We start from the raw sequence: 69,846 nt of genomic DNA, 5'->3' as shown, positions 1-69,846 counted from the left end.
GTCTCCAATGCTGGCTGTAAAGCCTACGCTCCACACAGGAATGTGTTTTATATATCTATATATATGTGTGCACATGTATGTGTAGCTGTACACGCGCACAAAGCCCCAGTTGGTACAAGCCAGCATCACCCTAAGCCAAAGCTCTAGCGCAGCACAGCTTATTGATTTACCCGCCTCAGTTTTACAGCAATGCACGAGTGTATGGACTGGACTTGGATCCCTTTGGGTGTTCCAAAATATCTGCAGCATCCCCTGCCTCAAAACGGCCATCTCATCAGCAAGTTATGCCGCAGCCCTGCGAGTGCCTTTCTTCCAGCATCGCCCAGAGCCTCCATTGAGAATCACTGGGTTGGGCAAAATCCCGCATTCACCCTCCTTCCCCGCCCCCGGCTGCTCACCCAGACCTCACAAAAAAGGAAAAAAAAGAGAGAAAACAACCCTCCACACTGCCGACAACAGCAGCAACCAAGCCACAGGGCCTGTAATTGATGGCTGCAGCAGAGGGACCCCGCTTGTCTGGCTGACTCCCTCGCCCTCAGCTCCTCCATCCTCCTCCTCCCCACTCTTTTCTTCTGATAGTTGTGGCCTCATCCTCCATCACATTTATTCCCTTTCTTGTGAAATAAGGATCCTTAAAATATTGTTTTTGCTATATGCACGCAGTTTATCTTTGGGTGTGTCAGCATCTTTGCATGAGGGAACATGGACGGCTTGCTGCCCAGAACAATGTCAACGCAGTGGGGAGAGGGGGGCGAGTCACAGGGGGAATAATGTGAAAGCGAAACGCTGCCACGCACAGGGCAACACAGATGGACAAAGTGCAGTGAGGCAGCTTAGTTAAGGGGCTGCATTAAAATTAAACAGAGATGGTGCTCATTTTCCAAGGCGACAAGGCGGCTGCAGGAGGGCTTCCTGGCCTTCGCGTGCCTGATGAAACAAAATCCAAGCAAACCTTTTTCCCCACCTTGTGTCTCCAGCAAGCCTCAACTGGGCAGCTCCACTGTCTTCACTCCACCTGGGCCAATGGGATTTGCCCTCAGGGGATCCCAACCTCCCACCCCTGCCATCAGCTCACGTCTCTGTGAAATGGAGGCCCTGGCACAGCTGCCTAGAGAAGCTGTGGTGCCCCATCTGGATGGGGCCCTGGCAGCTTGAGCTGGTGGGTGGCAGCCCTCCCCACAGCACGGGGTTGGAATTGGCTGGGCTTAGAGGTCCCTTCCAATCCAAACTGTGCTATGCTTTGCTAAACAGAGGCCGTGCACCTGAGGAGGGCAAATGGAAGACATTACCAAAGTGGGACAGAAGAGAAGCTCATTGGCAATGAACCCTTTCAGGAAGCTGTTCGTGGTTCTGCCTCTAATGGAGATGAATGAAAATATGTATCTCTTGCTGCATGAAGATGGAGCCATCGACATGGTAGACTCTACATAGCTACCTGAGGAAGGACAAAGAGCTGTGTGGTCATATTTTATGTATCTTATTGTTGGAACTATATCCATTCTGCATACTCCTAAATCACTAATCAAAACATTTATACTGTTGTAAATACAACTTAACCAGGCTGGTTAATTTGTGGCAGGTGTTGGACTAGTAACTCTGAAACCCAATGTGATGTCCTGTGGGAAGTCTTCCAGAATAGCCAGGATGCCTTGTTAGGCACTCCAGGCTGTGGTGCTACAGCTAGGACATGGGTGCTCATTTCAAACAGAGGCTGAAGGTCAAAGATTTCACTTCTCTTAATTCCCTTTGAATTACCAAGGTCTGGACATGATTTAGGGTATGTGCTAAAAACTCATTACGAGACTTACGGATATTACCCACACAGGAAACATAAATTATTGCACATTTTCTACCTTCAGTATAAACAACTCTTTCTCTCAGCTCAACTTAACAGCTCTTCATTTCTGGAGCAAAGAATATTCAGAAATTAATGTAACTCTGGATGAAAACAGAAAAGACAGCAACCCAGCTCCAAGGGTTGTCCTCAGACACTCAAGCCCCCCAAGCGCCTGCCTGAGGTGATGGAGTGTTGCATGTACGTGGCAGGCTCGTGTGCTGGGAGGAGCTGCAGTCACACGGTGCATAGAGGGGAAGGTAGTGATGGATTACAAAACTATCCAAATAAATAGGAGAATTAGTCTGAATTTGATGAGATGGAAATCGTGGCAGAGCAAGCACAGAATGACACAGCAAGGTACTGGGATGCCAGTGCAAAGCAGGAACTAATTGGATAAAGAACATTGCTGAGGGACGTGCTCCCAGTACCACAGACAAAAACTTAGCCAGTGCTGTCGTACTGTTTCAAAACAGACACGTTTCTTGATGGGATTCATGAATATGAGACTCATAAGACAGGCATGGGAGAAAACAACCATGCTGTAATTGGCACTGGAAGACGCTTCAGCTGGATGCTGGGCACAGCACTCTCCATGAGTAAACAAACTGGGGAGCACTCCGAAATGCAACAGCAAGCATGATAAAAGCTTTAGAAAACAGTCTTTCAGAGAAGATTGAAAGAATTGTTTAGTCTAGTGAAGAGACAACTAAGTGGGAACATAACAGTCTTTCAGTACATAAAGGCTTGTGCTAAGGACTATTGAGTCCAAGGGAGGAGCATGAGGAGGACTGGGTTTACAGCAATTATTTAGGCCAACTGAGCAGGAATAGTGAGTCTTTGGAACTATGGATACTGTAGGTTCTCCACATGCTTCAGGAGAGGACATCTATGGACCATTACCAAGCACTGAGTGGGACAAGAGGCAACAGGCACAGGTTGCAACAAGAGAAATGCTTCTAGAGTGAAGAAAAAAATTCCTGTCTGGTTCAGCAGTGGCGTAGATTTCACAGAAAGATTGTGAAATCCTCAGCCTTGGAGATTTTCAGAACTCATCTGAACAGAGTACTGGACACTATAGTCTATTTTTGAAGGTAGCCTTGTATTTAGCAGGGGCTCAAAGGTAGAGCCCTGCTGAGGTCCTGTCTCACATGAACAAGAACACTACGAGTATTCCAAATGGCACCTATGCTCTTGGCATCTCCAACTGCACCATGCCACTGATGCTTCATGCATTACTGTCTCCACCACGCCAGACTTTCTTCACGCAGACATCTGCCCCATGAGCCTTTCTTTGGTCTTCATGCTCTGCAAAGCTGGATTCCCCACTGCTTGCATCAGGCTCCAACCCATTGTAAAGCACTATGTAATAACAACATTTCGTGATCATGATTCCCAACAATAGCTACCACCCAAGTTCTTGGCTCAGGGCGCAGGCCAATATCTAACAGTATTCAGTTCAGCCCAATATCATCCGAATCCCCACCCCCTCTGACTCCAGCTCCAGAGCTTGGCCGGCTCTGAGCCCACGCTGCTCCTGCCTGCAAATCCCAGGCATTCTGAGTGCTGCTCAGAACAGAGGGGGAGCACTCAGAGATGAACTTTTCACAGTGCAAATTCGAGGAAAGGCTGAAGTCCTTGCTTGTCTGTCGCTGATTTATTGATATCTCCCTAATTGCAGAATGCCATCCATACATGGAGATCTGCAGAAGGAAAGGACTTGGCTTGATGGAAAGAGAGGTCATTGCAGGCAAATCAGACACAAGCACCAAGAAATGTTTTGTTGTTTTTTTTCTTTTGCTGCTGCATTGAATTTAATAAATGTGTATCTGCCGAGCTGTTTCTACACACAGAGCTCTCCCTTGCTCCAGATTCAGCCTTAACTCTTCTTGGTAACCTTGATCAGTGGAGATCTGCCCACTGAGGGTATTTGTGTGTGTGTGTGTGTGTGAATGAGAGGGAGAGACAGTGTTCATTTCCAAAGCAGACGTTTTTCATCCTCTGCCAGCCATTTTTTTGGGATGGAGATATTTTTTTCCTTCAGTGTTTTTGGTCATAATGTAAGCATATATTTGAAAATGATCTGCAGAAGAAAGATTTAATAAGCCCACTCATGTAGTAGTGTGCCAAGAAAACAAAAAAGACAGCAAAAATCACAGGCCTTTTCTCTAGACCTTATCTACAAATGTATGCGGGGGTTTCATTTGTAAGTTAATCTTCAGCAAACCCTGGAGAAGATTTGTTCATTTCTGAGACAAACATCTGCATTTGTTCCTCGCAGACCACTCTACCACACATCTCTGTGTACCCTCATCTCCAGTTCCCTCTGGTTCTATTCAGCAGCTGGCGTCTGTCACTGATTACAGCAGCATAAGATTTCACCTCTAAGGAGCAGAGTGGGAGCAGAGCTCCCTGCATCTAGCTGCACACATTTCCCTGAGGTAATTTCACTCTCATCATCACTCCTCCCTTCTAGATCTGCTCTTCCCTCACATCAGCCCCCTTCCCATTACCCCATGTACGGAGAGGTACACCATGCTTGTGAAATGGATCCCGTGTTCTCATCCCAGCACCAGAACTAACAAGCAATGATTGATGCCATACTGGAGAAAAAGTGCAGTCTTCTTTACGCTTTGGTTTAACCATGCTAACTGTGCACTCTGAATCTCCCTGCTGTGGCATGGCAGACAAGCTGTTTCTGGGCTGAGGCTTCCAAGTCAAGCTTGGGAAGCAACACTCTTGGTAAAGCACTTTATTAATAACTTTTGTTGGAGAAATTTAAGTCTAAAAATGGCACTGCTTATAATGGCGCTTACATCTTGCAGCATGGGGTTATTTTGTCATGCACATGCCAAGCTGCTTACTCCTGCCCTGCTTTGGTTACCACACTATAGCTTGGTTTACTGACATAGGTTTTCACCAGCTCAGACCCAAGGGTTCAAGCCCCAGCTGTAGTTCAGATACAGGCAATTGAGCTTACTGGAGTCAGATTAGGAGAGAGCAGGTCGCAGGCAGGCTGACCAAGGCAGAGAGCCGACACAGCTTTGGCTTGAGCACAGCCAGCTCTGAGGAGGGAAGATCTGCTCACAGGGCTGGAGCAAGGAGCTCCAGGCTGTGTGTGGCAAGGGCTGTGCTGCACAGCACCTTCCTGCGCCAAGCTTGGACCCCACGCCTGGAAACTTCATGCATTCCCCTGGCAACAGATTCACTTTCCAAAACAAAATGAACTAAAACAGAATCATTTCCTATGAACGAATTTGGGATGGAATATAAAGCACAGGCGGGGAAATATATATGTGACATATTTGAAACAGCAGAGAGTGATTTCATCTAGCATCCAGCTGACTGCTAAGGAGAGTCAGCAGCCCCCAAAAAGAAAGCCATTAACACACAAACATATTTTATGCTGGACAAGGTGAAAAAGGAAGAGCTGTAGGTACAGAGGTGACAGCTACTTTAGGATCAAAGGAGAAGGCTGAGAGGAAACTATAAAACTAACTTCAGATCTGGATGAGGGAGGCTGTGTGAACACAGGAAAACTTAATTAAATGTGGCAGACAATGACTATTTTTTCTGGGAAAGGAACAGTGGTGATTTTACTTCCAGTATAGCACACCTGAGCAAACATAATCCAAAGATGGCCCAAGTTAGGACTTCACCACCAGCATCATTAATATAACTCAGGGAGAAAACATGTCCATCAACAGTATAGGGTGGTCCATAGGTCACCAGATGTAGGTCGCCTCCCAGTGACAAGTCTCCTGCAAAACACCAAGCCAGGAAAGAACTACTGATTCCAACCACAGCCCAAGCTTTAATAGTAAGGGGAGATCTTTTGCAACCAGCTTGTTCCTGGGATGGGAAGGCAGCAAGCTCTGCACCAGTTCAGAGAAAGGAAAAGGAGTACAAAATAAGACCAGCCTGACTAGAATGCTGCTGTTGACCTCAAGAACAAGAAGGTTATGCATCGAGAGTGGAATCCAAGCTAGATTACTAAGAATTAGTATACAATTATAGCAAAAGCAAGGACAGCCAAAATCAGAAAGTCTTTGGAAAAGAGGAGCTGAGGAATTATAGACGAGTTAATTGAATTTCATTTACAGGAAATAATTCTGGAATGAATAATAAAAAAAATATAATTGTAAGGAACTGGAACATAAGTGGATGAGTAAAAACCAGTATTAGCTTCACAATCTTGATGGGTTAGTCTTGACAAACCCATCTGATTTCCTTTCAAAACAAGGAGACAGACCTCCTAGGCCAGTAAGAAGCAGCAGATGTCAGTGTCTTTACTTGTTAAGTCTTTTGACACTAGCTTGCCTGAAATTCTCATAAACCAGCAAGGAAGGTGTAGTCTATTGATGGTGGAGCAAACTCAGTATTGGTACCTAGAAGGCTGAGATCAGGACTTTGCTCTCCAATACAGGAACACATTGAATAGACATCCACAGGTTTCTCTCTGGGTCTGACTTCCATCAGTTAGAAATATCGACTCTGAATTAGAAGAAAGATGATTAAATTCACCCAAAGCCAAAAGTATCTGCAAGTACATTGAAGAAATGAACTTATTTGAACTTATTTGATGAATCAGAGAGTTGGAAAGAAAAAAGAAAGGACACAGTAGGAAGTCATGAAAGGCTCTACAGTAAGGAATAACTGACTACACAAATATGAATATGGGACTATTGGAGCTGGGGTTTAAAGCAGATTAAAAACTGAACTGTTTGTCATCATTGCTATACTCTTGAAAAAGACAAAAAAAAAAAAAAAAAAGTGGCCTAATCAGATACAGTCCTGAGGAAAACAAGAAGAAGAATCAGAGTTCTAGAGACAATAATCTGTGAGGAAAACCTGAAAGAATTGGAGAAGTTTACCCTAAAGAAAATAAGGCCAAGAAGAAGCACAAAATGTCTTAAGATTGATACAAAGGGAGAAAGGTGCTAGTTAGTTCAACTGGCCTGTAATGAAGATGTTAAGAAACAACAACAGGCTAAAACTGTAAGAAGGATTCAGGCTTGATGTTATGAAACCATTAGGGCAAATAGATGGAAGCAATGCATGAAGTATCCAGCTGTGAAGCCTCTGTGAGTGGAATGCTTGAAAAACAGGCTGGATGGCTGACAAGAATGACATAAGTGTCCTGCCCCGGGGATCTGGAGGTGGAACAGAGATTTGGTGGTAGTCTGTGCCACTTCTGGGGGAGGCTGAGGACAAGGGCTGGGAAGGGTCCATCCAAAACAGAGGACCTTGCTACAGGCATTCAGTGGGGCAGGTAGGGAAGTATGCCAAGAAGTTTCTTTTTTCCCTTCCTCAGCCTGCTCTCCAAAAACATCCTTCCCTCTCTGCAATTTCTCCCCGCATAGTTACATGACTGCAGTAGGTGCCTCAGACCTTTTTTGCGCATCTGAGGGGTGGGGAGAGCCAGCCTAGACTACAAGGAGGTGGAGGAGGCAAGGGCAGGCCTGAGGGCATTATGAAACCAGGAAAGTAAAGGCCTGTTGCTCCCAGTGCCATTGGGTGTGATAGGGTGGGGAAACAGCTCTTGCTGCTGCAAAAAGAAGCTCCCCACAGTCAGAACTGCAAGTGGTGACAGAAGCAGAGGTTTATGCCCACAGGAGGTGAGAAACCAGTGGTTTGCTTTCACATTTTCCCAGTAACCAGCACCCATCTCTGGATGAAGCAAGGGGAAAGGTGGCGAGTCTGGAACCCAAGGCAAGCATCTATGTTGCGAGTGCCTTACAGCACTGTGCAGACCCCAGTGTGAGGTGTTTGTTTTTATTTCTTTCTCACAACAGGCATTACAGTATATGTCAAAGACAATCTGCATCTCTAGTCTGATCTTAACAAGGTTCTTGCACTCATTTCAGGGCAGCAGTGTAAACAGAAGATTACTGGTGACCACAGGGAGACACAGGCAGAATAAACTGAGAGCCAGAGAACTAGAAGTTATCCTGGTCTGTATGCACTGCTATGTTAATTCTGTTCCATGAAATACCTCCACTTATAAGTTTAGAATTGCACTATGGGAACTGTGCTTTAAGGATTAAAATGTATTATAAACGTGCATAGCATCCTTGGATGGCAGAGTAGAGGTTACTACGTGTTCATATGCACAGGTAAGTTTCAGGCATATGAGTGGGATCAGATGACCACCACTTTTTTTCTGTATTTTCATTCCAAATTCAAACTGCAACCTATACTCTGTCCTGACAACCGAGCACTTCAGGACCTCTGAATTGTGCTTTCTGTTATTTGTGATCAGCAGGAAATTATGTGATGGTAGAGACTCAGCATTTCAGATGGTAAGTGGTAGTTGAATCACTCTGAACTAAGAGCTACAACACACTGTTAAAAGAAAACAACAAACCCAACCCCAACACTAAATGAGAAGCTAGCCCCTTCAACATTTAACATCAATAACGACCAACAGAAAATGTAGGGTAAGCTGTTCAGCTCACCTAAATTGTCTGCTTCAGATTTAATGGAAGGCAAAAGTAGAAGCACATCAACTGAGAATGTACGTCAGCTAAGCAACCTGGCCCTACAAGCACTTTGAGCTCAATCTGAACGACTTGACTTCAATGAAAGAAAGATTGGGTTTAAGTGTTTCCCTGGCTTTCTGAGTGCTAACAGATCATTTGTTGAATGTTAGTCTCACATTTGTTGCTAATTATTACTACTAATAATTTTGCCTTGCATTAGCAGCTCATCAGAAATGCGCATGAAAGCACAAGTTTTCACTTCCCTTTTATGTTTTCATCAGCAAAAAAAAAACATCTCTGAACATTTATTTTAATTCGACTCAACACTGGTGATGTGTACAGACCACGACGACAAAGAGACTTCACAATACAACGTGTGCAGCAGGTTATATTCCTATAGGTCAAACCCTCTTCCAGCATTAACCAGCACTCCAGTTCAGTAGAGGTACAGTGGTTTCACACATGAAGGAGCCATGTCAAATACCCTTTTTCTCCCACTTCTGCCTTACAGGCCACATCCAGAGCGTGTCACAGTGCTGTACCTCCCATTTCACCTTGGGCACGAGCACAGTATGCTGCAATACACAAGTTGTTGGCTCCTGTTGGGCCCCAGCTCGATGCTCTCTCCCTACGTACGAAGTGTTAGTGTAAACAAGCACATTCAGCCAAACTCCAGTGCATCCAGGGGGAAATGACAAACGCTCTCTTTGTGGCAGAAGTGGCCCCATTGTAAGAAATTAGAAGAATCATTTCCCGGTTACAGTAGCCTTCAGATACATTGTTGATCCAACTTCAGCTCCCAAATAAAGACACTGAGAGTGATATATTGGCTATTCTCTTTCAGTGACTGACCACTCGAGAGCAAGAATGCAGCTCCCGGAGGCTCAACACAAGGGCTTGAAGAGCTCGGCTGTATTTTCTTCCACTTAAAACTGGAAGAGGTGAATAGCTGGTGAAAGTGGGGAGGAGATTGATGGCTTTGGAAACTGCAAGGCCCTCTCCCTGCGTGGGACAGCTTTGGTACAGCCAGCCACCTTCAAGTTTGACCTTGCCCTCTCTGACCTGACAGCAACCTCAACCCTGACCTTGGAAAGACCACCCTTCTCCTGGCAGAAACACAGATTAGGGAATGAGGGAAAAAAATTGAGTAGGGATCAGGTCACGATAATTTTATTCTGCAGAAGAAGGCAGTCTGTGAGGCACGTAGAAGCTGGGAGTCCTTCTCATGCTTCAGCACTCACTCATTAGCTCCAGACATGGTCTGAGACTGACTGACTGACACATCACAGTTGTGCTCGAAGCACCTTCTCGCCTCCTCTGCTGGGAACCCCTCTTCTCTGCCCTGTGGATGTCGTGAGAGCAGTCAGACAACATTCCTGAAGGAATGTTGAGCCCCTAATTCTCCAAAAGTCATAAAAAAATCCCAAACAGGCTCTTTCCAGATTGAAACCTTTCAGGAGCATGAGCCCAAATCCATCTTGTAGCTCTCTGCTCCCCCCTGCAAGGAAACCAGCCCCCTCCCCAGGAGTCAACTCCCCTCTGCTTTCCCTTTCCCATAACCAGCCATCTTTCACCCTCCTGTTTCTGTAAAACACTCAGCACACACGGCAGCTGGGGGGGGAGGGACCGAGGGGCTGGTGGAAGCCACTCAGATTTCACATTTATTTAATAGCCGTGGCTGTGCTTGTTTGATTTATCTTCACACATACATTTGACAGATATGGTCTCATAAAAACTCCACAGAATAAAAACACCAAAAAGGCCTGCAGCCATACTGCGTTAGCATGCAGTCTGGCTCCAGCTCTGGAGCAAAGCAGAGCTCAAACTTGCTACAGCTGGCAACACTGCAGAAACAGAAAACTTTGGAGTCTGCAGCACCCAAAACGCAGCATGCTCAGCTGTAGCTGGACATAGGTTCCTCAGATGCTGGTAGTGTCTGCTCAGAAAACAGACAAGGATCCAAACTTCCTCTTACCTTGGAATAGCTCACTGCACTTTATGTAAATTGCTCCATTCAAATAAACTTGCATTTGGGGGGCTAATCTCATCCTGCTCACAAATCTTGTGGAATACTGCTGCGTTCAGAATATCTCACGAAAGTTAATCCTTCTAACTACACTTTTTGCAAGCTACAGCATGGAATAAGCTTGCTTTGCCCTTAACCTGCAAGGGATTGTATTTGTACTGCTCCAAAAATTCCCCTAAAAATCTAAGGTCTCATTTAGAAAGTTCCCTCCAGAGTGGCATGGTTCTGATAAATACATTTTCACCAGAGTGGAGCTGACTTTGTATGATCTGTGCACAGAGACTCTATTATATAGCACAGACTCTACAAAAGTACAACCTACTGTAAAATATGCATATTTCAGAGCATTTTTTGTTAAAGGGAAACACACCTGAAACTCTAATTCCAAGCATCAAGAGAAACAAAGTGAAATAACTGTAAATGAAGTCACTGGAGTGTTAATGTTGCTCAAAGGTAGGATTCCAGGTGCATTCAGGTGGTGTTTTATTATGCATATAAATAACAGGCCCTCCCCACCATGTCTCCAAGCTGGCAGCACCGTCTGGAAGAAGGGGCTCAGGGCTGAGTGAAAGACCCTGTGTTCCAACCTGTTACTGCAATGGCTGCTTTACTTCTTTGTACTCCACTCCCATGTATAAAATAACACTCTCGGCATAGCAGGGATATAGCACAACCTCTGGTCTGTTAACAAAAGCATATGTAGAGACCCGGGCATCAGCCCCATAATTATCTCAGCTGGTGAAAACCACTGAAGAAAATTAGTGGTAAAAGCTGTGACTGTTTCTCTGTGGGCAGATAAGATACCTGCGGTTCCCCCTCTCATTAGGGACAGTTTTTTCTTAGCTGTGGAAACATCATATTTTCTGTTTCAAGCAAATAACCAACAATCTCACAAGCATCCCTGCCTTCAGGACAGGTTCTTCTGACTTGCAAGGTCTGGGCTTACTAGACAGGGATTGCAAGGCTTTAGCTTTTTCTCCTCCTCTTGCTCCATTACTTAAGTTTTTCAACAGCCAGCAATGTTTATACGTCAGCTCTCAGACAGAAAGCCAGCTCCCCACCAGATACGTTCCTCCATTAGGGCAGAGATCTCCTGCAGAAAATTTATCAAATACACCAATTACAGCACATACTGTTGCACAAGTTGGCATTATTACACACAAGTGCCTACACTCGTACGGCAGCACCTGGGGTTGGATGCTCCAGGCTTCCTTTCGTGACAAACCAACAGCAAAGGTCGATAGTCAGAAACATTAAGGCTAGAAAAAATATCACTGAAATCATCTAGTCCAACCATCAACCCATCACCACCATGCCCACTAAACTACGTCCAACACAGCTCCTTTCAGGAAGAAGCCAGCCATTGCCAGAGGCAATTCCTTCCTCACCCAGTGCTAGAGCAAAGCATAAGAATCTCCCTCAGAAAGCTGTGAGTGACATGGAAGGGCACAGGACAGGCAGTGAAATGACCACACGAGTTCAGGTTGTCAAGAAGGGGGACCATATCTCACACATACAGAGACAGGAAGGGAGTCTGCTGTCCCACTGAAGGCACGGGTACCTACTGGGCATTTCTATTCCTTCCTTTTCTTTTTGGATACATATAGAGCCATAAGCAAAGCACTGACAAGCAGTCAATGGATCCAGCTGCCAATTGGCTGTGCAGGACTTGGGAGCTGCAGGGTGAAAGTGATGCATGGAAATTACACTAATTTTAAACTGCAGGCAAGAGAAGAGACTTGCGAGCAGTTACTTAAGAGAAGCTGCTGACTGTTTGAATACCATTAAGAAGATTAATGTCAGCCCGCAGAACCACTGAAAAATTAGGGCTGAAAGGGACCTTGAAAGGTCAGACCAGGCCATCCCTCTCACCCAAGGCAGGATCACCTAGGGCTTGGACATCTCTGACAGATGTTGCCGAACTTGATCTTAGAGCTCTCTGCTCCCCAGGCAGTCTATTCTTTATTACCCCTGTCATTAGAAAATTTTTCCTAACATCTAAATTGAGCCTTTCCTGCTGTGATTTAAGCCTTGTTTTTTTTTTTTTTTTTTTTCCCTCTGCCATAGAGAAGGAGTGAAGGTTGTGTGCTTTAATGGGCTTGTAGAGTTCAGTTTTCCTCTCCTTTGGGTTGGGGATTTTGGTGCTTTCAAGCACTCCCAACAGGTAACGGTTCCTCAGCTTCCAGCTGTTCTCCCTGCTCTCCTCTGGGGTGGATCCAATTTCACCACATCTCCTCTCATTTTCCATCACCTCAACACTGTGACATAGCCGACTTGTACTCTGCATTTGATCCCTTTCCTGAAGAACTCCTCGCTAACGCACTACTTGGTCCTTGAGAAGCCCCACTGCTGCTGCAGACTTTCCACTCAACTCAGCGAACGGCTATTTGCTCCTTCCAGACCATTTCCCCAGTTTGCCCAAATAATTTTTACTTCTAATCCAGCCCAGCGCCACATCCAGTTTTGCTTTAAAGAGATAACCCCCCCTTAACCCTTCCGACAGAATAAAACTTTAGCTGGAGCCAGCTGATCACGGCCCCGCAGCAGCCAGCCCAGCTCCGAGGCGGGCGGCACGGCCCGAGGCTGCCCCCTGGCGAGCCCGGCAGCTGCTGTACCGGAGGGTCCCCACGTCCAAAGGTACAAGTCACCAGTACACAACGCTAACAACTAATTAACTGTGAGCAGGGAAAGATCTAACCTGTACACTGAGAGGATCCGGTAAGAGACTAGAAAACAACAAGATAAAGCCCTACCTCGTTGTCACAGGGAAACCTTCCCTCCAAACCATCAGGTTTTGGGGCTCACAAAAAACAGCTTCTATGATGTCACCTCCATCTTCCCTAGCAGTGCTGCTCTCTCAGTGCCCTTAAGGTTTGATGCCAGACTTGTTCCACCTGAGTGTCTTCAACGCTGTGTGCTCTGTGCTGTAGTGCCCAATAAGGCTTGGTCAGTACTCCCTCCAAAAGGCTGCCTTGTTCAGGGAAAGGAGGAAGTCCAGAGGAGATGGACAGTTTCCTTTTGCTGTGTTTGAAAAAAATGGACATTTTACGTAAGCATGCTCCCACAAGATGCCAAGTTCCCTTACTGACAAGGACAATGGTTGAAAGCCAAAGTTCAAGGAAGGGTAGAGGTCACTCCCGTGCAGGGAAGAGGGGCTTTGCTAACCTTTCTGGAGGCAACACAACCATGAAAGTAGAGGAGTGATAGGAACTCAAGGCCTCTCTGACAGCAGTGAAGGTCAGCCTATCACTCAGCATCCACCTCCCTCCTCTTCTGCCCATTTGCTATGTCATGAGAGCATTTCACAACATTCACAGTCACAAATAAGTCAGTAAAAAAAGCACACATGGTACTGCAGCAGACATGCAAGAGATAGAACCTAGCACTGTCCTTGCTCTCCTGATAAATCATCTGCATCAATGCTATGGATGCTTTTTTCTCCTACGCTCAGGCTCTGAGAGATTCTTTGGGCTTGCAGATTCAGGCTGATTTCAGCTCATCTCTTTCTCTTGCACTGCCTTTACTACCTCACTCAGCTGGCATCCAAAAGTACTTCATGCCCCCAGCCCCACTCTGTGCCCATCCTGCCAGCAAGCACAGCTGTGGCTTGGCTACCATTCCCTGCAGCCCACAAGGAGCCCACCTGCCTGATAGGGATGTGCCTCCCAGCAGCAGCAATTAGCAGATGCAGTAGAGGACCCAGATAGGCAGACTGCACCCCTCCTAATTGACTGAAAGAAGAACACTTGAACTTGCTCCAAAAGGAAGCACAGGCTTCAGTCTCTCTTCATTCATTTACTTGAAAAGCTTGTCCTAACCCGCATGTAGGCAGCAGCTTGTAGACAAGCAATTTAGAGGAAGCAGATTCAGGCCAGCACAAGTCAGTTGGAGATATTGACCCTTCTGGCACTTTGGAGGCACACCTCGAGCTCAGCTTAAACATGTCTTTCTTCCCCACTCTAGGGGAACTGGCCCTTCTTTTCCCCTTCTCAGCCATTATTTTCTTTGGTATGACTCATTCCAGCTACAAGTCTGTTGCATCTCTTCAGCACTGTCTTTTCCAAGCTCTGCAAACCACACCAGATAGAATCCCATGTTAAACAAATCGGAACACCTACATCCCCTCTACAGTGGCATTTCTTGGGGAGAAACATTATCAAATATCTCATTTCTGGTTTTAACCACACAAAGATTTCACCAGAACTTTTCCACTGTTACACAGGTTGCAGTAACTCCATTTAGCTTAGGTCAATACAGAAAAAAAATAATCAAGATTCTGCACAAAACAGCTATCCTGCTGCAGGTGATGATAGCATCAAGATAGGCTAGGTACTTCAATGACATGGAAAACTTTGCTGGCAGGGTACTGCTAGCACAAAGAAAAATCAAATCAGGAGCAACACCTGAGCAAGCAGATTTGAGCAGGCTGCTTGACAGCCATCACTACAATGGTACACATCACAGGAATGAGTTCAGGTGCTTTGTAGTGAGTTATCAGGAAGGAAGAAGTATTTACAGTGTTGTGATCACATAGCTGGGAGTTCTGCTTCCAAGACTCTCATAAACAGGGGTTTTAGCTTAAAAGTTTCCCTATATCCGTGACATAAGACAAAGTCTGCTTAGCAATGAATGCAAACAGTGCCACAGAGCAAAGACAATTGCAGGTGCAAAGGAGGAATGCTAGAGGCACAATAGTGCTTCAATGTTTATTTTCCCCCAAAGACACATAAAAGGATTAAAACAGTTTTAAAAACCACAACGCTTTATAATGCTGTACAATACATAAATACTAACTGTACTTCCCGCTTACACTAAGCAGCAGGAAAGTCTTCCACTCAGGCCTTTATGTCAGTAGTGCATAAAGCTGTTTAATTTAATTCAGGTACAGAACAGGTGACAAGAAAAATATAAAGCAGAGTCACTCTAGTTTAGTCCAAGACTGGGAAATCCTCCTGAGTGGGATGTTCTGCTGCTGGTTAGAAGCCACATTCAACAGATAATGTTCGCAATGAGTACAGATGTCTGCAGTCAGCCAATTTGCCATGGTCTGTGTATGACAGCACAGAGGCTGTGCTAGGCTATGGGGCTCCAAAATAACGGGCACACTGGAGCAGGAAAGGAAAGGGAAAGAAAAAAAAAGGCAGGAAAGTAAGTCAACCTAGGTACCTGTTAGAGGGTACAGAACTTTTTCCACCCTTCCCTGAGACCTGATCCAACCTTGCTAAATGATTTAGCTAACTGGATGAGTTCAGTGAAGCAGTCAGCTCCACTTGGGAATGCTATTAGGCACCAGAACAACTTCCTTTAGTGACACCTTTCTATTGACTAATAGTATTTCAGCAGAAGGGCTAACATATGCTGTAAGTCATAACCTTGGATGAATCACAGATATGCTGTAGAATATTTTCTTTGACCTCTGGAACTATGGCAGTAACAGTTGCTCAGAATTCTTCTGCAGCATCTGCACTGTGAGCCAGACCAAGCCACCATCAGTGCTACATCAGTAGTGAACACCGGCCCAATTTTTGGATACTGAATTACAAGCATTTGAACCAGAAGCTGCTGTAACTGTTTTGGATATATTAGAGAACAGTTTCAGAGAAAATAGATTCCTGTTCACCCAGTACAACATACACAAGTATAGATTTGGAAAGAAGAGAACAGATATGCTTCCAGTTCTAGACATTTCACTTGTACTCAACAAGGCTTTTTCCACTCGGACCTGTCAAAAACTCACTTGGCAATAATTCTCCTTTCAGGGACAAATAAAAATAGAGGTACCAGCATGCTGGTAGGACTGAGAAAACCACCTGTTGCATTATCTTCAATTAGTTATACCTTAGACTATTTGCATATCTCAGTTCTAGGTACAGACTCTTGGATTGTATGAAAACACCCTGAGCTGTTTGTGGATATAGAACAGCATGAGTTTGGGAAATTCTCATACAAATGAGTCTTTCACTAAGAATGTTCTGCATCTGAGTGCAATACTTCCTAGAACTGCAGATGAGTTAGACCAGTCATTCAAGCATAACATTCAGTTGACCAGAACGAGACTGCCTACTGCAATTGTATGCACAGGTAAACAAACCTGCTGACAAGCATCTGGTAACAACTGTCAAAGTAAAAGCATAACAGCCATTCTAGCTTACCTACAACACTCCCATTGCTCTATTTCATGCAGCAACTTGGAGCTCCTCTGCTCTTGAGTAGCCAGGTCATCATCTCTGGAAAGCCTCAAAAGTTTTAAGAAGTGAAGTGGGAGATGTACACACATTCTGAAGGGCACGGACATCTAGAATCACAACATGAGTCACCTGAGTTCTCAGGGAAACCCTCCTTCCTAGCAGGAAAGTTTGCATGGCATCTAGTTGATTTATTAGTGCACTTAGAAGATAAGCATTAATGCAGTGAACTCCCTGACCCTTGCATAAATAGAGTACAGAGTAATCCCAGTGACTTTACACAGGATCAAAGAAAGAAGCCAGAGCTGTTTCAGCTGACATGCCTTTCTTTCCTGGTTGTTTTTGCATCTTCTATTATTGGCTCTTTACCTATCAACAAGCTAAAAGACAGATTTGAAGTACCAGTGGGATGAAGGAAAGCTTCCTATGACTAAGTGAAGTGCAGAGAAAACAAAAGCATTTGTTGTAAAGACTAGACTTGCCTTGATGCAGCAGTCACAGCAGACAACACTAAGAGAAAGAAATACCCAGCATTATATTGAGAGAAGTTCAGAAGATACAGGTGCTGTAGTTAAGGATGACTTACCCAGAGCCTTAGTATGCAATTCTAAGCAAAGTGACTTGAAAGCAAAGTGAACAAGTATAGAGTTTTCTGTTCAGTTTACCAGCCCTCCTATGGTATTTATAGTACTTTAGGTCATCTGAAGCACATCATCATTTGTAGCTTGAAGGCTTTAAATGCCAGTGCCCATTAATTTTCACTAACAGCAGTTACTAAACTACCTGCTGTTCAGCTGTTGCTCGTAACCAATACAGCACTCTGCTGCTGCTTCAGATAGACTTAAATGAGCCAGGATGAACCTGAAATTTCTCTTTCCCTTTTCTATGAAGAGAAAAAACTCTGACAAATCAGTGGAAAATACTTGGTCCAATTCCTTTCCCAGTCGCAAGGTCTGGAGCCCACTTCTCTAGTGAAAATAGAACCTTTTCTGCTGAAAGGGCTCTCCCAGAACCTGCAAGCCCTTGACTGAAGTAAAATCCAACAAGAGCAAAAAGAAAACAGTAGTGGCTGAAAAGAATTGAGTGCTATGCTTGCACAGTAAATTTGGACATCACTACCACACTACAAAGAGTCAATATTGAGATACCACTTCAGAGGTAAGTTTTCTCATGTTCTCTGCAGCTGTGGACACTTCAGCCTAGCTTTTATAGTAAGGCAGAGCTGAAAGGCTAAGGAACCCATTCCAATCCAAGGACTGCAACTCTCTGAATTCTGAGTATTTTCACTGCTATTCTGTTGCTCTTTTCTCCATCATTCAGTCCTTTTGTGCCCACTCACCTGCTGCAGAGGTAACAGCTGTAAGGCCACTTAAGAAACATCTGCTTATGGCAGCTGAAACAGATCTGTGGAATGGAAAGTTACTTGTGAATGCCAACAGGAAATATCTTTCTACCAACAGTATCCACTGCCTGCCAAAGAGCTAGCATATAAGCTAACCTTCTAAAGGCTTTAGATCCACATACAATAACAGATCCATTGAAGGATAGCAGAGACACAGGAATTAAAAGCTGAAATGGCAAAAGAGGTCTTATTTGTAAAGCCTGTGTTTTCATGATGCAGAGGTTAGGGGCAGCTGCCAGACAACAGGAGTTTAAAAAAAGGCTCTTGAACAAACAATAGCTGTATTGTGCAAGAGTGTAACAGTAGCTAGTTAAGAGAGGGAAGAAGAGAGACATTCTTTGAGGTAGACAGCAACAATCCCAAAGAGATTAAGTCAGGGCAACTTTGAATCCAATCCTGAAGCAATAAATGAGTCATAAGGAAGCTGATGAATCTCTTGAACTTTATAAAAAGAACATTCATACACAGCTGGCAGTCAGAAGTGATATTATCTTGAGAAGCAGAGCTTGAGAAAGCTAAAAAAACTTCAACAGTGAGAGCACAAAGGAAGTAAGAAAGCCATTTTAGAATAAGCAGAGAGAAGGTAAATTAAAGAATCATTGGTAAATAAGGTGAAAAGAAAACACAGATTTATGAGCACAGGAGTGGAATTATTATAGCTCCTCAGCTCCATATGTACTGATACATAAATGAGTATAAGAAGCTGACCCCTAAGCCTAGCAGCATGAATTTCCTCACATCTGTGTTGCAAAGGGCTTGTACTGAAGACATCTGCTTCAGAGGAGCTGATGGGAGCAGGCCCTCTAGAACAGGCTATGAGTAAGTAAGCAGAGTAGACAAGCAACAGTCCTGTGCTGTAGCATTCCCTGCCTCCCTCATCCCTCCAGCCTTTACATTCACCACTCAGCAGTGTGGCTTAAGTCAGCACAGCTCAGTATTAGAGTTTGAATCAAGAACCTCTGCTCCTCTGTGTACCAAATTTCAATCTATATCTTTGTGAATTCAGAGCTGGCCAACAGGGATGGCAATCAGCTGTACTAACAGAAATAGCAAAAAAAAAAAAAAAAAAAAAAGAGTGAAGGCTAGGCTGCTACTTAGGCAACTTACACAGCCTAAGCTTGACTAGAAGCCATCACAGCACAAGTATTAAAAGACCTTATACAGCCTAGGGCCAAACAGATCAGCTGCATGAACAGGAAGGACTGAGACAGAGTACCTCAGCAGTTCAACACTAAGAGATATGAAACCAGGCAGCTTCTATCAAGGAAAGGAGAGCACTCTACAAGGAGAGGGAAACATACCTTTGCTCTTGGAAAGACACCATCACTACCTCCTTGGGAAAAGTCTTCCCTTTGCAGCATTATCATTGCATATCTGGTTCCAATCAGTTCAGCAATGGTTGGTGATTGCTTTCTAGTAGGAAAGTAACAGTCCTGTCCAAAGACAGAAGTTTAAAATCAGAAAGAGCTGAAGAGACACACACTGGAAAAGCTATTCTCAAAACTCAGCCCCAAGAGGCTCAGCAGTATCTGTCTTCAGAACTCACTTCTGCTGGTGATGGGCTGTATATGTCACTAGTTAAGAACACTACAGGGAGTATTGCTTTATTTTTTTAGATTTTAGCCAGCAATTCAAATAGTTTCCTGAAGCTGCACTAGGGAATTATGTCCTGTGGTCCCCCATAGCAGTTAATCCCATCTCCAGAGGCAGCCTCCAAGGGTCCTCTACTACCCTCAGGTACAGACAGCACAGATGGTACCCATGCCCCTCCTCACCTGTGGTTAAGGTTCTCTTTCCACACCACAATGCTCTTGCCTTATATCTTGCCCAAAAGACCCACTGGCCCCACACAAATAGCAGCTATTGTCTTGTTGAAAAGGAAAGAAAACAGTTCTTATCTAGGTGAGGAGCCCAGCCCACCTGCATGCCCCACTATGCTGCTGAACAAAAAGGTCAGTGTCATGATAAGATTAGAAGTTTATCCAGGGTGGGAAAGGAGTAATGCAGATCTCCACAAGGACACTACAAATTTTATACTGCCTCCAAGTAAAAAATAAAAATAAAAAATATCCCAACTTAAGTCGAGCATACAGTATGGCCTAAATAAAACCAACATAACATGCTTACTACGTGTGCACAAGGTTCAAGGTGCACACTGAACCTTATAATCAATGAACCAAATAATCAACAGATGTATTAGAACAGCTTGGCAGCTGATATTGACTTACAAGTTCCTTGCTTTGAAGGCCAGTGTCTAAAGACTTGGACCTTCCTCTGTAAGGATGCAGCTGCTGGCCAGCATTCAGGAAACTGTTAGGCTGCAGGTCTCCTAGCATGGGTGTGCTCGTGGGAGGAAGTGTATGATCTGCAGCAAGGCCTGGGTAGAAAGAGAGTGTCTCAGACCACAGAAAAAAAAGATCATTGACAGCTTCTAAATGTTCTCCCAAAAGCTCAACAGTCAAGAGCATGACAGTGAAGATACCTAGGCCTGCATCTCTCTTTCTCAAACCCCATTAACTCAGATCACAAAAAGCAGAAATTACAGTAATTATGCTTGTCAGTAGAAAGTGATGAGCCTTCATTAACACCATTTAGTTTAATAAAATCAAACGTTCTGCTTGAACATTCAAAAGGCTTATTAAGCTTTTCCTGTGAATTCAGTTATGCCTTTTGGGATATGCTATCATTGTTTTGAAGCCGCAGGAGATGTGCAAGCATCAGTCAACTGCAGAGGAATGGTTTTTTAGGACATCTCCTCAGACTCATTATGTACTGGAGAAGCTTCTTTTGTCAAGTACCTTTAAGTGACCAGAGAAGTGCAGTATAGTAAGCCCTAACTTAAGTTTACAGCAACCCAGTAGGCCACTGACACTGACTGCACTTCATCACCATCTGGTTTACATGTGCAGCAAAAACAGCACTGACCTGTGCCATTGTAGGATGCTACTGATGACCTGGCTGAGGCAAGCTGGGTGCTGGAAGACAGCTTTGGAGTCATTTCCTGTAGACCAGAGGACAAGGTATTCTTAGGCTTGCTCAGATTAACTACTACTAAACAAAATCCAGGACTCAGAATCAGTGAGAAACAGCATGCAGTTTATCCAGAAGTAGAAGGAAGAAAAAGCAATGCAGAATATTTAGAAACTTTGTGTTCCAAGAGGCAATTGCAAGTAAATTTTTCCCAACAAGAAAGCTCCAGTCAAGCCGGTTAAGTTTCAGATTCATCTGTTATTTCCTTCAGGAGAGTTCAATGCTGATTTTAGTCCAAAACTATCAGTGGGTCAGAAACCAACTTCACTAGAGTCCTCCTTTACAGCTTTCAGAGTACTTTGTCATTTTTCTTAGTTCTGGCTCACTCATAGCAACATTGGAAAAGAGTTAAGAGCCCAAGTAACCTAGTTCACACCCAATGCTATATGTAGAGAACATGGTTTCTAGCTTCTGTAGAAAAATAGAACAAAGTTTCAGACTACATAAAGGTCTTTCTAGTTCATGATAATACACCAATAGTTCTCAAGCACTGAACATTCCAAAAAGTTGCACATTCTTGTGCAAATATAGCTAAGGTTTTCTGCTTTTATTAATTCATATCCGTTTTCCTCAGTTAAGCAAATGCATTTCAGACAAATGTTTACAGAAAACAGATTCCTGTTTGTTTGCCAGAGCATCTGTGCTAGATATAATGTGTTAGGGCTTCAGTTCTGTTCCATAGAATTTCTGACTATGCTCAGATTGAATCCCAGAACCACACAGTCAAGCTTTTCATGATCGGTCTATGGAGTTAAAGAACCCAAAACCTGCATAGCCCAGTTTACTGAAAAATGGTTCTCCTTTAGTTGCTCCACAGGCAGAAGAGAGGGAATTCACCAGTAAAGCTGCCTCCTGGAAATGAATCACATAAATGCAAGTGCATCTAGCATCAGATGCCTCACTGCGAGGTAAACGTAGGAGAAATTTTGGCCCATAATGGTCAAACTCCTATGCATATCAAGATTTTGAGAATACCTAGTTTTAAAGACAACAGCAGACCTTAGAGTTATAGGCTGCAGTCATGCCACACACACAAAAAAAGTTTAAATATCACAAGTTTCTGTAGAGTCAAGGACTTCAACAAACATAATATCATGTTTGTTTACTTTGGAGGGACAAGACTGCTGACACTAAGATTTGAACTTGAAATTCTAAGATACATCTCTACAGATACAATGCCTAGAACAGACCAAATTATACTTATCCATGCCTTTAACTTAAAGCCTTACCTGAACTCCTGATCTTGCATGCTGTGCTATTGTGTTGACAATTTGAAATGTTGCATGGGCATCTTGGGATGTTAAACTATCATTCAGAGATTTCAAGGCAATGTTTGGAATCACAGACATTTCTGGAGAGGTGAGGGAATTGAAAGAAAAAAATACACACAGTAACATATTATGTTGTGGCAAGAAAATGAATCACCTTATACCCACATATCAAAACTTGGTATTTGCCCTATTATTTAGTATTCTAGTTTTAGGAGGTTATTGAAATCTTGTTCTCTAAGTTAGGTGACAAATTCAACTCTCTACTTAAAAGAACAGACAAACAAAAAACCATGAAACATCTTCAAGACTTAATAAGCCACAAAGAGGCTTTTCTAGAAGTATTCGTATGCCATATCACCTTCACAAAGCTAGCATATAACATAAGGGAGGAAGAAACACAATCTGTTCTTTTTAGTCAATACTAAAAAGAATTATGCTTGATAAGGTCACTTAGTTGCAGATACCTTCGGGTCCCCTGATGTTTTCCCGGGCTGATGATGGTTGAAGCTTCTGTGGCTGCTTAATTTCTGCCATGAGCTGTTTGTGTAAAGTAGGCTCCCGTGGCACACACTCTTTCAGCTTCCACTCCAGCACCTGCAGGCAGAGCATAGCACTGCAAAGAGCCGGTAGCTAAAGCACGAAGGCAATAGTGACAGAAATGGACTTGCAGCAACGGCACTGTTTTACAAGTGCCTTTCACTCAAGAGGGCACTGAGCCCTCTACACCTGTGCTTTTCATACCTCATTTCCTTGGTTTGGAAAGAGGCACACGAGAGAAGGTTTAGATAATGCATTCGTTCAAGAACGCTTACTTTTGGATTTGAAACGAGGCTTCATCAAATATTATAGGAGTACTTTTTCAGGACCACGAAGCATTCAGGTGGAAGAAGCAGCAGTGGAAATAGAGACTGATTATCTTCCTCTGAAGATTTGCCACCTCCTGTTTTCCTAACCCCATGTGTTGTCAGAGGACTCTGCCCAACATTTAATTACAATTAATATAGCCCTCTCCTAAATCCAGACCATTAGTTAAGACATTAAATCCGTATTTCCAGAAACAACCCTGTCAACTCTGAAGTTATCTTGCTTTGCTGTTATTAGATAAAGGACCAAGACACCTACAGGTTTCAGATGAGGCTTGGGTGCAGCTACAGCATTGCTGAGAGTTCTGCATTTTTGCTCGATGATCACCTGAAAAAGCAGAAATAGTGCTTAAGCAATAATGTTCTTTCTCTACTGCTTCTACACCTTCCTATTCACAACATATAACTCAAAAATTGAGAATGAGGAAAGTGAGAAAGAAATTGAAAAAAAAAATGAGTAAGGAAATGCAGAATGGTGAAGTCAGCTTAGATGTTTTTGGTAGAGACAGCTTTGCCTATGGCAGGAGGAAATCAGAAGCCCCACCCATTGGAGCACACATAGGAAGCAGACAGCACTTTAGGATGTTTTGAGCTGCCAGGACTAAGAAGCCACTGAAAACTTGCACTCAGGTTTTAATGTCAGGACTTGATCGCAACACTTTCATCAGTGATAACTTGGCTCCAAGGAAGAGAGTTACTGAATGTATTAACAAGATCATAACAAGAACTGTAGCAGCAGGCAGCTGTATGGGTAAGCTAGAGTCCCACAGACTGTTTTACAGCCCTCCATAAATAAGGAACTATCGTAAGATAGAACTGCAGAGTAGGTATTCTTGCGAGGTGGACTGTTTCTGTCATCAAGGCCTGTGCTGGCTGTAGAGAGGACAGAAAGAAAAAAGTCAAGTTGAACATGACATGTACGTCTTTATCTGCCTTGTCCACTTATTCTTACTTGGAGGCTATGCCATTTGCTTTTTCCCTGTGTATACTATTACAGAATACATGAGAGTGCAGGTAGAGCTCCACTAGCTGTGCTTTGATTAATTGGCAGATTAGACCACTGTTTGCTACAGGAGCTTTAAAGTAACTCTGCACATGAGGAAATACTTCCTTGTTCAAGAGCCTTCACAAACAAAGGCCTAAACAGTAAGTACTCCATGCTTTCTCCCAGCATTCTTGACAAATGCTCTCCAAATTGAAGCTTGTGCTTCTTGTCAGTCACAGGAACCAAAAAAATAAAAAGAAATCAAGAGCCAGTTCATCCTGCCACCTTCAGTTGTGTTTCTGTACTACATACTGCTTCGCTATGTTGCAACAGTATCAATGAAATGAGTAGTTGTGGATGTATTTTCTCATTATTATTTATGTGTTTCTGAAGAAATTAGTCTCCAGATAAGTATTAGAGTCTTATCTGAAGGCTGGCGCCACTATCAAGAAAGTGAGAGCTAGGGTTTTATGAGGGTTTGGGTGGAGATTTGAATCCCCTCCACTTTGAGAGTGCCAGAAAGGAGGAAAAAAATATCTTGATGTCTAGCATGGTAAGCAGACTTTTCACTTTTTAAAATATTGGTCTTTATTATAAGTGGAGTTGTGTCTCATCTTCTGCCAAGATGTCTGTTTGCAAAACACACCAATGCCACAAAGCCTGATGCTAGTGTTTTAGATCTGCTCATCATTCCTAGCTCAAGCTGCAGCAAGTAAACAGCATCACAAACCTTCAGAGGCACTCAGTCATTTTTATATCTGTGCATCTTCATCAACATCAACATCGCTGGAAGCCTTTACCACTTGAGTCAGCACCACAGCTGCCCCTGGAAGGGGTTCAGCTTTTCTTTTTTCTCTCCATCCTGCTTAAGCTCCTGCAGTAGCCCATGTACACTTCTACAAGCCTCTGCCTTAGGCTGAGCACTAACTCCATAGTGATTTTATACTTTCACACATCTCACAGCAGCTGAGAAGGTAAGAAATCTAGTAAGAGATGCTAAGCATAGCACAACTCAAGCAGCCTGTAAAGACAAGTGTCTGAGAACAAAAGCATGAGCAGGCAAGAGTTTGTTTAATGGAGCTGTTTTGTGCAAGGCAGCTTAATTGCACCAGAGAAGGAACTGACTGACCCCTGGAGGGGAAACAAGTTTGCCATCCAGCTTCATAAAAGTTTGGCTGCCCCAAATTAGAAAGGTACTGAAAATGAAGTGTTTGGTTGGATAAACAGAGCAATCAAATGTTGAGGAGCTGTAGCTGAGAGGGAGCTCTAAACACTTTTGGACTGGATTTACCTTTGAGAAAGACCTGAAGAGTGCCTTTCAGTTGAAAGAAGTATTGTTTCGGAACCAGGCGGTTTCAAAATTGTCCTGTGATCACTCACCTTCCGAAGCTTGTACCTCTTGTGCCGAATATCATCTAGAAGTAACTCATAAGGGGAGTAGGTACGTTCTTTCAGAGGAGCAGGATGCTGTGGTCGCTCAGTGGCCTTCCTCAGCTTTACACCATTCTGCAGTTCACAGATGATACGGGGCCACAGGGATGCCTAGGAGAATCCAGTGAGAAACAAGTCAATGACTGGCTAGAACTCATGGAAGACCAGTCCCTCCCTCCCTCCCTGTTAATAGGGCAAATTGAGCAACTGAAGTCTGGCAGAAACATAGAAGTGTATTCCTAACAGTTCCCCTTTAACCCACTAAGAGATTAGGGCATAGATCCAGGTTTACCCCGAATTTTGTCATCGATTTTATGAATGTGCTTCATCAAAGCACAGCTTCTGTTACCAGGTAGTTAAACCCCATTTTCTTGAAGTACTTCCTGCAAGTATTCCATGTACCAGAAAAGTTTTTGTTTTGTTTCCCCCTCCTCCTTCTTGCCTTCATATTACCACATTCTAGGAAACACTGAGAATAAAATCCCAAGTCCTACCATTAAAATACTCTGAACTTTTGGAAGCAAAGTCGGAGGGCCCACAAACCAGAAGAAGACAAAGGGAAAGAGATCTCTGACAGCAACTTATGTTAGTGGTTTCAGCCTGGAGACATAAGCTGATAACTGATATTTTCTCATCCTGTTCCTGAATTAATACCTGTTTCCACAGGATTCTCAGGCATGTAGCACAGCACAACAAAAGTTAAAGACAGGAAAAAAAGAACCATAATCCATTCAATAGCCTGTTTAGACAACATTGTAATGGAAGTGCAAAGTCAACAGCTTATTTAGTTCCCAAAGGCAATTTAAGTATGAAAGTGATTGTATTATAAACAGTAAGAGGGAAGCAACATGCTTTAGAAAACTGCCTCAGAACAGAACTTCTGATTTAAATACATATCCATCTTTCATTTACAGAATGAAGCATCTTCTCTCAAATTATGCCTTCAGACATCTTGGTATAATAGCAGAAAATTTTTATATGAGCTCTGACTGATAGGCTGCCCGCAAGAAGAAAGACATTTAATAGGATTGTTTTAGCTGAGTTTTGGGACAGTGGTATCTCAACTCCAGAAAACAAGAGCAGTCTTACAGTAGCCATATACTGACCATATCTCCTTGACCATCGTATTTATTGTGTAGGAGAACACACACAAAAATCTCTTAAAGTTCTACAGACAAAAGTCCTAGGCAAATAGATTGGTATCTGTCTCCTGTTCAACACTAAACACTTGCTATTCTGTTCAACATCTTAAAGTGGTAACATAGATGTTCCCAAGAGATCTTGGTGCTTAGATTTCAAGAAGATTGTCTTGTGACACATACAAATTGCTCTGCTGAGATGAAACAACCCTGCATGATATCAGGTTGCAGCCTGCGTTTCAGAAAGTCATTTCATAGCAGTAAAGATGGAAAAGTGTGGTCCACAGATAGCATTAACTGCTTGGCACCACTTAAGGCATCAGCTCTGATCTGCAGAATCCCAGTGAAGTTGGCACCCTGGTTATTTTAAACTCAAGAGTTTATCAGAAAAATGCAGTGAACTGGTGCTTAGGGACTTGGAAACTAGAGGCAGAGAATTTGCAACAGACATCCTGCTTTTGGAATTCACGTCTCCTGAAGGAGCAGAAGCCAAATACATTGGCCTTCAGGCCACATGTCAAAGCCCATGTATTTATTCATGTATTCCCTGCAGAAAAGCACTGCAGCAGTTGATGAGTTTGTGGTTTAAGATAGCCTGCCAGCTTATTTTAATAGATCACAAATTTGAGAATATGCCCAAACACACATTTCACAAACATTTTCATACGAATAGTTTGAGCACGCTTCAAAGCAAGTGCTATTTAGACAAAGAGAGCAAGTCCACAAGTCTCTTGGGGCTTGCTGTTTGTCTCCACAGACTACAGAGCATTTGTTTATGCTGGGCAGATCTCCAGCCAGAAGAGCTATTTGTTTCTGATTTGAGCCCTGACTGTGTAGGGCCTTGGAAAAGTACAGAATGAATTGCTTTCTCTGCCTCAAACACATATTCCAAGATCTACAGAAGGACAGAATGGAAGGACAAGCAACACAGTGAACAGAAGGTAGGAGCCACATCCCCAGCCTCACCCTCCTTTATGCCTTTGTTGAGCTGCTGGAGCTCCACAACCATAAGGATGAACGGGGTTACTTTCAGTCCCCTCCAGCCCTGAACTAGCACAGACCCCACATGATAGAAGTGATCTATAGTCCACCTTGCTCTGACCACCAACAGAAAGCCTTCTGGGAGTTGTCAATCCAGCTGCAGAAAGGAACAGACTGCTTTTGACAGGTATCAATTGCTGCCAAGAGGTGGAGTGTGGGGCTCATTTTCAGGAAGAATCAGCATGAATAACTACTTATGGATACTTATTCCGAAGAGTGACTCCAATTTCACTTTTAGAAGTGGTTTAAGTTGAACCACAGAGAGGCTCTTTGTGCAAAAAATCATCCACATGAGGTAAACACATGAAATAGCTTAACTTCAAGTTCACTCTCCAGCTTGTTTTGCAGACAAGTCTTTAACTACTGAAGTTCTTGAACAACCTAACAAGTGTTATTGATGTTCAAGCCCTATTTTTGTTTGTTTGTTTAAACAAAGAAGTCACTGGGAAGCCTCAGAGAGCAAGGCTAGACAAACAAGCCCAACCTTCTCTAATGAGGGAATTAAATTCCTTACCCACTGTTTTTCCTTCTTCTGCATGTGAGTTTCCATCAAATCTTCCTCATCCATTTTTTTCAGACACTAAGAAGTGAGCACATGAGGTCATCACATTCTGCTGTCTAGTGCTTTCCCATTTATCCAGTATAAATGATTAATGTTGACTTGAAAAGTTTAGAAGGCCCAAACATTCAAAATCTACAATAAATTACTTCTGTGGTGCAGAGACAAATGTTTCATATCATGAAAACCATCAGCTAGGTACTCCTTCTCCAGTGCAATGGGAAGGTTATAACTCTATGGAGGTAGAAAGCATAGTAGATAAGAGATGATCTTAAATATACCTCTTTGGCAGACTGGATGATGGACACAAGCTTCTGAAGTTCCATAAATTCAGTAAAAAGACTCCTACAGATCATTTTGTAATGGCTGGTAGCCTCAGAAGGCATGGACAGGTGATCTTCACAGGCCTGAAAGAAGAGGAACTACTTAAAAAGAGATCTCCTTGAAATAAAAATACACGAAGGTTGAAGAAAGCAAAATTCTTTTCTCCTCAATCTGTGGTTAAAAATCACTTTCCTCATTGACCTTTTTTATGATTTTGTTTGTTTTACTGTATTTATTGTTTTATTATATTAGATGCAGAGAAGCAAAGAAGCAAGATGCCAAATCTTATATTTGCAATAACTTCAGTATTTGTGTGACTTATAGACCCTGATTGCCACAAGCTGCACTTTGAAACAAGTACCTGGAGAGGAAAGCTTCCAAACCATAATAAAACACAGCAGGAGGAGTCACTTGTCCTGTTATTCTCCCCCTTTTTTCTCCACCCTGATTAACCAGGGCACAGGTGGTTTCTTGTTTTCTAAAATAATGGCTGAGAGGAGGCTATTAGCTTGAGCTGTGACATTCAAATCCTCTTGCAAACCAAATACTATAGCCAGATGACTTGTTTCAGTATCTGTAGTCTTCTAGGCTTTGAGCACTACCATTGGAGACTATGTAGTGAAGGACCCTGAAGATACAGCTATGAGAGCCATGCTCAGACTTCTTTCTTAGTTCCTTTTCATAGATATTTGAGTGCATCTTAGGTGTTTTTTGCTTTCCACCTCTGACAGAAAAGCCACATCTTTCCCCTCTGCCATCCAATAAACTACCTAGCTTTTCCCCAGAAACAATCTGTCATCTCAGTTAACAGCATGATTAGCCCTCAGCTCCTCTAAAGCAGCAGTGTTTACTGAGCAAGAAGAAGAAAACCTTGATAACATCCTGCAGAGTGACTGTTGGCTTCATTCCCTCATCATCCAGTTTCAACATGAGGCAGAGCAGTCTATCCAGCGGATCACTCAGTTCTCGCTCCACTTGGCTGTCAATTCCCCAGTCCAGGGCTTCATAGATCACCACTCCCAAGTACTCCAGCAGCTGCAGACAGAAGCCAAAAAAGCAGTGCAGATCTAGAGCCCTCACTTCTCTTTCGCTGCTGCCCCACAGGGCTGAGCACATCTCTAAGGATGAGAAGAGCTCAAAAAGTAACTGAGTGCTCCTAAAGTAGCCTGGGACACTCCCCATTAAGCTATGTTAGGTTCTTAAACGACCTCATCTAACACCTCTAAATGATGTTACCAGCACAAAAAGCCTATATGCTATTCCACAGCAGCAGCATTGGTGCATGCTGTTTGCAGGAGATAGTTACACCCACAATACTCAGTAAATGTAAATACCTTGACAGTTTTAGGTAGCTAGATGCCTGCATCTCCCATGCTGGCTTTCTACACAGCAGGATTACACCTGCACATATACCAAAGCAACGTCACAGGCTTACCTTGTCCTCTGGCTGCTGTATGCTGCCAGCATCTGAAAGGGAAACAAGAGGAGGTAGGGCAAGATGATAACTGCACAGGCATTGATCAACAACTTTTAGATAAACAGGCTCACTTTTCAAAAATCCTGATGAGCAATGCAAGATACTCTTTATTTACTGTGAGCATTAGCTCCAGTTTAAGCACTGCTGATTACTTTTTTTTTTTTGTTGTTAGCATGTATCTAACCAGAAGGAAGGCAATAAGATCTTTGTCTTCATTCTTTACTACCCACTGTTGTACTGCAGAGTGGGCCTAGCAATGAACTCCACAACAGTGCAAGTACATCAGACAAAGCTTGTTGCTGTTTGCTAGTTACAAATAACAATAAAAAAAAAGTAGAACTAACAGTCACAGATCTGCTTTGAGAGTTAATACAACAGTGGAATAACAGATTAGAAGACAAACAGAGCAGGTCAAAATAAAACCTCATATTATTTGTTTCAAATAACAGAAGCTGTAATTAACATTAACTCCAGCGATTCCATAGAATTAAATGACATGCTAAAGCATTATTAGAAAAAAATTGCAGGCTGTATATCTGCATTATCTCTTATATAGAGCTTCAGAATAAAGCATAGGCATAAGAACAGCCTATATTATCAGAATAACCTAAATGTATAGAGAAGAAGAGGAGAAATAAAAAGTTTTTCTCTGCTTTGTCTCCAAATTTCAACCAATTACAGAAAAAATACCAGGTATCCATAGCTACTTATGTTCTTACCAGACTTATGATACACCCGGAAGGAAATAGTGCCATCAGCATGAATAAAGATGCTCCCAGGACCTTTTATGAACACAGAATGGAGTGATGGGTATAGCCCCTGGGCTAATTCTTTCATTCTGCAACAACACTGAAAGCAGATAGCCCAAGCTTGCTCTTCGCTTATAGGATGCTCGAAGCACCTCAGAATCTCAGCTAGAGAGATATTCACTGTCTTCTGCTCACAGCACGGAGACTCCATATTCACCTTTAGGGCTCCTCTCCTAGACTAGGAAGCTTAACAGCCTTGTTCCTAGGACAAGAGGAATGCTCAGGCACCAGCCTTTTATCAGTTCTGACCCAAGGTTTGCTCCCTCACACACTCTATTCCACGCAGGTGTGAACACTAATGCCAATTTTGCTCTGGCTTTCTAAAGGGACACTGCCTTTATTTGCATGGCAGAAACTCTTTGAAGGAAAATCAGGAAGCATATAACAAATTGGATTCTAAAATAATGCGACAGGTCAAAAATCATGCTCAGTTTCATATAGGTGTCTCTAGCAAATATGTTAATGGATATGCAGGTGAGAGAACATTCATCTTTGGCTGAGGTGTAAGAAAACAGTGATAGTGATAGGACAAGAGAGAATGGTTTTAAACTAAGACAGGGGAGACTTAGGTTGGATGTTAGGAGGCAGTTTTTCACTCAGGGTGGTGACACGCTGGAACAGGTTTCTCAGAGAGGTTGTGGATGCCCCATCCCTGGAGGCATTCAAGGCCAGGCTGCACGTGGCTCTGGGCAGCCTGATCTAGTGGTTGGTGACCCTGCTCACAGCAGGGAGCTCGAAACTACGTGATCTTTGAGATCCTTTCTATGATCCTAAGAAACGCCTTGAGATGCGGCCTCACCAGCGCTGCATACAGAGGGGTGATGAGCTCCCTGCTCCCTGCTGGCTCACGTTCAGCTGCTTGTCAGCTACCGCTCCCTGATCCTTTTCTGCAGAGCAGCCACCCAAGCCTTCATCTTGGCACTGCGAGGGCCGGGACCAAATGTCCATGCCGCGCCCCTCCTTGCACGGTCCCGCCCCGCACAGCACCGCCCCGCACAGGGAAAAGATGGCGGCGCCCGAGGCGGCATGGAACCGCGTGGACGTGCCGTGGCCCGCCAGCAGCAGCGCGGTGGCCGTGGCCTTTCAGCACCCCGCAGGTCCCCGGCTCGGTTGCTGGGATGGGGGGTGGGATGGGGTGAGGCGAGGCGGAGAAGCCGGAGCCGGGGGACCACGGGGGTGGGAAGGGGGAGCCCGCTCTGGGCGTGCGGCGGGAGCTGAGGCGCTGCTTCCCGCCCGTTCGCAGTGAGCTGCCTGCCCGCACTGCGGCGGCGGTGCGGCGGAGCCCTGAAGCGGCTGTCCGGATCCAGCCTGGCCGCCGAGGGACGCGTCCTCCGGGCCCTGCTCTACGTGTACCACAGCAGGCTGCTGCGGCACCGGCCCTACCTGGCCATGCAGCAGGTGAGCGGCGGGCAGCCGGGCTGATTTCTGTTCCCCATCACAGAACTGTAGGGGTTGGAAGGGACCTCTAGAGATCATCGAGCCCAACCCATGCCAAAGCAGCTCCCTAGCCCAGGTTGCACAGGTAGGCATCCAGGCGGGTCTTGAAAGTCTCCAGAGAAGCAGACTCCACCACCTCTCTGTGCAGCTGTGTCAGTGCTCTGTCACTGCACTGTGAAGAAGTAATGCATCATGTTGCATTATCATAGAATATCTTGAGTTGGAAGAGGCTTATAAGGATCACTGAGTCCAGCTCCTGGCTCCATCACACAAACCTGCAATTTACTATTAAACTGATAAGGGAAAGGTGTCACTTAAAGTAGTGACTGCACTTAGACAGAGGCATTCGTGTCTCTCAGAACATCAGTCGAAGGACTTCCCTTTATTTTCTTTTTTTTTTTCTTTCTAGGTGGAACAGTGCCTGAAGCGCCTGTGGAAAATGAATTTGGTGGGCTGCATTGAAGCTCTGGCAGAACTGATTCCCAGGTAAGTGTCGTGACCCTTTATGCAATACTACCCATTGTTCAGCCTACAGAACTGAAGGAGGAGATGCTACATCACAGACATCTCCTTGCCCTTGTCTTTCCACAGGAAAAATAAAGCCCAGGCCCACACAGAGTGCTTAGTTCCCAGCCAGCCTATGCTGGAAACAGTGTCGGTAAAAGTACTGGGAGGCTGCAAGCTCATCCTGCGTCTGCTAGACTGTTGCTGTAAAGCATTTCTGTATCCTTTTTTCACTATGTAAACATTCTTGCAGTTCACCGGCAGCATTTCATGAGGCCAAAGCAGAGTCTGCTGTAGGCTCTGTGTTGCTGTTGGACTCCACTGTGGAATTCATTTGTGCATCTGGAAGTTTCTTTGATAGCCAAACATCTTTCAAGTTGTTACGTAGGAACCTCGGGCTGTTGGCTGGCTGCTGTGCCAGCCGTGAGCAACCCAACGTTTGGATACACATCTCCCAAATTATGCAGGAGATTGTCTTGTGAATTGCCTGTAGTTGGTGTGCTCAGCAAGTTTCAGTACATACTGTTTATTCTTTAACCTTAACTGGTGTAATCTTCAGCTTGTCTGTTAAACATCTTTGTTCAGAAGAATTCATACTTTTGAACACTGTGGCTTCAGGCTTGTTGAGCCGGCTATGGTTTGTGTATATGAGAGTCATTTATTGTCTGTTTGATGTGCCTGTCAGGGAGAAAGCTTGTGATTAGAGCCTTGCTGCTGAGTGAGCTTTATTCAGCTGGGAGGAAGGGGGAAAAAGATCTTCTAAATCAGAGATCCCTCCATCCTTTTGGATTCAATTCTAGCACCTGAAGAGTTGTGCGAGTGGAGAGAGAGTGATGTTTTGGAAGGCTTTGTTCTCAGTTCATCATAAGCTTTATGGAGTGCTAATAAAACCACAGCATTACTGCCAGCCTGCCAGACACTGACATCTGGTACACTTTGCAGCAAGCAGTACATATGCCTCGTGCTGATATGGAATAGGCGGTGATGAAGTTGCTGTCTAATACTGCTGAATTTTCCAGGAAAATCATTGTTCTGATCACAGGGACGTTAGGAAAGTGCTGTCTGTAACAGGAAATGACAGCACTGCGCACAACAACTCGCTAAAATAGTGTTCTGCACAACAAATCTTTTCTTCCCCAGCAAACACGAAGCGTCAGTGCTAGCACAAGTGTCTGGAGTCCACACACACTGCATATTAGGGAAGACCTCTTGTGAAATGATTTGTGCATGATCCGAGAGCCTGCACTCCACAAAGCTGTAGGGAAGCGAAGAAGCTCTTGAGCTGGGCTTCACCGGTCACATCAGTCCTGTGCTGTGGTCTTGAATGCGCCTGAAAGGTGGAAGGTGTTTTGGCAGCTCAGACTAGTATTAAAGGAAAATGTGATGGAATATAAAGAGAGGAGCCTCTACTGAGAGAACAAAAGGAAAGGGCAGTTGGAAGTGTTTTTTTCATCAGCTCTTGAGTTGAAAGCAATTGTTCAGTGAGTATGATCGTAAGTTCTTGCTAGGGGAGGCTCTACACCTTTGTCTTCTCCTTTCAGGATTCAGTACAGGTGTGTACTGCAGAGCCTCATCTCCCTGTATGGTGCGCTGTCAACGACACTTCATCTGGTGTCTGAGACCCAGCAGATGCCTTACATCAAAGGATTTACCTTCCCTTCTGATATCAGTAGCTTTCTCGGCATTAACCTTCCTTCTGAGGTGAAGAAACAAAAAGCTAGAATGCTTACAGCAAAAAGACCTACCAGCTGGCTGAAGCTCTTCCCAGCCACGCCAGAGGCAGTGTCAAAGGCCAGGAAAAAGAGGGGTTTTGTGACCTATGCGAGTGCTCTGGAAAACCACAGCATCCCTGCAGATGACATTGGAGAGCCTGTTCTGGCCACCACAGATGGCAGAGGTAAAGCCTTTTGCCACAGAGCTACTGGTTTCTGAGCTCTGAGACTGGCTACAGCTTTGTTCAACAGAGCCAAGCACTTCTGCTACCTATGGAGTGTGCTTCTGGTATAAACTCCCCTCTCTTGTCCTTGGAAGAGAAGGAGAATGCTGCCTGCACCCTTGATTTTATAAAGCTGTAGATCATGTCAGTACTGGGGAATAATTGTTTTTAAGCAACACAGCATGGAGAGAAGCAAGTAATAAATGCAGTGTACAAAGTCCTGTATTTTCTTGCTGCTGTATAGATAGGGCCCAAGAATGGCGAGGGAAGCCAAGTCCACACAAGAGTATGTACAATTATAACATAGGGGGCATGTAGCTGAAAACTTGAATCCTCTCTTGCAGTCAGGCATCTGGATGTGTGCATGCTTTTATACAAGCAGGCTCACCCTTACAGCCATTTGTAAGTCTGCATCTTCTTCATCCCATGCTAGTTGCCACACAAGATGAGGAAATGCCTGCAAGTATTGAGTACAGACATGAGCATGTGGAGACAGCAGGAGAGCTGAGAGCTCAGCAGGGCAAAGCATTACAGTGTGTTTGTGCAAATGCTAAAATTCCTAATGGGAACTCTTCTCTTTCCGTAGGCAGCCACCCATGGCTTGATGTGAAGAGCTTGCTTAGACCATCCAGACCTCCAATACAAGGGGTTTGTATGCCACCATTTTATACAAGACGACCCTGGCACTTGAGACGTGATCCCTATATGACTGAAAACATCCACTTTCTTTGCCTTATGTTACTTGTCTAGCATGCTGTTTTACTACGAAAGCATTTGTTGGTATCTCAAGTGAAGTGACCAGAGAGGAAGTCAGTAGACAGGAATACAAATGTTCATTGTGTGTCTCTCCTTAAGAAATGTTTTCATAAAAAACACACTGCTTTGCTCCTCTCCAGCAGACTATCAGGCACGTCACATTTTTAGAAAGCCAACTGTTTTTGTTATTCTTTGTTTCAGGGTAAATGCATGACATCAAAACCTTTCAAAAAAACATCAGTGTTGCTTTCCCCTTCTATGGTAAAACTGCAGCGTGCTGGGCCTGTCATACAGATGTTCCAAACAGCTGCATCTTTTGGTGAGCTGTCAGAGGCACTCAGAAAAGCTATTCTGTGGTGCAAAGGCAACAAACTCAAATCAGCAGCTTATTTTCTACGCAACAAGTTGCTGAAAAGCAATCGGCTGCACCACGTGGAGGCACAGGGATGCAGGTATTTTGTGTGAGCGTGGGGGTTCTGGATCTGACACTTCCCATTTTAACTTGACATGTTTTACTACCACGTAGAGAAAAGCTGTGGTCTAACCTAATTTTTTGTGCTTGAACACTGTCGCACCTTCAGGTCCTAGAACTGCTGATACAAATAATCTGTTTAGCTTCACTTGTGAGAGGATTTAGAAGGCTAATGAAAGCATGAATGCTTAATAAAGAGGGGGGATGCAAATGCAGCTTAGATTGCATGCAAGTGTAAGGGCCTTAGATAATGTAAAGGCTCTCAGGTTTCGTGAGAATGCCATAGCTACCTCCATACAAGATGCTGTTGCATTTCATGGGTGCAACAAATAAAATGGTAGAGAATGCCCATAAGTAGGTCTCTGAAAACACCCGAAGTAACAGTGACAGCTATTAAAGTTTTCTTTTGTACACATTCCTTCCCTTAAGCTTGAAGAAGAAACTGTGCTGTGTCAAAACAACACTCTGTAAGTACCTCCTGTGTGGCTCACAGACCACCCGCTGGCTGAGGCAGTACCGTGGGGCGTGGCTCTTTGGAAGGAGGGTGAAATTCTCCAAGTGCTCCAAGAGAACTCTGAAGACTGTTCAGCAAAAACGTTGTGAGCTTTTTGGGGACCATGGGAGCCGTGGTTCACCCACCATGAGGCCTTCAAGTTGGAAGAGATGTCCCGTCCTTCACACAGCCTCTGTCAAACTAAGTACAGCAGGGACTCCTAAGCAGCTGCTGTTAAAAGAAAGCCCTAGATCTGTACACAAAGATTCTGAGAATGTGGATATTGATTCTATTTTTGCAGCCATAGGTGTCTGATTCTGGACTAGGAAGAAAAAATGCATCCTTGTTTATCTAAGTAAAACTCAGAATGCCTGTAAGTGACTTGGTGCCTTATACACTGAGTTCTGCTGAGAAAGGAGCAAAACTATAAAAAAAAGTAAAAGTTTTCTTTTTTTTATGGAACAAAACAGATGAGTAATCTTCATCCTTTTACTCAGCCTTGCTCAGGGACAGCAGCTTTGAGTTACTTCCTACTCAGTTCCTTTTCTGTGCTTCTGGACCACCTGCTATTTGTGCTGTGCACCTGACAGCACTTTACCACCCAAGGCAGAAGGCTGCAGCTGATCACTTACTGCTGCTCAGGCCTAAAGATCTTCCCCTTCTCCAAAAAGCACTACACTCCTCCCTTGCTACTTGTACAGACAACAGCCTCGACTTGCAATACTGTCACTATTCTACACTTGTTAGCCTTGTCCTGAAAAGGAGTTAACTGAATCCCTCTGTTTCAGAAACAGGGCAAAGCACAGCTGGAGCCTGCAGAGTAAACCTGCCTGTGAACAAATCCCCCAGTGTCCTGAAGTCTTTTCAATGTGCAATTTTTGCCTACTTGGCAAAGCAAAGCGTAGCTATTCCAGCACGTCCTTATTGCTTGCTCTAACGTTATTTCACATGCTTAGTGCTCTCCATCAGGCTCTTGTAATTACCTGGTGATCCTGATTGTGGGGTTGGTTACATCAAAAACTTCTCCAAATGAAGGCAGATCAGCTTTATAGTGGAGCATCTGCCCAGCAGGGGCAAGGAAAGGGTTTAAGTGCAATTACCTGGAACAGGTTGATTTCAGTTCTCTAAGCATACAGTAGAAAACTTGAGAGCTGTGCCTACTAGGTCAGAGGTAGAACTTCTGAGCCTGTGAGATGCTAGAAAAGCCCACACTTTTTTATGCGCCCTTTTTTATGGTCAGTATAACTTTAGTTATGAAGAGTGGGCACAGATTTGAGCTGCTTTATTCAAGGATTATACACAGAGCAGAATTTAATAGTTGGCTCTTGAAAACTTTGTCCAGTTAGCCAAGATCTATTTTCCAGGTTTCCTGTCATCAGAATACTTAGCAGTAACAAGAGTAGAGAACAACTTGGCACTGGATGCCTGATTCAACAGTCCTATTGCAAACAGACTTCTCACCTTTAAAGGATCCTTAGAGCTCATTTCTCAGATTCACAGAATGGTATAAAAACACCGTGAGGTATACCATGTGCAATCAAGTAACAGCTAGCTGCTTGAATGCCTCCCACAAGAGGCTGAGGGGCAGGGCAGATAGTCCAGCAGCAATGACCTCCATGTCAAATAATGCCTCAAAGCAACATACATGACGTTTCTTCCTCCTGAGGAGCAGGAGCCCACAGCATGCCCCCAGTGAAGCCTGTACACAGAATCAAGATCCATAGTTTGCTTCATCAAAGGCCTTTCTGGCACGTTTCAGTTCTTCATTCATTGTCAGAAGGTCCTTAACTCTGGCAAACTTCCGGGGGTCCTTGCGGATTAGGAAGACAATGTCCTCAACCTGTACACGGCCTTGCCGTCCAATTGACATGGCCTTGTGTGTCTGCAAGAGAGGAAAGATCAGTGTTTCTCTGCCCCTTAGGTTTTTTCACATCTCAATCCCACTGTATTTCCTGTCATTTTTTAACATCAAGAAGGCAGCAAGAGCAGGATCTGGGCACCACCAACCGAGTCCCACACATGCACTGGGTAACACTATACACACACAACAGGAACGTCTTCAGAACTGAAGCTGGACTGGAGAGGGGGCACCTGATCTGCAAAGTGCTTGACGAACAACAGCATGAAGCAGAATCTGCGTGCAGTGTGCAATGCCTGCTGAGGGTAAGCAAGGCTAACTTCTCACGAGAAAGGGGATCCACACATAGTACCTTTGTTTATTATTGTGTTCAAGCAGTATCCAAATGTCTGGATCAGCAGTGGCTCGAGGGCCCAGATGTGTGCATTTGTTTTGTGGCATGGGACTGCGCTCCTATCTGTGTAAAGGCACTAAGAGAACTCAAGAAGCACGTGACCTTTCAAAGTCGAGCCATTTGTCAGCAGAACGCAGTGATGCCATACGGCACCTCAAAAGTCAGCTGTGGATTTTTTCCTCTACAACATTAACTGCTACTTAAAGGCTCCAAACATTGGCCTAAATCCACGTGGAGGAAAATGCGTTAATTTTGTCTTAATCTTGGAAGAAAAATGTCTGAGTTTAGATTTTTCCTCGCAGCACCTGTGTTTTTGCCTGGGATAACGCAGTCATTGAAGCAGAGAGAGGAAAAGCAGCTCCCAAAACCAGACAGAGCAGCTCCCTAGCCAGGTTGCACAGGTAGGCATCCAGGTGGGTCTGGAATGCCTCCAGAGAAGGAGACTCCACCACCTCTCTGTGCAGCTGTGCCAGTGCTCTGTCACTGCACTGTGAAGAAGTTCCCGTGCACATCTGTGCAGAACTTCCTATGCATCAGTTTGTGGCCATTTCCCCTTGTCCTATCACCACACACTGCTGAGAAGAGTCCAGCCTCGTTCCTTTGCCTCCTGCTCCTTACAGACGTGGATCAGATCCCTCTGAGTCTCCTTTTCTCAAGGCTGAACATCTTCAGTACACTGCCTACAGCCGACTTACCATTTCTGTGATAAATTCTATCACCAGGTCCTCAAGAATGTCCACAGATTCTGTGTAAGGGTTCTGGTCATCCCCGAATCCATACATCATGCACCTCACTGCAGGAAGACACACAGCGTGAGGCCTCCACCTGCTCAACCCATCGGCAACTCTCCCATCCAGAGCTCCCGCCCAGCCACATTCCAGGACAGCAGGTCACGGCTGGGGGCGGGTAACGCCGCGCCGCGGCAGCCCCCGCCCGGACTCACGTTCTTTAGAGAAGAGCCTCTTCCTCTTGCCCTGCCCGCCGTCCAGGCCGCCCCCGGCTTCCTCGGAGTCCTCCTCGAACTGGAAGGACACAGCGGAGGAAGGAGGCAGTTAGGCGGGGGAGCCGCCGCCGCCGCCGCCGCCGCCGCTCGCCCCCACGCTAACACCCCGCACCCAACTCCCGCCCCTGCCGCTCACCGGAGCGTCCTCCTCCTCGTCAGCCATTGCTTCCGCAGCCCGACACCGCTTCCGGCCGGGGCAGAAGGGCTTCCGGTGGCCAGGCCACGCCTCCGGCATCCTCCAATCGGCGCCGCCCCGCTCTCGCCCTGCCGCCCCGCGTCAGCCTGGGGGCGGGCGTCAGTAAGGCGCGGGAGAGCTCATGAGCGAAGACGGGCAGCTGAAGGCGGGTGTACGGCCCACCGCGCCGAGCAGCCGCGCCGTACTGCTGGGCTTTTGATCGCTTGGATAGCCGCAGATGTTCTGGTTGCCTTTGGTGTCCTTTTCAACTCAGCCTCTTGGCCACTGCTAGGTTCTGCCTTTCCTCACAACAGCCCTGGGGAAAGTTCCTGACTTTCTCCTTCACATCGAGGGCAAGTGGTTCAGCAGCACTGCGTTCATCTCAGGAACCACTGGGGAACGGCTTCTTGGGGAACAGCACTGGCACTAATAGCCACAGGGTGCACAAATGGTACACTGAATTATCAGAATACAAAAACATCAATTATCATCTTCCCTGTTTAACTAAACAGTTGATGGCTTCTCAATAATTACATTACTGAGCACAACAGCTGTCCGTGCTTACGTTTTGAGTAGCTATATCTGAAGTAGTTAGAAATCCAGTTTTTAACAAGTGTTAAACTAATATTAAAATAGAACAGCGTGTAAGGGCTTAATGTTTTGGCTAATAAAGTCAGAGACACAGTAGTTAGGGAACCCAGTATTAAAAACTGCTTGTGCACATAAGGAAAAGGCACTTACTTCTTACTAGTGTTGATACAGCTGGCAGTAAATAAAAATAAAATCCAATAAAAGGATGTCACATGGACTGGTTTCAAGATCTCTCCTATTTCAGTTTGCTGCCAGGCCCACCATTAATTAGGGAGTGACAGAATGCGACAACTTTGGTGTCCACAGCCTCAGAAAATGCAGTTCTCCATTCAGCACCACAGCACGTACCTAAGAACTTGGCAAGAAAGTCTGCCTGCCAGTGTGTCAGACACCAGTTCAGTCAAAGCACACACTAATATGTACATTTTGAACAGTTAAGCCCTGCTTAATTTGGTTTTATTTACTGTCATACCTGCCACAGAGGCACTGATTCTTGCACATAACAGACTGAGGCTTTGACAATTACAGCTCTGACTACACTAATGCTTTTGAAAGATGCTGGTTTTAAGATAGTAACACAAGATTATTCCTGAAACGCTTGACTTGCACATATTCTATCTCTCTAGGTCCTACTGTATTTACTTCTAGAATCAGACACCCACAGGCCAGTTTGCTTTGCAGCATTTTGGGATTGGAAGCAAAACAGTAGGATATTTCAGGCTTGATCTCTGCTTACATGTAGAAACTGGAGATCCACATCTCTACTGTATTCCTCACACTGCCACTTCCTACATATGTGCTGGAAACAAACTTTACTTCAAGTCTGATCTGAGAGCTACAAGAAATTCCTTAATGTAACAAAAGAAGTACCACCTTCAAGCCTCAGAGTGCTTTATGAAAGAATGACCTTGCGATTTAAAGCACTAAATGTAAGTTAACTTGAACAACTGCCTGCGTACTCAGAATTGGCAGTCTTAAGACAGGACAAGATGAGTGTCAGAGAGTGACACAGGCACTTAGTAGCTCTGGTGTAAATTCCCATGCACAACTACTGCTATTTAAGAGCAGTCCTTTTTGCAGATTCTGCACCAGCTTTGGTCTCTCCCGCGTCGTGCTCTTCGCCAAATACAGCTGCTGTGCAACCTCATTGTTGTGCTTCAACTCCCAGGGCAGGACAGATGCAGGTAACAGACCCATCTCTGATAACTCAGCTGAGGACAGCTGCAACACTTGGTGTAGGATTTAAAACAGAAGGTAGATGCAGCACTGGCTAATGATAAAGTGCAGAAGAGAGTTCATTTATCACCACTGTTTCAAGCCAACATCCAACAAGAAGACAGATCCCATGAAATAGGTTTCCTTTTCTGCATCCACCAGGAACAGGGACAGCTGATGTACACAAGTGAGCCGTGCTGTCACGCTGAACCTATGGAATGCACAATGCAGAGGAGTTAAAAAAGGGAAAAAATACAAGAGTTTTCCAAAAGCCTCTTGCAAACAAAGCACTTACTATTTTAACCCTGCATAGCCTTAGAGCAGGCAGGGTGCCCATGTGCTAGCTGAAACTTCTAGCTGTCACTGAGCTTAACAATGCAGGTTTAGTTCACTTAATATAGGGACATATTTTTTTGTTTCTAAACTAAATCCCCTTTTATTAATGAGATTACTGGACTATCTGTAGTATTCTAAATACAGCAGAGCTTAGGTAGGCAGCAGTGAATTTTTGAACATTTACCTGGTGGAGATGGAATACTTTATTAAAACCTAGCTTCTCACTGAAGGTTCTCTGATTTGTTTTGCCTCCCTTGATACAAATGCATAGGTTTTGTGTTCATTCACTATGCAAACTTCCTGAATTAATGAGCTCATCTTTACAAACATTATTTTAGCAAAAAAAATTATACAAATTTATCAAAAAAATAATTTTAGTGCTTCAGGTTCTTTATGACAAAAATCCAGACCTCTAGTTACAGTACCTTTTGTTCCAGATAAGCTGAGCAGATCAGGAGCCAGACTCTTTAGCTGGCTTCTACAGTAGGCAGGCTTCCAGTAACATGGGCTACAAAACACCTTAGCAAGTGGACTCCTGAAAAGTCCACAGAACTGTGGAAAAAAAGGAACGTATATTCAGTGACCGATGCTGCAGCATCTTGGAATAAGACAAGCAAACTCAACCTCTGGCTGCATTAAATTACATCCCCACAGTGCAATACAACCTTAATAGAGTAAGCACTTCTATGTAATCAATTACAGCTAACATTACTGCTAACACGGCTCCAGACAAAGGTAGCTTGGCCAGTGCAAATTATCATCCACAATGAAACAGCAGCAACACAAATGAGATTTACCTGACCAAGAATAGCTGAGGAAAGCATCCCTGAGTTTTTTCTTTTACAAATTCCTGGATTCTCAGAACATTCTTTAACAACATACCCTTGGAAGTTCGGTCAATTTTTGTTACCACCATCTGTATGGATCCAGAAAGGGAAGATTGAGAGAGGAAAAGATGATGAGATTTCTGCTAGCCTGGAACACCTGGAAGAGTTCCTGAAGCATTTTGCAAGGCTGAAAGCTCTGAGTCACAGCTAATTGGGAATGCAGTTCACCAGAATGCTGCCACAGCCTGCATAGGCTTTAGACTTCTTCATGTTCTTTGAGCTGAGCACTGAAAAAAATGTCAGTAAATCAAGGAAAAAAAAAAAAAAAGCCATCAGATGCCCCCAAACAAAACTTAAATCTATTTTATTATCAATAAAGAAGGTGGAGTGGATGTATTACTAGTCAGGTTGGACAGCTTGTAGAAGCTCAGGTAGGAGGTACATTCCTTTATACTTATATGCTAAAAAACCTTAAAAATGAAGCATCACTCACCACATAGGGAATCCCAAACTCCTCCAGCATCTCTACTGCAATAAGATCTGTGCTCTGGATTCCTACCACACCATCGACTAATAGAAAAGTCCTCTTCAAGCTGTCAGAAATAGAGGCAAACTCATAAGTAAGAACAAGAAATGCAAGAATTGGAGAAGCCAAGAAAAGCCATGCATGGCAGCTGAGAGCTCAGCATGAAACAGCACCTCCATCTCTTCTGCTGTTTTGATCTGAGCATGAGTGAGTGACTGAATGGTGGTCACCACAGAGTTTCCAGGGGAACGACTCATCAACACGACCACTCAAAGCAGCTACCTCTGTGGCATTTTATCATCTGATCACGTGAACCTGCACGTAGGCATTCATGTCTCATTGCTGCACCGAGGTACAGTAAGTCCCTTACTTGTGCCGTTCCTGCAGATAAGCCTCCACCATATCCACAAAGTCTTTTGGGGCACGGTAGCCATACCCTGGCATATCCACCAAAGTGAAGTACTTCCCTATGTTGAAGAAGTTCATCTTCTTCGTGTGGCCCTGGGGAGAGGATTTAGAAAAGAAGAAAGAGATGCTAAGATGGGCAGCTAGGAGATACCCTGGAAACAGTCTCCCCTGTACCAGAGAAGGCTGCAGAACCGCTGCTGTTGCTTTAAGCTGTCATCACCTCCTCTTTTCACAATCTCATACGGTTCTGTGCTTAAAATAATCAACTAGAAATACCTTTACAGGTCTCTTGGTTCCTCCCCAAAGTCGCTAAGCCCGCACTTACAAAAGCAGCAGCTTTTGGCCCGGAGGGAGACGAGTTACAAACGGCACTTACAGGAGTTTTTGACACTCGGACCTCCACCTCCGGAGCCAGCGCGAACAACGCCCGGATCAACGACGACTTGCCCACGTTGCTCCGGCCGATGAAGCACACCTGCGCTAGAAAACAGCGAGCACTTCCACACCCACCCTCACGCACCGCTGCTACTGCTGCAGCCGCACCGGGCACCGCGGGGACACAGCGGCACCGCCGAGCCCACCCCGGCGCGTCCTGACCTCGGGCAGCGCGGGCTGCGGGGCGTGCTCCATGCGCTCGGCGGAGCTCACGTAGTCGATGGCGTGGCCGCGGCCGGACGTGAAGAGCGTCTCGGCGCGCTGCAGCGCGGTCAGCCCGGGCTGGAACAGAGCGAAGGTTTCCTCCTCGGCGCCGGGGACCAGGTTGCGCGCCAGCCGCCGCAGCGGGAACACGACGCCGTCACGGCGGCTCCGCTCCAGCTTCAATACCTGCGAGAGGGCGGCGAGCGGAGGAGGAGGAGAGCGACCCTGCGGGGCCCTGGCCCAGCTCCGCGCTGCCCGCAGCAGCAGCATCGCGCCGGCACGGCCCCGGAAGGCGGCGGGCGGGGCGGGAGCGGCGCTCCCGGGGCTTTAACCCGCGCGTGTCCGAGCTTTGGGCTTGCCTTCCCATCGTGAGAGCTGGCAAAACGATCTTGTTCATTGCTGGCAAAAATGCACAACTAATAGAGCTGAGAATTTGCTCTGTTCAATAGTGGTGTTGTGCTCCGTTGTAGTTTCCATGGATACGATTAGGAGGCATTACTTCGGGAGCAGCCGCACGATAGGCGGCTCTAGACAATTCCCCTTCCCTCCGCGCGGCGCAGGCCAGCCAAAAGGTCGGACAGCCATGTAATAGGAGGAGCTTCCCGAGGCGTTGCTGTTGCTTGCTGTGCCCACGAGGTGGAGGTGAGGGTGCAGGCAGTGTGTGCACGAGCAAACGCCCTTCCACGGACCGCGCCGCGTTCCCCGCGACACGAGGCGACGTTAGCCAAGTGCTGCAACTGGACACACCAGTGATGCTCTTGCCACCGTACTACCATGCTGAGTGGCTCCAGGGCTAAAGGAAGATGGAAGCTGATCTTTCGAAACTGAAAAACAGCAGCCACACCTCACTCTACCCCATCCATATTGCTCCTGTACAGCCTTTCCCTTCGTCACAGTCATGCAGTATCTTGATGTGCTGAAGCAGCTTGTAGTCCAAACTCTGTAAGAACAAGATGCTAATTCGGAGAATATAAATCTCAGTGTTGCCTGTTTTCATGACTCAGGCTGTTTTTCTGCCTGTGCCTTTTGGTGCTAAGCTCTGCCACTAGCAAGAACGTGGCCGAAGCTCCCATGCAACAAGGCTATCTGCATCAGAGTGTTAAATATGCTCTTTTCATCATGGGCTCCCATCTAAATGTGGTAAATGCTTGTTGTGCACGACCTCCAAAACACACAGCATTGACCAAGGTAGCTGAAGTTGCTTGTCAAATATTTTGGAAATAAAACTGTAGCAACAGCAGAGATGAAACTTTCAGTAGATCACTACTGTTGGCTATTCTAAACACAGGAACTGTGAACACAGGAAGCCCAGCTTTCCTCTTGAACTCACCCAGCTTTACCTTTGCGTCATCAGTGGGTGCTATGCCCCTTCTCAGCTATATGATACCTGCAATTCGGAGGGGGTATGGTGATGTCTGCCTTCTTGCCAATGGTTCCCTCTTCAGTAGATGCTTTGTATCTATTTGACCATAGGACCAAAGCCCTTTCAGGCAGGCACATTTCAGCACAGCCGTGGAGGTCTGTAACACAGCTGTTAGTGTTGTGGGGGAAGAGCTCTGTCCCCTGAGGAGCAGGCAAATAGGCAGCACCTCATTTCAGCCTGGTGGCTTCAAGAGTTGGGGAGGCTAACACTTTGTTGATAAAACTCCATTCAATGCATGAATTTCTAGACAGGTTCATCTTATATCTAGGGAACGTACCTTTGTTGGTATGACAGCAGGGTTAATCTCATGGACAGGCACTACCGACCCACCTTCCCTGCCTGGAGGGGAGCAGGGACTGGCAATACCTTTTAGAGAAAAGGTCTTCGACTGTTTGGTACAAGGGGAAAACGGAGTAGGCAGGAAGGGGAATGGGTTTTAAGAGGGTTTTATTTGTTTGTCTTTTTAATATGCAGAGCATCCTTTAAGCAGAAGAGTAACCTTCCACCCATTCTTAATGATAAAATCCTCACTGTTGGATCAGAGCCAGGCATAAAAGTCACTCTGCTTATACTTTGTGCAGGTTCTGCTATAGAGTTTATCTTCTCTTAGTAATACTATGCAAAAGTCCAGCGAACAGGAAGCAAATACCATTTCCTCTACGTTGACCAATTCACTGCACAGGAAGAAGCTTCTTGAGATGCATCAAGCCGTAGATACAGTCAGGGGTCTGTATGAGACACAGGAAGAGCAGTGGCTCTAACTGCTGCACATCCCTAGCAGGGGAAGATGGGGACCTCACAGTTAGCTGGATGGTGCAAGAAGCCCGTGTCACCCATAAACACAAGAGCTGCCTTGGAACTTGTCAGGAACACCACATGGACTATCGTTCTGCTGACCATCGCTGCAGTCACAGGAGCTACAGGTAGTTCCGTCGCCATTTTGGGATCAAGTGTCTATTCAGGGCTGAGGAGGAAGGAGCAGTACATCACAATGGTCTTTTTCTCAGTTCTTCTGCAGATGAAAAAAAGCAACTAAGGGAAGGGGACTTTAGAAATTGCCGAAGGGTATTTTTGATGGAAAAGCAACAACCTGTAAGAGTTTAAGATTTGATGTGAAGGTACTTTCTCCTTCAGACACAGTTAAACACTTAAAAAAGCTAAGTTCAAAAAATGTGGGATATGAAAATGTAGCAGTAAGCTTTCTCCTCCTCACCACACATTAACGATGCAAATTCGTGTTTGTTTGTTTGATTGATTTTTTGAATGTTAGCTTTTGTTGGGACCAGGTAGGACAGAAGCTTGTGGGGCAGTGATCTTGAGTACAGCAGGGGGTTTCTCCATCTGACAGAAAACAGGAATGCACCCCAAGAGAACTGCCTGTGCCAATGGGCTCACCAGCCTTTGCTTCCATGTTACTCATCCAGTGGTTTAGGGAAGGGGCTGTACAGAGGGCAGAAGTGAAATGAAGGACAAACCTGGCAAACACAGGCATGAATTTGGCAATTTGTTTGTGTCTAAAATGAGACACACAGCTCTTGGGCTGGCAGAGACAGGATCTCATTCCAGAATGTAATGATGCTGACATTTCGCCATGAAGCACAGCCGAGAACTCCAAGGCCATAAGTGACATCCTTGCACACCGTTTTATACATCCTTCTCTTGTCTCCTCCAGGAAACAACAGTGTGTTGGCAAAGCTGGGTCACAGCACTGTGATGACCTGCCCTAGCGACAAAAATATAACTATGGTAACATGGAAAATAAGCCCCAAGACCGGAAACCTCTGCATCTTGGCATACAGGATTGATCTGAACAAGACAGAAAGAACCAACTGCAGTGACAGAATGAACTGGCGATCCAGACCAGACCGGGATTGGGCACTTAACATTGACCAAGTGAGAATGGCTGATGAGGGAAATTACACCTGCGAAGTGGTAAATGAGGATGGGAATTTCCACTGCTCTTATCACCTGACTGTACTAGGTAAGGGTCTCCTTCTTCATTTCACTGTTCTCCACAGGACAATGTCCAGGCCTGGGCATACAAAGCTCCTCTCCTTCTGCACAGGAGGAAGTGTGCAATAGGAAGAGGAGCTTACTCATGGGAATAAAGGGTCATTTATCTCATTTAGAGTTAGCCTGTTTCTTCACTCTCCTTATTTGCCAAAACTCTCTTTCCTGCCTCTTTCTCCCCTGTAGAGTTATAAGTTATGATTGTGAAGCAATTTCCAGTACTCTAAAGAAGGACTCTGAATGAGCACACTGTTATCCTGCAGTCACTCAGTAATGGGACAGTGACTGTTCTCAGCAGGTTTGCAGCATCTAGCACCAATGGGAAGACTCCTACCTGCACTGTGTCCCATGCAACTCTGAACGAGACCAAGTCCATAGCCTGCTCCTCATGTAAGCTTCCCTTTGTGTGCTCTGTTCAAAGTCCTGTTTAGCCCTCTGTTCCTGCACTAAGACTTCAGTGACACTGGCATGACTGCAGCAGGAATTGTGCAGCTGAGCTGAAGTTTGCAGTGAGATATTTGTTGGGGTGGGGAAGGATAAATGAATGTGCTTTCAGAATTAAAAAGCGCTCTGTGAAATTCTAGTCCAGATGATAAACATGGTACTCTTCCTTTCTAAAACTAAGACAAAAGTTAGCCTCATTTAAAAGTACAAGGCAAAGAATATTTTCTAGAAGGTGTCATCCTGTCAGAGGCATAAGTAAATGGTTTGTGAGCTGTACCTAAAATAGCTGTTTCTCTTTAGAACACATTGCATGGTTTTGTCAGTGTGTCATCAGCCTTGCTTGTTTGCTGGCCTCCTTTTTCCTTTTGGGTGTTCTTCACCTCTGCATACTCCTTGATGCCAGGGATGTGCAAGAAGTGATACGCACAAAACTCTTTTGGTCACACATGGAGAAGTTTACAAGGGCTTTTGGTGCTATTTCATGTGCAGTCATCTCAGAATCTGTCACAGATTCAGCACATGTTTGTGCAGTTTTATCAGAAGTCTGTAATATCACAGCTGCTCTTAGAATCCATTCATTAGTGCTAGAAACCCACATCCTGCTGCCACACTTCTTCCAGTAGCAAAAATACACAACAAAGGGTCAGTTCAGTTTCATAGATCAGATGGAAAAAACAGGATTGCCAAGCTCTGAAGATTAAGTGAAGGTAAAATATCTTTCTGATGTTGGATACAAACTTTTGGACAGTCTTGTCCTACTCAAACAAAGGCAAGGAAGGCAGGGGCAGTGCAGAAATGCAGGAAGTATTGCACAAGATCAGAATCAGTCTGCAGCTGTTCTAGAGTTCTGGCAGCTATCTGGCAGCATGGCCAGTTATCAGAGCTAGCCTCTCTGCCACAAGGTGCAACTGCTGTCCAGAGTTACAGTACAAATGAGTAATGCAGAAACAGAACTAATGTTACCTCACATGAGATTACAGATATCTATCTATATATATATAGATATAAAGCCTTATGTTTCTGAGGTTCCCCACCAAAATAAATAAATAGGAGGAATTCTGTTCTTACATTCCTAGAACCCCAAACTGCATTCCTCAAAAAATACTAGTCCTCACATTTACAGTACTGATGTCTTGTTTTCCAGAAAGATGAAAAACCCATAAAAGCCAAGGCATCTCCCACATGCATAGTCACCCAGGGCTATTTCTAACTCAGCACCTGAGCAGAGATGCAAGAAACTCCCCATATGCCTCATTCAGCAATGTGAGATGCCACAGTGAATTGTAGTGTCAAAGCATTCAGGAAGATGAAGCAAGTATCCATGAAGCAGACAATGTAAGTATGCAGAAATACAGCATGCAGGGCAGATCCTACCTGACCTCTATCAGCCTTCTTTTCTATCCTCTCTCTAAAGCAACCACAGATATCATCACCCATGCAAGCATCCTTTTTTTTTTTTTTTTTTTTTGTAATAAAAACAATAAGGAAGTCATTCATGTTGTATAAAAGGAAGTCACTCAATTTTAAATACATGATATCCTAGTATTCAAGTATCCTATTTTACTGGCTGAGATAAATCAGAAGAATTTTTTTTGCATCCTAACAATAGCAGCTTTCCCAAGATGGTTATGCAAGGGCTGAAGCAAAATTTGGACAGATTTATTATTTTCATTAGAATTATTTTGTTATAAGAATGGCTTATCACCACAAACTACCAAAAAAAAAAAAAAAGATGGAAAATATTTACCATCAAAGATATTACAATCCTGAGATCTCAGCTTCACACTCTCATCTACCTCTTTGCATAATTCAGAGAGCTGCAACCCACAGAACACAGATATATATGCATCAGTTTCTTTAAACACATCTTACTGATTCTATCACAAAAGATTTTGTGTGTGTAATCTTCCAGTTGACGATACACTGCCATGACTGGTGTTGTACAGAGAATAGAATCATGGAATAATTTGAGTTGGAAGGGACAATTAAAGGTCCCTTTGTTAATGTAGTCCAACTCCCTGCAATGAACAGGGAAATCTGCAGCTAGATCAGGGTGCTCAGAGCTCCATCCAGCCTGGCCTTGAATGTCTCCAGGGATGGGACATCCACCACCTCTCTGAGCAACTTGTCCCAGTGCCACACCACCCTTGTTCTAAAAAATTCTTGCTTATATCCAGTCTAAATCTCTTCTCTTTTCATTTGAAACCATTTCCCCTTGTCCTATCACCACAGACCCTGCTAGGGAGTCTGACCACTTCTTTCTTATAGCTTCCCTTTAGATACTGAAAGGCCACAGGTCATCTCAGAGACCTCTTCTCCACCCTGAACAGCCCCAGCTCTCAGCCTGTGCTCATATGGGAGGTGTTCCACCCCTTGGATCATTTTTATGTTCCCCTTCTAGACACACTCTGACAGGTCCATGTCTCTCCTGTACTGGGGACTCCATATCTGGATGCAGTACTCCAGGTGAGACCTCACCATTGTAGAGTAGAGGGGCAAGATCACCTCCCTTGACCTGCTGGCCATGCTTGATTTGATGCAGCCCAGGTTATAGCTGGCTTTCTGGGACATGAGGGCACACTGCTCGCACATATCCAGCTTGCCATCCACCAGTACCCTCAGGCCCTTTCTAGCAGTGCTGTGCTCCATCCTCACATTCTCCAGCTTGCAGGGGATATACTGATCATGGGGGTTGCCATGACCCACATGCAGGACCTTGCACTTCAATTTGATGAACCTCATGAGGTTCACCTGGGCCCACTGCTCAAGCCTGTCTAGGTCTCTTTGGATGACATCCCATCCCATGGGCATGTCAGCTGCACCACACAGCTTGGTGACATCTGCAAACTTGCTGAGGGTGCACTCGATCCCAGTGTTGATGTCACTGATGAAGATGTTAAAGAGCAGTTGTCCCAGTACTGATCGCTGAGGGACAGCACTCATCATGGATCTTCAGCTGGATATTGAGCCATTCACCACCACTCTCTGGGTATGATCTCATAACCATTTCCTTGTCCATCAAACAGTCAGCCCACCAATCACAGAATCACAGAATTGTAGGGGTTGGAAGGGACCTTAAAGATATCATCTAGTCCAACCCCAAATCCATCTTTCTAATGTGGAGAGAAGGATGTTATGGAGGACCATGAGAAAGGCCTTACTGGTGTCCAGATAGATGACATCAGTGGCTCTTCTCTTGTCCACTGATGCAGCCATGACATCATAAAAAGCAAGCAGGTTTGTCAGGCAGGACTTGCCGTTGGTGTACCATGCTGGTTTTCCTATATTACCTCCTTCTCTTCCATGTACCTTAGCATAGCTGCAAGGAGGATCTGCTCCACGGTCTTCCCCTGCATAGAGGTGAGTCTGCCAGGTTGATAGTTCCCTAGGTCATCTTTTCCACCCTTCTTAAAAATGGGTGCAACGCTACCTTTTTTCCAGTTACCAGGGACTTCACCTGACCTCCATGACTTTTCAAATGTTGTCAAGAGTGGCTTGGTGACTGTATCAGCCAATTCCCTTAGGACTCTGGGATGCATCTCATTGGGACCAGTAGACTTAAGGATGTTCAGGTTCCTCAGGTAGTCATGAACCTGATCTTCACTTACAGTGGGAAGGGTATCACTCTCCCAGTTCCCACCTTCTGAACCACTTTCCACTGGTGGACTGTGTGGAGCAGTCGCTAGCGAAGACTGAGGCAAAAATACTGTTGAGTACTTCAGACTTTTCCTTGTCTGTTGTTACCAGCCTGCCTGCATTGCGCACTAGGGGGGTACACCCTCCTGGGATTCCTTTTCCAGTTGATGTACCTACAGAAGTCTTTCTTACCCTTCTTTGCATCCTTTAACAAGTCCATTTGCATTTGGGCCTTGACCTTCCTGACCCTATCTCTACACAGCTCAGCAGCATCCTTACACTCCTCCCAGAGTACCTGTCCCTGCTTCCATTGCCTGTGCATTTTCTTCTTGCTCTCCATTCTGACCTGCAGGTCCTGGTTCAGTCATGTTGATCTCTTGCCTTCCTTTCCTGACTTCATACACGTGAGGATGGAGAGCTCTTGTGCCCTCATGAAAGCTTCCTTAAAGATCTGCTGGCTCTGCTCCATTCCCTTGTCCTTGAGAACAGATTCCCAGAGGGTTTTGTTGTCTGTTTTGTTGTCTGTAGCAGTTAGCCTGATGAGCTGGAAGTTGGCTTTCCTAAAATAAAGTTTCCTGATTTTACTCTTTGTCTATCTAATATCCCTCAAGAGTGTGTACTCCATCACTACATCCCCAGCAGCCTCCAATCCCGATGTCACCAATCAGCTCACCTTCATTGGGGAGCAACAGGTCCAGCACTGTGACCCCTCTGGTGGGGCTGTCCCTGGCCTTCCCTTGGTGTCATGCATGCCAAGTGCATCCAGATAGATAAAAATAAGTATAAACCATTTTGAGACACATAACTGCTTGTTCATAAATCCTAATAACTTGGAGGATCTATTGTTTTCTCCTTGAATAACAAACCAGCTTGGCCTCCAATTCCTAGCTGAAATCACTAGTTTGTTCACCGCTACCTTGCTTCTCCTCAACTTTTTCTGGTGCAGCTGATAACCCCCTGTAAATTGCTTCCTGGGCTGTTTCTGTCCCTCAGTGAACACAGACAATGATTCTGTTCCATGCTCACAAATACAGCCCCGTGGTGCCCATCTGCTGTCACATATGGCTGTTTCATCACAGCAGAGCTTTAACTTTGCACAGCTGACACAAAGTGTGAATGAACTCGGAGACAAGAGGAGAATAAACTTTCTGCATGGCTAACCAAATTACTGCTAATTCATTGTGGTAACCTAACTGCCTTATCAAAAGCCAGCAGAAAACCACACTGACTTTGATATTTGTAGTTATCCTGGTAAGTTTCCACGGTGCACATCAACTGACTGCATGCAAGTAGTACTCAGCTAAACTGCTTCTCTGCAGCAGCCGAACAAGCTCTGTGTACTTACAAACCCACATGCAGACACACAGCTGCTCCACCAATGGTTGCATTTTACCTTAAGACAACCTGCAGAGCTGCAACTCTGCTTGACTCTTACTAAGTAAATTACAGGCAAACAATACACAGTAAAGAATCCTCTTCCTTCTCTCTCTTCATCAATTGTAGGACAAGTTAGCATTTCAGACATGCAAAAAAGATATCCCTTAGGTTAGCAATATCACACCAGTGTCAGCAGCATGCATGATGTGAATCTGAGACTTTCTGTATTGTTTGGGGCTAGTGTACAGTATTTGATTTTTACCAGAAGGAAAAATAACGAGCACGCTTTGCTGCAGTTTCCATTCAAACAGCTCAGAAGGACGAGGCTGGACTCTTCTCAGCAGTGTGTGGCGACAGGACAAGGGGAAATGGCCACAAACTGAAGCATAGGAAGTTCCACACAAATGCGTGTAAGAACTTCCCAGTGCAGTGACAGAGCAGTGGCACAGCTGCACAGAGAGGTGGTGGAGTCTCCTTCTCTGGAGACGTTCGAGACCCACCTGGGCGCCTACCTGTGCAACCTGGGCTAGGGAGCTGCTTTGGCAGGGGGTTGGACTCCATGATCCCAAGAGGTCCCTTCCAACCCCTACAATTCTGTGATTCTGTGATTCTCTCTGTCCTCCTTCAGAGATGAAAGAGATCAAACTCTCACACTAGAATTCACAGGTTTATATGATCAGCCTTGCCACTATTCCTTGGTCTATTTATTCTCAAAGCCATCGCTAACATCACAAATCCTTCTGCAGAACTGAAGCTAAAGCCACCTGAGCTTCCTACATTCTGAGTTTCAGTTCCATCTCCCGGGCAGCTATCAGAACAACCAAGAATGTTTTGTTCTTTCTCTCACCAGATGCCACATCTTCTCATCAGCACGTTTGCTACATAAAAAGCTTTGGCAAGAGAAGATTGCTTGCCTTTTTTGATTGTCATTGGTTTTCAATATACCAGTTTTAAATTATTGTTCTCCTCCTTATATGTAAAAAAAAAAAAAAAAAAAAAGGACATAATTCTAACAAATTCAGAGACCATGCTAACATTTCTCACTGCACCTTTACCCTTAAGTAAGAAGTGACTGCTTTAAATATCAGCACAGACATTCTACTCAGAGACCACAAACTGACCACAGGCTCTTTCTTTTCTTGCGTGCTGAGCCTATCCCAAAGTATTACATAAAACTCTCTCACATCCTGTTCACTTGCAGAACTCTCAGAGAGTTCTCCAGCATCACCATCTGTAGCTCTTCCACACTGCCAGTACTAAACCCCTAGTACAATTCTCTTGTTCCTAATCCTGTTTCAGTGTGGTCAATGGAACAGCGGGAGACAGAAAGATGTTCTCACTTTCACAGAGTATTTCTTAAGTTTGGTATGAAGATACAAACCCAAGTCCCTCTCCCTGATGAGCTCTCACACTGATCTGTAGAGTACCCTGCTTTTCTTCTATGTGTTATGACTCATGTAACCTGTCTGATCTACACCAAGATTGCCATAAGGGAGGAAGTACTGCAGCAGTGGTGAGGAACAGCCAGGGAGGGGACAGGGCAAGCAAAGCAGAGGCTGCTTGGTCCTCTCAAATGCTGATGGTGTTCCAGCATGAAAGTGATGCTGTGTTCCAGCTGCAGGCAATATCTCTTCACAGTGGCATCAAAACTGAAGAGCAGACTGCAAGGGCAGGCATGGCTAAATTAAATGAGCTATTCTTGTGTCTAAAGATGAATGAACAATAGGCATTTCTACTTAACCCTGCTATTCAGAGTCTCCCCTGTTCTGGAACAGCTATTTTCTCCAAAAGCAGTTTTAAAACCCCTGTTGTTACTTTTCTGTCTTTGGACATGCTCAGGCATTGGCAAAAGAGTGCACTGTAAAGAAAAGATATCAGCTGATATTAATTTGAGAGAGGAATAAGCTGACATCATGCCTGGACACTGATAACACTGTGTCATTACTAGAGGAAAAACGTTTCCTCCCATCCCCTAGCATCTAATACAAAATATATACTCACCTGATTGTGTGTAGAAAAAAGGACAAGCAGAAGTCACAGCCACTGTTATCTATTTCCACATGCTTTCCCAGACTATCAGCACAGGAGGCTTGGTGCTGTGAGGAGGGATCTCCAGCGAGGACCAAGGCTGACTACCTTTATGAGTATGTAGTTATTATTGCTGGAGGACAGGAGAACATGCAGCCATTTGCCTTTGCTGTCGGACTCATGCCTCGGTAGCACGCTCACATCAGACAGCAGCTTGAATGGAAAAAGGACAGAAGAAAATTCATTGCAGAATTACAGAAAAATGGGACCAGGCAGGAGTTTGCTCCCCAGATTTCCTTTTCACGATGCCAGTTAGCAAACTGACAGTAGACAAAGCATCAGCTCCACTGCTGGGCCGGGTTGGGGGAAGGAAACAGTGAAGGATGTTTACTTCTAGTGTTGCTTTTTTTTCCCCCTGTTTATTTTGTTGTTCTTATTTGTTTTTTTGAAGGTGAAAGATGCGTGGGAAGGAAGTGGCAGAAATCAGCTTAGGAAATGTGTAGCTTTTCTTAGGAAAAAAGCAAACCCCAGTCAAGAGGTTCCAAGCAATACATCAACACGTACCAGTTACTTTGATAGGGCTCTTTGTTGACTGGTATGATTTGATATTTCCCCTGGGTCTTGAAGGCAGCCTTCAAAACAGTTCAGATAGATTTTAAGGGAGAACACTGTGATGGCAAGCTCACAGCTGAACCCACTTGAAGAAGTGTGTGTAAAATTGCGCATCTTCCTGACCCACCAGGCTGAAGACGGGAGGCTGGTTTGGAGCAGATGGCAGATCCAAGTAGATGTCTGCTCAGCTCATCAAGGCACAGGGCAAGGGGCAGAAACCAAGGCACCTTCACAAGGTATACCAGGTATCAATCAGAAGGACTGGGTATCAATCAGAAGGACAAATGAATGCTTTCTGGGTTAGGACAGTGAATACATCAATACAATTACTCCCACTGGTTAGAGCAGCACTTGCCATCATGATTGCCAAACGACAAACAAAACAAAACAAAATCCTAAGACCACCAAAATCCACATATTTAGCAGTTATTTTGAGGAGAATAGCCGTGTGTGTGTGCTGTGGTTTTTGCAGCTATGCTTATACATCTGTCACGGTGCTTTATCCTCACACAAAAACTTGGCACCAAATAAAGCAGATATTCACCCACTGCAAATCCATCCGAAGTTTAAACAGAATGAAACAAACAAACATGGCAACAACAACAAAAACCAAAAGACTGCTGAAGAGATCGGAGAGGAATTCTGCACCAAGGACAGAGCAGGGAATGTATTTATGATAGATGTTGAATTCCTGAATGCTTCAATTTCTTTCAGCCCCAAAGCCTCAGAATTAAGTATTTAAATTCAACATGTAGAAGTCTACGTCTTGACTGAAGTCTAACAATAACAAATAAAGGTACACAGGAAATCCTCACACTGAATCAAGTGCTGTTTTGGCTCTGCTTCCATCCTGAAAGTTTAACTATTTGCTCAACATTTAAGTTGGTGACGAAAGAGCTGGTAGTTTATTTTAGAACTGTTATCTTGGTTGTGTGCACAACAAACACATCAGAAAGAATATTAGCATGTCTATGTACTCTCATGCACCAAGATGAGAAAAAAACATTTAAACAAAACATCTGGAGGTGTAGCAAGAAATGGGTTCACATGGGAATGTATGAAAAATGGCATTTTCAGTCTACATTTGAAAGAGAGCAACAACTTGAGGAAGAGACTTCGGAGGCAAACGCCATAGTTGTGGCTTATAGCTGCCTGCACAAAATGCTGTGCCTTCATCCAAGAGGTTGGAGGTGAAGACAGGATCTTCCTTGATTCCCTCACATTTGCCTAGTGCTTAATTATTCTGCATGCCTGCTCGTGTCACAGCAGCAAGGTATTGGATTAATTTGACATCTGGCATTGTGCTAGTGAGTGCAATCCTGGGTGAATTACTGCTCTGTGTTGCAGTTATTTTCTGAGGAATGGTATAGCCTCCAAGACTTGAAGCACCTGAAATTTTCATGTAACTCCAGAATCTAGGAGTTAATTTTAATTTGATCTTTCTTTTTCTCTTCAAACCCAGGTATTTCCCCATTCTCATCTGCAACAATAAAAGAAACAATGGCTTGTACACAAGAAAGTAAGTAAATTTCTTCAGTTCCTACATATTTTAATTGCAATTTTTAATTTCTGAGATAAAAATATAGATTTTGCCTGAGAGATAAAAATATAGATTTTGCCACGGATTCTACTGGAGTAGGGATAGCAAACATTTTCTTTTATTACAGAAGAGACCAAACCTGTCCTCTTCAGAGAGATTCTGTAGGAACAGCTCCCACCATAAAATTGGGACTGTGGGAAGACATCAGTATACAGCGTTTGCCTTTGAGTAGAGCTATGAGAAATTAAATGTGTACCTGTTATCCTGATGGAATTTGTTTCTCTATGCTTTCCAGCCATTAAAAGACAGTATACATTCCATGCAGAAGACTCCTTTAACGCCCAGTATTTCTGCCTGGTTGGCTTTCACAGATTATTTATTTGTTAAAAATAACTAGTTTACAGACAAAAACATTTTGAGAGAGCTGAGGAACAGAAGTTGAAGTGAGGTGAAGAAAAGCATCTTTTTAATCTTAAATGCATTTTAATTTCTCAAGTTTTTCTCATGAGCCACATTCCATTGGGCAGAACATATTTACTCTCATTCACTCGAGCAGAAAGTTCTGAGTTCAGCTGAGACAAGCTGAAAGCAGTTATCAGGTGAAGAAGTTATATATTTGAACTTCAGTTCAAATTCCTCTTTTAGAGTTGCTGCTACTGGTTCATGGTAAGCAATCTGTTTTAAGGCTACAAGAGGTTTAGGCACAGAAAACCACATTGACCCAGCTCACATTTGTACTCAACTCTAGTGAGTGAGTTTCCTCAGTTAAACAAACCAACCACAGTGAAAAGCACCCAACTGATTCAAATCACTTGGTCTTTGCACACATTAATCATGACACACCTCGCCAACAGGTATATCTGCATCTCATTCAACTTTATGAGGCCAAGCTACACTCTACGGCTGGGTATCGCTGCTAGGCTGGGCCAGAATTTCACAGATGCCACAGAGAAGTTGCAGTGATCATTCTCCACCAGTGCCTCCAGCCTTACATTAGAGCAGCAAACTCGCTGCACTCTAATGAGTGACCAGGCAGAGCATGAGAGAAAAGAAGGATCCAGCACATTTTTAGTCTGCTCCTTTTTACATACCCAGCCACAGGTTTCACTCTCCTCAGTGCCCTCAAAGCTCAGCATTGCACTTTGGATACCACACCGTCACAAGCAAATCTGAGGGTCTCCAGTTGCAGGTAATCCATTCCTGAACTCCCTTAGAGGAAATTAGAAAGACTAGAACCCAGAAAGGCAGACACCACTCCAAGTTCCAGCACAGTGTCTTTGTGTCCAGAAGTGAAAAACAACCATTCTGAGCTATCACCAGCATTTCTAACAGCTGATCCCCCTGCAGTTTCTTTTCTCCTGGAGACCCAGCTTGTCTCAGCTGCAGCCAATGCAAGCATTTGCCCAGCAAAAGTTGGGCAAAAAATGACATCACTCACTGGTGGTTTCTGAATAGCCTTTCCCTGTAATCTGTGTACATGTCACTGTGTACATGTCACATGGTCATTAAGTGCAGGCTGTAAAACAATGCACATATGTTATACAGTGCTTTCAGGGTCTTTCCTTATATCTTCTGAACAGCTTAATTTTCAGGTCAGTGTGTTTTTAACATGATGTTCTTCATCTTTCTTTTTTGCCTTTTCTTCTATCTGCCTTACCTCTCAGTGTAACTTATAGTAATGGTACAAAGTGAGCAATAAGTAGGAAAAGCTTTTTGTGAGAAAATCAACCATTACTTCTAAATTTCCATTACCAAAACAGAGATCAGTAAGTTTCAAGTCTTCCGTTGCCACACATGCTTAGCTGCAAGACAGCAAATCTGTGACCACAGGTTCTTTGAATTTTACTCACTGTATCTGACCATCTCAGGATTATGAAAAATCCACCCACGTCCTCTCAGTACGTGAGCTCCCCAGCGACCTCAGTTCTACCTACCTCAGGTTAGCAATACCTTGCTCCGGAAGCACCTCTTAATCTTCTGTGTGTTTACTCACACCATAACTCCTTGAATATGTATGTGCTTGTAGTCAGGAAATTACAAGCAATTACCTGCTCGGCAGCAAACAGGAAGTCTGAAATCTGGAACAAAGCTGATATGAGCTTGTGCTACAGACAGTGTGGCGTTTGAATCCATAATCCATTTCTTCCACACGATACGACAGTGAAACGGTTTAGCAACCTCTGGCTAGTCTCACTTTGGAAAAGGTTAAATAAAAAGGAGAGCCAAAACAGAGCCTAAATTATTCATCTAAAAATGAAACGCTTCAAATATGCACAATTCACTTTGACCAAACTATAGTGCAGCGTTTGTTTGCTTTTGTTCTGGTTTTTAGTTTCTGTGAGTGATCTCTGTGCAGAAGCACGGGTGGGTGCCTGTAAGAAGGAGTGGTAAGATCAGTTCTTAAGAGTGTTTCTCAGATCCATGAAAGAATGTTTCCTACAATTTACTATATTGCTAAACGTTACAAGTTTGAGCTGAGATTATGTGTGGTAGATATCTGCCTCAGGCCAATATTTGATTTTTTCCTTTAATTTTTACTTTAGAACAGTAACTCCTGAGAACATTTTGCTTGCACTAAAAACTGTGGGCAACCTTTTATTTGAAAAGCTGTAGCAATGACACATTTTACACTGAGTGGTTCATATACGGCAGCACTTCCTTTTCTGTCAGTGCTATGCTGTGCTGAGTCCCACAAAGGCTTGGTCACTCACCCTCTTGTCAGCAGTCTGGCTGGAGAGCAGCCGTGAGTCAGATTTAGATTTTATACTGATGCAATCAATAATTTCGAACTTCGTTAAAAGAGACTTCTGCATGGCCACAGACATGTTTTCTTTTTTGGAGAAAAGTTAGTTCAAGCAACTGAAAGGTACCACCTAGACACACAGGTTTATATGTGTGGGCAGTACAGTTTCTGTACAGTCTATAGCGTACAGAGCAGAAGTGTGATGTAAATTACCCATCAGAGCAAAAACCTGCTTTTCCTTTTGCAGTGAAAAATGAGAAAGAGCATAAGAAACATTTCACTTGAATAAACTGAGGGCGCTACTAGTTCTTTGTGGTAACATAACTGAAAGCCACACGAGCAAAACATGTATTTTAAATTAACATGAAGATCAAGTTCACTGAGTGAAAGTTATCTTGCTTCAGTTGAAAGGTACTGGTTATTACTGATCCGTCTTTGCAGCAGAGCAACCTGAGCTCACATCCACTCCCAGAGTATGCATACCTGGCACTGCTCGTGCACAGGCGGAGCTGTTCACAAAAAGAATTTACACTTCAAGACCTACTTGCCCCTTTCTGAGAAAAGCTACTGATGGAGTGCTCTAAGCAAAGGAGATACTGCATATTTTATGGTACCTTTTGTCAGTGTTTTCATGCATGAGATTGTGGGCTTCACCATGATTTCAGATATTATCAGAGAAACATATATTGTTCTCATATAAATACTTTGTCAGCAGCTTCCTCTGAGTATCAGCCATATTTACATTTCAACCACAAACCTTATTTCATCATTTATGTTTATTTCATTTGAATTAGTTTTCTCTGAACCCAGTGTTTAGGCAAACTGTACAAAATGCATGGTAGACTTTTCCCTCAGCGATCCAAAGATTGCCTTCAGTTTTTCCCTGTCAAAAGCATCCAGTCAACAAGCTTTGAGACTTAAGTCTCTTTTACCTTTGACACAGCAAACACCCAACTACAGGCTTATTCATTATTAGTACTGTAACTCATTACTCCTTGCCAGCTTGTCCCCCCACATCACCTTAATGTGCACGACACCCTCACAGGGGTAAGCTTTCTGCTGACCAAAGCGTATATAGATCAGAAGTTATCTTTAATCTGTTGTCTAACAGGTGATTCTCTATCACTGAGGTAAGCAGGTGCTTTTTTCAGTACTTTAGAGTTGGGGAGCAAAGGATAGAAGCATAAGATACCCTGCAAAGTCTGGGAATAATTGACAATTGATAGAAGTGACAGTACTGACAATAACAAAAAAGCCCAAAGAACAGAGTTTTCTCCAGCAGAACTTCTCACTTGAGTAAGGATGCAATGGACAAGACAGGCTGATCTATGCTAACTTCTCCCTCAGGCTACATATTTATTTCTAATCATGATAATTTTCCAGATAGATGGCCTACTCTAGGATAGACTGGCACTAGAACAGAATCGGTACCAATTCCCAACATATGAGGAGTGTCTTCCTCATTCCTCATGTTCTCTTCAAGGAGGTCTCTGTATGTGGTTCTGAACTGTGCACCCACTAATGGCCAAACACCTCTTCACTGGAAGAAAGCAGCAACAGTGCAAATGTAGAAAGGCTTATTTTGTCAGCATTTTGCAGAAGGCTTGGGGAGGGGCTGTAAGACGTGAGCATTTTCAGTGCTCAATGAAGGATATGTTTCTACCACCAGCTCAGAGCAGTAATTCTCTCTTTGATATGAGACAAGATAAGAAAAGACTCCTATCCCATCAGAGCTCTGCTGTAGGGCTTATCAGCCACAGATCAGCCCTGTGAGGAAAGGCTGAGCAAAGAAGGTACAGGAGGTCCAGCTCTGCAAAAAGGCATGGATTGGAAACTCCCCAGCTTCAGCAACCTGACCCAAGCTGTGAAATGAGTCTAGAGTAAAGCAGAGGCAAAGCAAAGCTAGAGATCAAGCAGAAATCAAAGGCCCACAGTTGGGTTTTAATGGAACTCCCATCCCATTTGTGAGTAGAGGCTCAGTTTAGGCCAGTCAGGACCCCTAACAGCTGTGAGCACACCCTGAACCCAACCACTGCAAAGGGCAGACTAACTGCACAGGGATGAACTTCATTAAGTCTGTCCAGAAGTGTAGTTCTTCATTTGCTGCACCTAGATTTACATAGAATGCAGTCACTCTTAGGGACTGTAATGTAAGCATATCTACAGAAATGGAAGAAAGCTGAAAGATGGTGTGAGTCCTGCATCACTGTGGCTGACATAAAATGGATTGTTTCTTTTAGGACTGTAGAACAAGCAGCATGTCACTCACAACCACCACTGAACAAGACTGCCTTGTTCTGGAGGGCAGTGCTTACACTGAACACAATGCTATGGTTTGCTTGCATCCAGACCTTCACTCACAAACAAAATTGACTCTTGAATGTATTGTTTTGTTCTTCCCTGGGATAACAATGAGCCTGGAAAGAGCCCCATACAAATCTGTGAAGATATTAAAAATCTACAACTTTTAGTCTGACCAACAGTGCAAAAATATCAACTAGGTGACATAGTTTTAGTGACAGGGGACTGTCCAGTGCCAAATCTTAAGTCTAAAGTTGCAAATGTTCACAATACAACTGGTATAAAGGCAAAATAAGTAGGGCTTGCTTAATCTTCACTTACTGCCACCTGTCTTCCCATCCAAAGGCTGGCTGGCCCTATGTTTATTGTTACTGCATGTGGTATTTCCACTCATGCACATGAACTTTTTCCTATTAAGTAGTTTGCTTAACAATTGTGCATCAGAAAGTTATCTTACATTACATCAAATACAGTTTGTTCATTTCATGCATTGCCTGACGATGCCATCAAAATGCAGTATGTTATGAAACTGGCCAACCACAAGGAACTCTCTAAACCAGTGAGTCTCAGGCCTTGCAAGTGGGTAGCTCATCCTACTGGGAAAAATATTCAATTTTGGAACTCCTGTACATGCTACATCACAGTAAGAACTGCCTCAGAGATGGATTTGAAAACCACATGGATTTGAAGGTTATGTGGATGATAGTGTCTTTGTAAGAGAAAGAAAAATGCATGAGAAGAACTTGAATGAGAAAGGTTGAGAGCCCAGGAGTAGCAGTGCAGGATTATATTTATGTGAGGTATTGGTAAGGCCTCTGATGTTGTCCCCTGCTCACTGTCTGTGATGTATCAGATGCATCAGCAACCCAATTGAGGACTGTAACCGTCTATTTATCATGCATTTTACTCCAGACAAATAGCTTTGGTTTTTTTTCAGGATCTCTAGACTGAAAAGAGCAAGAAATCACAAATAGAGAGATGAACGTAACGTTAGGATTGCTCATATTTGCAGTCACATGGGCTACAAACAACCTCAGCAAGCCAATCCCTTGGGGAAAACACACAGCCCATTCATATACACTGCACTGAGTGGCAACTATAAAGTCAGTTGAATGCTGACTTTGAGAACAGTGAGTCAAATAACAGCTGTCATGCACATCCAAGATAACACAAGTACCTCCTTATAGCAAACTCACTTCTGCTTATTTCACGTTTTATGCCATGGGAGGAAGTAGTAATTCTCATTATGATAATTGTCTTTTCTGATTTAATGAGGAAATCTCCTTAATTTTTTTTTCTTCTCATTTATCTTGCTCTCAGATGTATAGAAGAAACAGTTTACTTTCCTTAGACAAAGATGAATCTTTACAGGAGTCTAAATGTAGCAGTCTACATTTTAATTAAATGTTTTCGTTTAAATATTTTAAAATAAACTGAAAACAACGATGACCAACCATTATGCTATGCCTAACAAATAATTACTTTAGATAAAAGTCTCCTAAATTTTCACAGGAAGTAGAACTTCAAAAATACTTTTAAAAATACAAACCCTACTTCCCTGAACAAATTAAATCTTTCACTTTCTGCTAAATAACATATTTTTTTTCCATCCTAAAACACATTTCTGAAAAGGAAGTGTCATCTGGTTTGGCCACAAGGCAGGGATGAATGACCAACTCATGTTCTTTTTTTTTTTTTTTATCTACTGAAGTTACCCACTGGTTATATGTACATAATCAAAACTATATAGTCTTGCAGACTGGACTAGGAAAAATGAGAGGAAAAACTAATAAGAATTATCTGACGCTACGTTTTGAAACATCTGGGAAAGAAATAAAGCAACATTTCAGTTCACTGTGCATTCTAGATTAACCTGTGAGATAGAATGGAGAAAAGGAGACAGTTTTCTTCTCTAGAGAAAATGTCACACTTCTCTCTTTACTATCAGAGTAGCTGCAAAAGTAGGGTGGAGTGGAAGTAAATACAATGGGAGGACCATGCAACACAGACAAGATATTCCTTGTAAAGTCTCTTCTGGTCTGTCTGTCTTTCTGGTGAAACAAGATCTTATGACATGTTTATCAGCACAAGACATCAGCCAGGGAGAAAAGTAGGCCAGTGGATTTGCAGAATAATTATTCTCCTAGATGGTATAGATGACCCACTTTATTATGCAAAAAAGTCCATTCTGAATGTGGCTAGCAATGCAGGAAACCTTATTCACTTCAGCTGTGTGAAGGACAGTTATTTTTAAAGTGTGACCACTTTCATGATTTCTCACATGATTTCTCAGATAATTATTTTTATGCAATATCTCTGAAAATATTTTGAATACGTGTTATTCCATTTTCTTTATTCTCCATCCTCTTTTCTGTTTGTTCTGAACATCAGCTCAAATCCTAGATTTTCACAGGAATCAAATATTAATCTGTGCCAAAAAGCTTCCATGATTCATTAACTCTACATGACATTTCATATTCTAGATGGTATCATTAAACCAACTCATTTCAGACAGAACCTGGGAAACTTCAGCTCTTCAAAATAATGACATAAATAATTCATGCTTCCCAACCCACCCTCAAAGCATGCAGAACATTTGATCCCAGAGGATTTAATCTAAAGTTGCATTTGGTGATTTGGATCACAGCGACGGATCAACAGAATGGTCTTTTGGGAAGAAAACTGCTGTACTCCTGCTGCATACTTACTAATAGAAACAGTTAGTTAGCAAGCTGCTCTTGGAATGTGCAGCTTATCAAGAAAACCAGATGCTCTTTATAGAGCTCCAGTTGTAAGTTGCCATCGTAATCAAAGGGCTCAAGGTTTCAAAACCTGTCCCCAAACGAAAAACTTAATTCCCTCCTTTTGTTTCACCAAAACTAGAATTGCATTTCCTGGATTTTACTGCTGTTTCATTCTACATCATGATTTCATCATTTTCCTCCCAAATAGCTGCTACAGCAGTTTCTAAAGAAAGAACAGAGCAGTGTGAGACAGCATGTCACTGCTACTGCCCAAGTTATCATTTCTGAGCTTCGAACTCACTGCCTTATTCTCATGGCACTGGAGAGATGCAAATTTCACATCATCACTTTTATTCATCAATATGTAGAACTTCTGAGCTGATTAAAACATTAAAAAAAAAACCCTACACTTATTGCAGCTACCAGAATTATACTATCTTGTTCTTTTTCTTTTTAAATCTGAAATGTTCTCAGTAGTGCTATATTCCCAAATTAAATGATATTTAGAGTTCCATTCCATTCTTTGTGCCAGATAGGCCTTGCTGATACTGGTGTAACAAGCTGGGCTGATTCCTATCCATATATCAGTGCCAGAAAAAAAAATGAACAGTTTAGATCAGCAAATCTGCTTACCTGAAAAAAGTCAGTATGTTCTCAATTTCCAACACATGCACCTGCACCAGAACATGAGCTTTATATGTATATAACACATGTAGCCTGGGGAATTGGGCCTCTCTGCTGACACAAGCTGTTTTTACAGTCCACTGTCAGAACCTTTGCAGCCCACAGAATCAGCCACTGGCAAAGCTGGTAGAGAGATCTTTACCTCCGACCTGTCCCGATGCCTACAAATCAAGCCTCTTTCCTTTCTCAAAAGGTGTCAAGAACAGCACCACAAAACTAGGAAAATCCATCCTGTACACTAAAAACATTATCAGGAAAAATCATTCAGTAAAGGAATAAACTGAGCTTTCTGAAGTTATAATAAGAGATTCATTTAGACTCTGGTACATCTTGATTAAACCAATTATAACTGAATGATTTTGCACCTAATACAACTGCTGTAGATTAGATTTAGCTAACAAATTGCCCACTCTGCTGCTTGCTAACTCCTCTCACCCTGAGTGGGACTGGGCAATTAAAAAGGAAGAAAAGGAATGAGAAAGCTCGTGAGTCAAGAAAGAAACAAGGAGATTTCTTACCAATTAACGTCATGGGTGGAACAGACTCCACTTGGGAAAATTATTGTCTGTTAATAAAAACCCGTGGTTAGTAGGAAACAGGAAGAAAATATTAAAGTAACAACGTTTCTCCCTGCTTTCCTATCCTCAGCTCGTTGCTGACTCCTCTGCCCCCCTAGAGGCAGAAGGGGGATGTAGAATTGCACTAGGTAAACAGCAGTGCCTCTCTGCATTTTGGACACACCTGAAGCTGGCTGTGTCCAGTACAGGAGAGCCCCTGTCCTCTTCTCATGGAGGCCACCCCTGTAGTGCCCTCTCTACCTAACCTTGCCATGCACGCAGTACTGAAATCTAAGGAAAATGCCCATTTGGGAGAATTCTTCAAATGTTAAATATTTTTCAAATGGGACATGATTTTAAGTATTAAGAATTAATTTTATCATTTTCCTTAAAGAAATAGTGACACAGGATTTGATCATATTGGAGGTAAAAGAATGCACAGACATTAATTGAATAATATGTAAGATTTCCCAAACTCTCAAATTTCTGGATGACAGCAGAAGCTGGAGATAATTTTAGTATCACAGTGTAGATTTTTTGTTAGGATATCCCTCTTTCATGGAGTAATATTTTTTTCAGAGAACAAAATACACAGTGGTGAAATGTAGACAATGGATACTGTCCTCCATTTCAGATTCTAAAGATTGCTGAAGGTACTGTTAGCATCCTTCAGAAGAAGACACCCAGAAGTGACATGGGAAAGAAAGCATGGGACAAGATACAGTGATAGTATCATCATCCAGATCTTTTGTAGCCTTGAGGAAATTATGAGTATCCTTTTTTTTTTTTTAATATAGTCTCCTTTTCCCATTATAGCTTTCTACTTTTTTTTGTTTATTTGTTTGTTTTCCTGGAAAAAATAAGGAATAGCACAGAGTATCCTAAAGCTGAGAACACATAACTTCTCTTAATCATCTGCAGACAAGATTCATCACTGCTACACAATTTACTACCATGTTTAAGACTGATCCTGGGAAGAGTGTATAGATAAGTATGAAGGGTGTTTCAAATGCCATGGGAAGCTTCCTCTTAATCTAAAAAAGAGGTACTGCCAGTACTCATTCTCTGTGGTGAGAAAACCCAGGCTTCAGTAGAGTACTTTCCTAAGAAGGCAGCTTGTTTTTAACCTGAAGACACTGAGGCATGGGAATCATCACTTCCTACAGTAGTTTGTTCCAACACTTAGTCATACTCATTTAAAAAAAAAAAAAAGTCTGGTTTATGGTTTAAATTTGACTGGATGTAACTTGGTGGCGGTTGCTTCTTTTTCACTCAGTTAAAACGTCCTTTACCACCTGCACTTTTCATCTGTATATGTTTCCCACATATTTGCATGCTGACATCAGATTAAATTTTATCTCCTGTCTTTTCACTTATATGGTTCTCTATATGCCATTGTAGTTATCTCAGCAAAGGATTAGAGCTTCCAGAAAAGCATTTCTTGTTATAATTGAGGAAATGAATGTGTACAAGCCAGGATAACCTCATGGCTTATTTCACAGAGGTTTCTTCATACTTCAGACAAAACTCCAGTGAAACTAATGATTTTGACAACATATAGCTTGTAAAATGTGGCCTTTTCAGGATCAGATTTATTAATGAATACTCTTGGTTACTTCAACCAGAAAGAAAGATAGGAAAGCTCCATCTCTTCTCCCCTGAAGTTCCACATATCTCTGCCTAAAAGTTTTAATGTAAAGATGATTTTACATGCATATCTGATGGATTTTTTTTTTAACAAAAAATTACTTAATTCAACTATTGATGAAGGCTATGATGAATCTCAGTGGAATTTCCACAGTTTAAGAATTATTCTGAGCTGTGAGTTTACTGTGAACGTCTCTGTGATAAGTTGCACTTCACAGAGGAGAGAGGCCATCCTAATAAACCAGAAGAACTGGGAGAAATTTCCTCTCCAGTGTCCAGAGATAAGATGTAGAAAATAACTGTTGTGAATGGCAAACTTGAGATTTTGCTAATTCTATGTAGCAGTATAACTGGATCTGGAAAGTTCTTTTTTTATGCAAAAAAAAAGTCTAGCACAAATTTTTAAACAATATTGAGACCGTACCGCACATAAAAGTTTCATTTGGCTAAAACTGTTTATAGACAGCAACAATAGAGAGTTCAGAAAGGCCTTTCACATGGTCCCCCATAACATCCTTCTCTCCACATTAGAAAGATATGGATTTGGTGGGTAGACTATTAGGCAGACAAGAAACTGATTGTGAGACCATACCCAGAGAGTGGTGGTCACTGGCTCAGTGTCTGGATAAAGATCAATGGTGAGTGGTATCCCTCAGGGGTCAGTACTGGGACAGCTGCTCTTTAACATCTTCATCAGTGATTTCAACACTGAGATTGAGTGTACCCTCAGCAAGACTGCAGATGACACCAGGCTGTGTGGTCAGCATACCTGAGGGACAGATGCCATGCAGAGAGACCTAGACTGGCTCAAGCAGTAGGACCAGGTGAACCTCAGAAGTACAAGGTCTCGTATCTGAGTCATGGCAACCCCCATGATCAGTATATCCCGAGCAAGCTGGAGGATGTAAGGATGGAGCACAGCACTGCCAGAAAGAGCCTGGGAGTACTGTTAGATGGCAAGCTGGGCATCAGTGTGCAGTGTGCCCTTGCAGCCCAGAAAGCCAACTACATTCTGAGCTAAATCCAAAGAAGTGTGGCCAGCAGGTCGAGGGAGGTGATCTTGCCCCTCTACGTTGATGAGACCACACCTGGAGTACTGGAGGAAAACATTTTTTACAGTAAGGGTAGTGAAGCACTGGAACAGGCTGCTCAGAGAGGTGGTGGATGCCCCCGTCTTTGGAGATATTCAAGGTCAGGCTGGATGGGGCTTTTAGCAACTTGACGTAGCTGTAGGTGTTCCTGTTCATTGTAGGGAGTTGGATGGACTAGGTGATGTTCAATGGTCCCTTCCAACTCAAATCATTTTATGGTTCTGTAATTCTGTGAATACACACGCACATACAGGGCTCACTCCTGCATGCCTTGACTGCAACATGGAAAGCCTAGCATTTTAAAGTCACAGATGTTCAGATCCAGGACCGCTTTCAGTTCTTTATATTTTTCCAATTGCAGTGTGAAATACATTATGCACCATCAGATACCTCAGACTTGAATCATATGCTTCTGTTAGCTTCCTTTTTTTCTTTCAGCTTTAAGTCATAATTTTCATTTACTTTCCTCCACAGCTGAACATATAGCTGTGCAAGACTGAAAAACAATCTGTCTCAAAGGACTACAAACTAACATGCCAGAATCTACCAGGCCATGGCATTTGACTCTCTCTACAATCTGT

General features: G+C 43.8%; 5 protein-coding genes across 5 annotated transcripts; 2 read left to right on the top strand and 3 right to left on the bottom strand.

The window, feature by feature from the left end:
• Nucleotides 1-15,260: 15,260 nt before the first annotated feature.
• On the bottom strand, nt 15,261-31,806 carry LOC136051421 (protein spire homolog 1-like). Its single transcript, XM_065740864.1, has 17 exons — nt 31,658-31,806; nt 30,769-31,031; nt 30,008-30,039; nt 29,443-29,607; nt 28,530-28,655; nt 28,204-28,269; nt 25,459-25,620; nt 23,353-23,421; nt 22,695-22,824; nt 22,189-22,250; nt 20,855-20,930; nt 20,158-20,306; nt 19,231-19,362; nt 17,867-17,931; nt 17,010-17,037; nt 16,495-16,637; nt 15,261-15,447 (listed from the first exon to the last, which is right to left on the bottom strand). Exons 1-17 carry the CDS (start codon nt 31,804-31,806, stop codon nt 15,261-15,263), a joined length of 2,004 nt encoding a protein of 667 aa, XP_065596936.1.
• A 57-nt stretch (nt 31,807-31,863) lies between these two features.
• Nucleotides 31,864-36,872, top strand: NEPRO (nucleolus and neural progenitor protein). Its single transcript, XM_065742058.1, has 9 exons — nt 31,864-31,955; nt 32,102-32,256; nt 32,705-32,781; nt 32,887-33,018; nt 33,359-33,436; nt 34,341-34,696; nt 35,322-35,383; nt 35,693-35,943; nt 36,393-36,872. The coding sequence occupies exons 1-9, from the start codon at nt 31,865-31,867 to the stop codon at nt 36,769-36,771; spliced, it is 1,581 nt and encodes a 526-aa protein (XP_065598130.1). The 5' UTR covers nt 31,864; the 3' UTR covers nt 36,772-36,872.
• An 849-nt stretch (nt 36,873-37,721) lies between these two features.
• On the bottom strand, nt 37,722-39,938 carry TAF13 (TATA-box binding protein associated factor 13). The gene is made up of 4 exons (XM_065742064.1): nt 39,848-39,938; nt 39,652-39,730; nt 39,404-39,501; nt 37,722-38,338 (listed from the first exon to the last, which is right to left on the bottom strand). Exons 1-4 carry the CDS (start codon nt 39,872-39,874, stop codon nt 38,168-38,170), a joined length of 375 nt encoding a protein of 124 aa, XP_065598136.1. The 5' UTR covers nt 39,875-39,938; the 3' UTR covers nt 37,722-38,167.
• Nucleotides 39,939-40,497: 559 nt separating this feature from the next.
• On the bottom strand, nt 40,498-44,699 carry GTPBP8 (GTP binding protein 8 (putative)). The gene is made up of 7 exons (XM_065742057.1): nt 44,387-44,699; nt 44,166-44,264; nt 43,752-43,882; nt 43,349-43,448; nt 42,826-42,944; nt 42,454-42,580; nt 40,498-41,903 (listed from the first exon to the last, which is right to left on the bottom strand). The coding sequence occupies exons 1-6, from the start codon at nt 44,696-44,698 to the stop codon at nt 42,496-42,498; spliced, it is 846 nt and encodes a 281-aa protein (XP_065598129.1). The 5' UTR covers nt 44,699; the 3' UTR covers nt 40,498-41,903; nt 42,454-42,495.
• Nucleotides 44,700-46,638: 1,939 nt separating this feature from the next.
• LOC136051420 (cell surface glycoprotein CD200 receptor 1-B-like) lies at nt 46,639-48,928 on the top strand. Its single transcript, XM_065740863.1, has 4 exons — nt 46,639-46,774; nt 47,524-47,832; nt 48,125-48,131; nt 48,592-48,928. Exons 1-4 carry the CDS (start codon nt 46,639-46,641, stop codon nt 48,926-48,928), a joined length of 789 nt encoding a protein of 262 aa, XP_065596935.1.
• The last annotated feature ends 20,918 nt before the right edge of the window (nt 48,929-69,846 follow it).

The sequence above is a fragment of the Cyrtonyx montezumae genome, unplaced genomic scaffold (assembly GCF_038088225.1).
Source record: "Cyrtonyx montezumae isolate F1298 unplaced genomic scaffold, pur_monq_1.0 scaffold_3, whole genome shotgun sequence".
NCBI classification, from domain to species: domain Eukaryota; kingdom Metazoa; phylum Chordata; class Aves; order Galliformes; family Odontophoridae; genus Cyrtonyx; species Cyrtonyx montezumae.
This window is presented reverse-complemented; position numbering and strand designations above follow the sequence as displayed.

What these genes read in the sequence shown, in the direction of transcription:
- LOC136051421 (XM_065740864.1), bottom strand. Translation starts at nt 31,806, where the DNA reads ATGGACATTTGGTCCCGGCCCTCGCAGTGCCAAGATGAAGGCTTGGGT. An exon ending in AAACATCAGGGGACCCGAAG is followed by an intron (nt 22,251 to 22,694) that starts GTATCTGCAACT and finishes TAACATCCCAAG; the next exon opens with ATGCCCATGCAACATTTCAA. An exon ending in GAGCAATGGGAGTGTTGTAG is followed by an intron (nt 15,448 to 16,494) that starts GTAAGCTAGAAT and finishes TTCCTGCTCCAG; the next exon opens with TGTGCCCGTTATTTTGGAGC.
- TAF13 (XM_065742064.1), bottom strand. Translation starts at nt 39,874, where the DNA reads ATGGCTGACGAGGAGGAGGACGCTCCG. An exon ending in ACGAGGAGGAGGACGCTCCG is followed by an intron (nt 39,731 to 39,847) that starts GTGAGCGGCAGG and finishes GTGTCCTTCCAG; the next exon opens with TTCGAGGAGGACTCCGAGGA. An exon ending in GAGGCTCTTCTCTAAAGAAC is followed by an intron (nt 39,502 to 39,651) that starts GTGAGTCCGGGC and finishes GTCTTCCTGCAG; the next exon opens with TGAGGTGCATGATGTATGGA.
- NEPRO (XM_065742058.1), top strand. Translation starts at nt 31,865, where the DNA reads ATGGCGGCGCCCGAGGCGGCATGGAACCGCGTGGACGTGCCGTGGCCC. An exon ending in GGCTTGTTGAGCCGGCTATG is followed by an intron (nt 33,437 to 34,340) that starts GTTTGTGTATAT and finishes TTCTCCTTTCAG; the next exon opens with GATTCAGTACAGGTGTGTAC. An exon ending in GGCCACCACAGATGGCAGAG is followed by an intron (nt 34,697 to 35,321) that starts GTAAAGCCTTTT and finishes CTCTTTCCGTAG; the next exon opens with GCAGCCACCCATGGCTTGAT.
- LOC136051420 (XM_065740863.1), top strand. Translation starts at nt 46,639, where the DNA reads ATGGGGACCTCACAGTTAGCTGGATGGTGCAAGAAGCCCGTGTCACCC. An exon ending in TGCAGTCACAGGAGCTACAG is followed by an intron (nt 46,775 to 47,523) that starts GTAGTTCCGTCG and finishes TGTCTCCTCCAG; the next exon opens with GAAACAACAGTGTGTTGGCA.
- GTPBP8 (XM_065742057.1), bottom strand. Translation starts at nt 44,698, where the DNA reads ATGCTGCTGCTGCGGGCAGCGCGGAGCTGGGCCAGGGCCCCGCAGGGT. An exon ending in TCCGAGTGTCAAAAACTCCT is followed by an intron (nt 43,883 to 44,165) that starts GTAAGTGCCGTT and finishes TCCTCTCCCCAG; the next exon opens with GGCCACACGAAGAAGATGAA. An exon ending in TATCTGCAGGAACGGCACAA is followed by an intron (nt 43,449 to 43,751) that starts GTAAGGGACTTA and finishes TATTTCTGACAG; the next exon opens with CTTGAAGAGGACTTTTCTAT.